This window comes from Zosterops lateralis (genome assembly GCF_965231275.1).
Source record: "Zosterops lateralis genome assembly, chromosome: 6".
NCBI lineage: Eukaryota > Metazoa > Chordata > Aves > Passeriformes > Zosteropidae > Zosterops > Zosterops lateralis.
In genome coordinates, this window is record NC_139761.1 from 44326107 (window position 1) to 44398195 (window position 72089).

The 72089-nt window shown below is 38.0% G+C and overlaps 1 protein-coding gene across 3 annotated transcripts; it reads left to right on the plus strand.

Annotated features, from left to right (window-relative positions):
- The first annotated feature begins 9067 nt into the window (after positions 1 to 9067).
- On the plus strand, positions 9068 to 46828 carry CPT1A (carnitine palmitoyltransferase 1A). 3 transcript variants are annotated; one of them, XM_083863198.1, is made up of 20 exons: positions 9068 to 9159; positions 21486 to 21565; positions 21711 to 21865; positions 22872 to 23011; positions 23414 to 23585; positions 26687 to 26788; positions 27506 to 27643; positions 28487 to 28564; positions 29215 to 29322; positions 30155 to 30242; positions 32634 to 32829; positions 33426 to 33614; positions 34613 to 34718; positions 36501 to 36617; positions 37489 to 37653; positions 38374 to 38508; positions 39535 to 39687; positions 40081 to 40185; positions 42085 to 42177; positions 43677 to 46828. In XM_083863198.1, exons 3-20 carry the CDS (start codon positions 21725 to 21727, stop codon positions 43761 to 43763), a joined length of 2313 nt encoding a protein of 770 aa, XP_083719324.1. In that variant the 5' UTR covers positions 9068 to 9159; positions 21486 to 21565; positions 21711 to 21724; the 3' UTR covers positions 43764 to 46828. The 3 variants fall into 3 exon arrangements, with proteins under 3 accessions (XP_083719324.1, XP_083719323.1, XP_083719325.1); XM_083863197.1 differs by lacking the exon at positions 9068 to 9159 and adding an exon at positions 13843 to 13954; XM_083863199.1 differs by lacking the exon at positions 9068 to 9159 and adding an exon at positions 14842 to 14869.
- Positions 46829 to 72089: the final 25261 nt, after the last annotated feature.

Consider the following 72089-nt stretch of genomic DNA (forward strand, 5'->3'; position numbering starts at 1 on the left):
TAGATACATCAATGTTCTCCAGAAATGTTAAATTACAAAAATATAAAGGCATTACATTTTGCCTATTAAGTGAAGAAGGAAGACCAATATGACAAATCGTTTGCTATGGGAAAAGCAGGGCTTATAAATAAAAGCAGCAAACCAGACAACTATAGACAAAAAAAAAAAAAAAGACAAAAAACCCAAACCAAACCAAACCAAACCAAAAAAAAAAAAAAAAAAAAAAAAAAAACCAAAAAAAAAAAAAAAAAAAACAAAGTAACTCTTGAAGCAATTCTTCGCCTTTAAACAATTTTGCTCTCTAATGAGGCCTTGGTGGTAAAACTAGTCATTGACTTTGTTGGTGTTAGTGTCAGTTTCTGATGAGGAGAAAAAATGCAACAAAACCCATCAGGTATTTAATGGCAAATGTAAGGAAGATTTGGGCTTCTAGGTTAAATATTCAGGAGTGGTAACCAAGATCCTGGTTTGGAAGCCACACGTTTCTTCCTGGTAAGGATATAAGAGGTTTCAACACATCATCAGGGACATCAAAGGGAACAGAACACAATAGAAGGGGAGGAATGCTTGTCCTGTATCAATTTCTGAAGGATTTTTTTCCTCTTTTTACCCATTCAGCTGTCTGCTTTGCTTGAGCTAGTAGTACTGTAGAAGCTAAAGAAAACACATCACAAATAAATTATGCTTTATTATGGCTGCAAATCTAAAAAGATAAGGAAATTCAACAGAAAAGGTACAAAGGTGGGTTTTAATCATATGTGTACACTCAGCCTTGACTGAAGATGAGACTTGCACACACTGCAAATCTACAGGGCCTTAAAATCTGTTGGTTATGCATTATACATCTAAAACAAAGTCTAAGGAATTGAGCTCATATTGCAGCTTACTTATGGAAATTACTGTCATGATCTGAGAGAAACTACAGCACAGAGAGTATTTGCTTTAGGATGAGCATTATAATGAAAATGAGCCCTCTTTCAGGACTAAAGGTAGAATACTTTTACCTTTCCTAAAAGAGTGGTTGAGGAACAGTCTTTAAAAACAGTAGCACTGTGGATCTTAGTTTGATTGCTGCAACCATGGTGTTCAATACCGGATATTTTATCTGGCTTAGTTTGGAAATAGCTCTGGCACAGATACTAGATGCCAAGGGAAGCTGGATGAGGGCACAGTTGCTGTGATTCAAATTTCCTGTATTTTCTGGAAGGTATTCTGAAATAGAGAGCAAATATAAGTATAGAGCTTTAGGCAGGATGGAAGAGTATGTCCTCACACTGCTGTACTCCACACTAAAGAAGGCATATCTGAGTGAGAAGGAAATTTAGTAAGGAAGATGTGTGGATGTGCTTCAGTCAGGCAGGCAGGGATGAGTGCTGAGGTTTGAAGGGAAACACTGGGCTACAGTGACACAGCAACATTATGTAACCAACAGTAGTCCTAGAAAGTGTTGCAAGGCTTGGAGACTTTTTTTCATCAAAAAGTATGAGGAAAGACACTTAAAATCTTTTCATCCACTCAGGATGTAGTATTATCCTGTGCATTTGTCATTCTGTCTAAAATGACAAAACCAGGTGAAACAAACGGACCTTTCCTTACTCCTCACCTGCACAGACGAGGTTTTGTGCAGCCTTCCCATGTCCCCTGTTTAGCTTGAACCAAAGGAGGAAGTCAGCTGATACTTTTTGACTGTAAAGTAGAGTAGCAAGGAATTGAACTCATTTCCTTCATATAAAGTTTCATCTCTAAACAGCAGTTCAATCTACTTCAACCTCTGAAACCAGTCTGAGAACTACTGTAAGGCATGCAATTGGTACACCAGAAATCAAGCAAATAGTAACAAATAATTAATATTACTCTCCTTGCAGACCTAGGTGGGTAACTAACAGTTCTGCTTCCATCCAGGAGACTGCAGTAGAAAATAGTACATACAGTATCTCTGGCCCAGTGAGCAAAAAAAAATCTGCAATGAGAACCCCTTCAGCTTTGGCTGGCATTTGAAACTGTTAAGGAAAACTATGCAATCAGTTTCAGAGTGACTGTTAGTCTGTGTACAGATTTTCTATTGACAGTCAATTATTTTAAATATTTTATGAGTAGACATAACAGCATCTTTCCAAAAGTATCTGCCAGTTCCACCAATCTGAAAACCAAGGCTCTAAATAACTTACAAAATAATCTCTAAATGCAACTCTAGTCTTTGCTAGAAATGACGATGTGTATTTTCAGACCACAGAGTTTTCTCTCTCAAAGTTTTGCAGAGTTCAGGAAGTGTCATAAACACAATCACCATTAGGTTGCAAAATTCACTGTGGCTTTTTCTAATATACAGTAACCTTTAGTATTGTATTTTTGACTTGTTCCCTTATCTTAGAAAACTTCCAACTACATATTTTCTTTTTAAAGCTTAGAGAAGCTCCATTTTTCTACTGTTAACATAATCTTAGGCACATGCTGCAAGGCTTGTATGTAATACCCTTTACACCTGGGATGTCATCCATTTTCTCACATCCAGAATGGTGCCAGAAGATCTGTATTCCTCACTTAATGTGACTGTGAAGGACAAAGTCAGGAACCATAAACACACAAAGCAACAGATAAGAAGTGAAACATCAGAAGGAGAGAAATTAAAACCATGAGATCTAAAAATCTGCATGTGATGCACATCTGTCACTTGCTGTGGGTGTGGCCACCAAATGGCCTCTTGACCCATTTTTCAGAGTGGAGGATTCCCTAAGAACTTGCCCAGCAGGGCTTTCTCTCTTCTGTGTGCTCCAGCAGTGCTTTCATTCTGGTCTTACTGGTCAATATGTATTAAAAATAACTTGGAGAGACAGTGAATTGCTTGGAACATTGAGTATGCAGATGTCGCTAAATTTCTTTTGCACTCTTCTGCCAAAGATGCTCAGGCACTTTTAGGAAATCCCAATGGGGTCTACTCATGGTTAGTTAATTAAAAATTTAAACTCTCCTTAAAAAACTTAAGTACCTGCTCAGTTTATGGGCATTTTGGTCAATAGTGTATTAGACCTATACTTGCCCACTTCCCAATGGATATTGATTAGTTCTTGTGTTCACTTGGTTCCCTGGTCATCTCTTTGGAGGTGTTATAAATGCAATGGCAAAAATCGGATTAATAAAGAAACAATTTATTAATAAAACAATCCCAATCACCGATAAAGAGAGAAAACCACAAATAGGATGTGCAGCGCAGCACTGGGTGGATGAGGGGTCCGTACTCTAAGGTACAGTTTTCCCAAATCCACACGGAGCGGATCGCAGCTCGGGGTTTTAGAGGGGTTTTCGTGTCCCAAGGCGAAACAGGTGCCTGGAATAGTCCGGCAAATAGTCCAAATAATTTTCGGATGGGCTTCCCAGATTTGTCGAACTTTGCAGATAGTATTCTGGGAAGGTTCATTTCACATGTGGATGGAGCCCGCCAGTCCATGGTTATTTCAATGTGTATTCCTCGGCAGAGAATTCTCTTTTCCTTCAGGGAGGAATTTCTCTGTCTGGGTGTGATGCCGATTCTTATCCGGGTTGGCCAGTGTCTTTGTTCATCCTGGTGGGTCCTGTCCCATTCTTTGTCCCAGGACTGGGGGACGGCAAAAGCCTGGCTTGGAGGAAAGTTTCTACAGACTGTACTTTTTCACATTTTATATTAACACCAATCTAACATATATTTCTATATTCTTTTATCACAAATTTTTACCCAATGCCACATTTATCACAGAAGTATTGTTACAATAGGTGAGACTATCTCAGCTGTTCAACATAGTAATACCAGAGGCTGGGAACATAATCTTAGCATGGAGGATTACTAGAGAGGATTTAATTTCTAAAGCAATAATGTGTTACCTAGTGGTTAAATGGCACCTGCACTTTGCAGACAGACTGCAAAGTCTATTTAGTTCACCAGAGCACTGTATACTTGTTTAATTTGGATTTAAACTCCCATCAAAAGTTGTGACATGTTTTGAGTGATCATTTTGCCATTCCTCAAAAAACAAAACACCTGTCTCACCCAAGAAAATTAATAAACTAAAAGAGCTCTAAAAAGGATCCTGGTTAGGAGAAGAGGGGCATATTTATTTTCCCAAAACATCTTTCTGTTGTTGCAATCACAGATGCACCCCATATGTTCTATGCCAGATCTGACTATCACAGGGTAGTCTGATAATCCTGTTGACAACTCAGTTGAGTGAGGTTAGTTCTGGCTAAAAAAAAAGCAGTGCAAGACATGTCAAGACACTCTGTTCTGCTTAAATATCTGTTGAATTGTTACTGCATCTTCATGAGAAAGTATTTAAGAATGGAAAAAGACAAAGCCAGCTCAAAATCTGAGACATTACTGTGCTGGCAGAGCTTGGTGTTACTCAGTATAACAACAGTGGATGAGATGGTTGATTCATACCAGCGAGGGCTTGGGAGACAGGATTGGTCTGGAATGTGTAAGAGAAGGAGGATGTGGCAAGGCATGGGCAGTATTTGTGGTATATGAAATCACTAAAACATTTTTGCTGGTCAGTAATGTGCACTACAGAGTTTTGCAACTTTTTGATCCTGACAAAACATCTTGTCCCTTCTGGATACTGGATTTTATAAGGATTTTCACAGAAGCATCATATATGCTGAGTTGGAGAGAGACTCATCAAGTCCAACTCCTGACCCTGTGCAGGCCACCCCAAGAATGCCACCATGTGCCTGAGAGTGTTGTGCAAAGACCTCTTGAATTCTGTCAGGCTTGGGGCTGTGACCACTCCCCTGGGGAGGCTGTTCTGGTGCCCAACCATCCCCCAGGTGAAAAATCTTTTCCAAATATCCAACCTAAACTTCCTTCAACTCAGTTTCATGCTGTTTCCTCAAGTCCTGTCACCAGTCACAAGAGTGAAGAGATCAGTGCCTGTTCCTCTGCAATGTGGTCTCTCCTCAGTCTCCTCCAGGCTGAACAGACCAAGTGACCTCAGCTGCTCCTTATACAGCTTCTCCTCAAGGCCCTTCCTCATCCTCATGTCCCTCCTTTGGACACTCTCTAACAGCTTTGTCATTTTTATATTGTGACACCCAAACCTGTCCCCAGCACTGGAGGTGAGGCTGCCCCAGCTCAGGGCAGAGCAGGACAATCCCCTCCCTTGCCGGGCTGGCCCTGCTGTGCCTGGTGCCCCCAGGACAGGGTTGGCCCTCCTGGCTGCCAGGGCACTGCTGGCTCAGATCCAGCTTCCCACAGACCAGGACCTCCAGGGCCCTTTCTGCAGCACTGCCCTACAGCTTCTCATTTCTTAATCTGTACACACAACCAGGGTTGTCCTGTACCAGGTGCAGAATCTGGCACTTGCCCTTGTTAGACTTCATACAGTTGGAGATTGATATACCCTCTCTCTAATTTTTCAAGGTCTCTGCAGGGCCTCTCTGCCCTCAGGGGGTTGACAGTTCTTCCAATTTGCACTATTATTTGGAGAACAAATAAATTAATACTTTCCCTGCATCATCTCATGAAAGGTAAATGTGGCCATTTGGTGAGACTGCACTCATGTATTTGTGTACATTGTCAGGGCCCTGAGCATATTCTCCCTTCACCCCTCCCAGGCTTTTGGCTGCCAGACCTCTGGGCCTCCTTAGAAGAGGGTGCAGGTGTCTGGATTTTAAATGAGCTGTTGGGAGAATCTGCTCTGCAAGGTCCCAGTGGGGCTCCCTGCTTAGCTTGGGAGTAGCTTTTAAGCACACAGTTTCATTTGCAGTGTCCTCCTGCAGTTGAGTTGTGTCTGGCTGTTTTCCACCTTGACAACCTTGGACTTGCCCCATTGCTGAAGACTCGTCTAATGATCTGGCCAAGCCAGTTTGATGTCAGAGGGCCCGTCCTGCGCACCTTGCTCAGATGCCATGGTAAGATGCCCTTCTCAGGGAGGGTCCTGTCTGGCCCACTCTACCCTCACCCTTGGTTCCTGGCATACAAACATGCATACACTTATTTTCCTATGCAAAGTTACAAGGTTACATTTTTAAGCTGCTCGTCATTTCATTTTCTACCACCTTGTATTGCCACTCAGGCTATATACCATGGAACATTTACTTACCTACCTGTGCTTACATTCTAACTATGGACACCTTCATTTTTAGATTTCATGGGAGATAACATACAAGGGGAAAAAAAAAAAAAAAAAAAAAAAAAAAAAAAAGAAGTAGTTTTGGCCCTGTTTAAAAAGAAATAGCAGTGATGTTTTCACTAACAAGCAAATTGGAAAAATATCTGCTCAAGAAACTGAGACTGTACCCAATAAATTTGTGCTCTGAAGGTGTTGAATAATTCAGTTCCAATGATCAGACTAATTCTGTTATCTATATTAAACTGCTTCATATAAGCAACTTGAGAAACTGAAGTAATTTTTTTAAAAAGTACACAAAAAAATACTGCAGTGGAGATAGCCAACTTCCAGACTAGATCCAGGCTTAGGTTATAATACTTTGCCATGTCTTAAAAACAGACAAAAGTAAAAATAATGAAAGGTAGATACACTGAGAAAAGCTGCTGCAAAGAAGTCATGCTGTATCCACAAAAACCAGAAAGTCTTGAAGGCCTGGGGTAAGATAACCAAATATATTTAGGTCAATAACTGCATAACCATTGTGATAAACTGATATTATTTCGGTCTGACAAGACACATACCTGCCATTGATTATTTTGATTTCTTTGGATTACAGGGATCAGAATTAATTACAAGGAGTCTTACAGCACCAAGCATGGGGACTCTGATGATGATACACATTTTCTAAAATTTGATGATACTCAATTTCTAAAAAAATTAAAAATAAGCCCATTAAAGGGAAAAAATTGAGTTAACTTTGCTGAGCAGCGCAAAGTTGCTACAGAAACACAGGCCATGCTGCAGACATGCAGAGAATTGCAGTTGCAACCATGGGTGTCAGAATCACCTTGTATCTTATCACCTTCTTAGCTGGAGAAACACAGGAGAGGAGATAGAGCATTTCAGCAGTGTGCACTGCCACAATAAAAGGCACAAAATGTTCTGATTAGGTTGTTCTTACAGAACTACCAAACTGGCATCTGTGGGCCAATGAATAGACCCTGATCTAGATGTCAGTGTCAGGACCAGGGGCAATAACTTGCAGGATTCTCTGTGACGTTTACACTTGCCAGCTAAACACAGCCAAGTCGGTTTAGCTAAGTTGCAATCATCACTGCTTTATGTAAGGCAATAGTTTCCACATCCTTACTGAGGTTATCTTAAGGGAGCTAAATTATATTAAAGTAAGCACTATGTCTTAATGCTTCCTAATTCATGATAACTCACACAATTATTTGGACAACAAAACAATTAACATCAACATATGTTCTCAGCTGACTGATACTCTCCTCATTTCGTATGTAGGTGAAAACAAGGATTGGAGATGGATACATATACAGGTACTGGTAGAATGAATGAAGGCAGATTTTTCTTTCTTGTTCTTTTCTTTTTATACAAATATCTTGATAGTAAATGCACCTGGAAGATACAATAAATAAAGAAATGCCTAACAAGATATTTTAGGTTGCCTTTGTGCCTAATGAAGATCACACAGATGATTTTCCCCACCCAATTACTTTATTGTAACTGTCCACCTTACATCCCTATACACTATTCCTATCCTAGCCAGATGTATGTAGATATGTGTGCTGCTGATGTGCATAGCTGATGATTTATTGTTTTGTTTTCTTTCTCCCCCTGCTGATATTAAAAGATCTGAATGCCTCTGCTTTTTCTTCTCCTTACCTCGCTTTTTTCTAGGCTTTATGTTTCCTTCTGAAAGAATAACACCTTAAAATTGCATCATTAGGCGTACAACACTAGAAGGGAAAATTCTGACCAGAAGCGTGGGTTTATTTTCACTGATGCTGCATGATCTTCAGTGTAAGGGAAAGATTTAGTCTGTAATGTCCATGCTTCTGGATTTCGTCCTGTTTGTGTATTTGGAAGCTTTCAGCCACATCCTGGAAGGACTGCATGGCTGGGAGGGTGAGCCCACAAGGGAAAAATGTAGGAATTCCAGCTCTTAGCAGTTCCAAGGAGAGACTCCATACTGACACCACTGTAGTCAGACATGCCATGACCTCCTTTTGGGACAGTGCAGTCTTCTGTTATCATGCTATTCTATTATCTTTCTATTCCATAATCATTCTATTATCATGCTAAAATCAAACAAACCATCAGATATGCAAGCTCTTGAAAGTGGCAAGTTCATGACAAATTCAAAAACTAGTAATTTTCAAACTGACTGCCATTCTGCCCAGAGATTAGCACCTTTGGATTTTAATTACTTCCATGATTTTTGCATTTTGAGAAGAATGTAGTCACTTTTACTGAGCTGCATTGAGTGTAGGTATTTCCCTCAAACCCCAGTATTTGCTGGAGCAGAGTGGGCTGGCTGGTCCCTCCCGGGGGGTATCCTGGCTCCGTGCTGGGGGTCCCACACAGGAGGGGCCAGGAAGGAAAGCTCTTGCTGACGCTCCCCGGGGCTCTGCCCTGCGCTGCCTTGAAAGGATCTCGCTCACCTAATGCCTTGCGCCAGTCAGAACCCAGGCTCAAAGGAGGAAATCAAACGAAAGACCCTCCAACCAGGGCTCCAGAGCAAAAGGAGCCAGGAGGGAGAGCTGTTGCTGTCCTGCGCCTTCCCTTGGAAGCTCCTTCACGCCCCCATCTGCACTTGCTCTAAGATCTGACCCTACTCTTGCCAGAGCCCGGGAGAGCCATTGCCTTGGGCTCACAGAGGGGCAGACCCTTCACCTCCGAACAGGTGCCCCACGCGCAATCCTCCTCCAAGGGGCACGTTTACAGCCCCGGATCCTCTTCTCGCATTCCCCAGAGCTTCTTTCCCGCGGACTCTTGCGAGGCCCCAGGGACCGTGTTTCCCGGTTCCTGTCGCATCCCCAGCAGGGCCACCCCCCCGGCCGCACTTCCACGCGCGTCCGCCCTGCTGCGCCCCGACTCCCCCGCCCAGCCCAGCCCAGCCCAGCCCGGGCCATCCCCCCCTCCGGGCCCCTCCCCGCCCATCTCCGCTCCGCCTCCGCGGGGCGTGCAGGGGAGCGGCCGCCGTCCCATCGCTGCTTCCCGAGCGGCCGCCGCGGCACCCGGCCCGGTCACCGCCCGTCGCCGCCGGTCTCTGCAGGTGAGCGGCGCGGGGCCCGGGCTGCGGGGCCGGCCCTGTGCCCGCCCTGTGCCCGCCGTGCCGGGCTGATTCACCGCGGGCCGCCGCTCCCCTCCCCCTCCAGCCGGTCCCCTTCCTCGGGGCTGGGGAAGGGCAGCATCGGGGACGGGCGGACGGGCTCGCTCGGTCCGGTTTTAGCCTAGTTATGGTTTGCATGAGGTCGAGCGCCAAGTTCCGCGGTGCGTGTGCGAGTGCGCCGGGCGCTGCTCCCCGAGCGGGGCTGCTCCTCGCTGGGGAAAAGGGTGGGAAGGCAGGGAAGGGTGGCGGGCGCGGTGCTGAGAGCCCTGGAAAGGCGCGGTGCCCTTGGCACGGTGCTCGCGGTTTGCCCCGCTGTGAGGGATGGAGCCGGTCGGGGCGGGGACGGGGAGCGGTGAGACACAGGTACAGGCTGTGCCCCGCCGGAACAAAGGTGACACCGCTCACCCGCAGCCTCGGGGGTCTCACTCGGAACCGGGAGTTTCATTTGTGTGGAAGGGCCCACGCGGCGGGGCATCGGTGGTGGCTTTTCGAGTGCGGAAATGAATTTATTGTGTGTCTATGTGTGTGTGTGTGTGAGAGAGAGAGAGTCTCTATTCCAGCCTGTAAAACATCAAAACCGCAGTCACTACAAACGGCCGAACTACAAACACAGGAAATGTAATATCTTTTTTTTCAAGGCGTGACAGGTTTACTGCATGAGAATGCTAATTAGACTTCTCGTAAAAAGGTCTTGCAGCATCACGGAATTACATTTTCTCGCCTCATATTCCCGCAGCTTTGGTCTTCTCTGGTTTAAAATTGAAAACCGAACCTAAAATATTACTGGGGCTGTGATGGGTTATAATAGATGTGTACTAGTGTTGATGAAAGTGTAACAGGAAGCCCCTTTTTTGGAAAGAGGAAAGTGCAAAGCAGGACCAAGACAAACGTCTCATTCTTCCTGGTAACCTGGCAGTGTGTCAGCAGCCAGAGGACAATCCGCAGTCTAAAGGAAATTACAGTACAGAGAACTGCTCGCTTCCTTTTCACGTGTGTGTGCGTAGGGGAGCAGCACTGAAAATGGAGATCTCATGCCTTCGTTCTTCTTTCATTCTGTTTTCCCGATTGTCTGACGTGTTCGGTCTCCAGATCTGCTAAATCCTTTATGCTTTTTCTGACCATCAGGACTGGATGCTGCTTAAAACAATAGTTGGGGGCTGCTGTGATAACTAGCAGGTTCTTTTCCTCCTGTAAGCCTATCGATACAAACTAATGATTGCCAGTTTGCAGTGGCACAGGTGGTGGTGTGCGGGTCTGTGTCAGCCTGGGAGATGGAACTTCACAGGGTTACACGTGTCGGGCTCTGTCACAGCCCTGACTTAGTCCGAAAGTTGAGTGCTTTTTAAAATGTTGGGGTGTTTCAGCCCTGAATGAAGAGCCTCTTCCTGGAGGAAATCACCATTCCTTGTTCCAGAAAAGCGTAACCTCGAACAGCTGGGGCTTTTCAGCGCCGAGAGCCGGACTGGGAATGGCAGAGCCGCCCCAGCCGAGCGCACCCTTTCCCCCTGCCCGCCGAGGGATGCGCTCGGCTCCTCTCATCGCTCGCGGCCCTTTTCTCTGGGAACTTTTGTTTGGCAGCGCCTTCCCGGCGCGCGTGGAAAGGCCTGGAGCGGCCGGGGACGCGCGGGCGGGGCGGGGCCGCGCCTCCGCGACCTTTCACCCACTTCTCGGGAGCCGTGACGTGAGCGCGCCCGGGCAGGGGCGGGGCGCCGGGGGCGCGCCGGGGGCGGGGGCGCGCCCGCTGCTTGGGGCCGCGCTGGGAAACGGGGGAGGCTGGAGCCCGAGTGGCTGCAGCCAGCAGGGGTGTCCCTGTGCCCCCCGGGCAGCCAAGGTGTCTCTGTGCCCTGTGGTGAATCCCAAGTCTTCTCTCCAAAGTCTGGGCTGAAAGGCGGCTTAAGCAAATGTTAGTGCTAAGGAGACAAAACAAGTGACACCCCCCCATCCCCCTGAAAAAATCTACTGATAAGCCCCCAGCCGGTCATCGAAACTCCAAAACCGTATTTTTTTTTTTTTTTTTTAATTTTTTTTTTTAATTTTTTTTTTTTTTTTTACATTCCAAACACATTGTCTTTGCCCTGCAGCATGCTGGTACCATAGTCCTGAGCTCCACATGTTTGGAAAAACACGATCCAAATGACTGATCCCTCTTTCCGGGTTAACTTTAATGTGGATGTCAATTTAAATATTTTTTGCAAGTCTTTGGAGCTGGTTCTTTAGTCTTAGAGCCTCGTGCAAGCTGAAAGACCTTGCTGAGGTCTTTCAGCCTTGTGCAGTAATTTGGACTACTGTGAGAGCAATTAACTCAGTTTGCTTTTTCATCACCACACATTGTTGTCCATCTTCCAGCAGCTCCTAAGTCCTAAAATGTGACATCTTTTATGTCTCGTAAAAGTCCTGCCACTCCAGAAAGATTAGTTGTCATAGGGAAGATAATAATTCGTGTTTACTGCAAGAGCACAGAAGCTCATTAAGTTCAAAGAGAGAGAAGGGTTCAAGTTCTATAATCTGAATGCCTGGGTATGTCTTTTATAGCAGTGAAAAAGAAATACCCAGGTCTAGAGCCTAGTTTTTATGAGGTGGGGGAGGTTTCTGCATGGTATGATAATTGTGCAGTGTTTTAGCAGAGTATGCTTCTCTCTTAGATTATTCTGGGTTTCTAGAAGGTCAGAGGATGTAGCTTGCTGGGATGTGGACAATATAACATGTATTGCAATAGAGGCTAGAATGATCTAAGAGGCCTAGGAACAATACAGTATGTCCTGTACAAGGAAAAAAAAATCTGTAGAAATAATCCAACAGTTGTAAAAGTTTCTGGTTTGATTTTGGAGAATGCTGGTGGTTTGTGTTCTTTGGGGGTTTTGGGTGGGTTGTTTGTTTATTTGTTGAAGTGTACATTTTGGAACCATCTTCTACAGGAACGTGCTATTGGGAAGAACAGAGAGGTCATATGATCCAGAAGCTGTAGGGATTAATATTCCTTAGGGTTAGTCTAGTAATTAATTAACAGATTGTTTGCAAATCTCCTCTGTTTTGCCTGTTTCCAGACCAGGTGAGAAGACAACTTACTAACTGTGGCTTTTCTCCTTGAGGTGCCAGTGAAAGCAGTCTGTTCTCCAAACACCTCTCTGAGAAATCTTGATGGCATCTGTGTTGAGTCTAATGGGAGTTTAAAGCTTGCAGACAAACACTTGGTTGGATGTCTTAAACTGAACGCCAGAGTCCAGCCCCTGAAATTAACTTGCTTGTCACAGGAGCTGGCAGTCACTGCTGGAGCCCTCAGAAATAACTGAGTGGGGAGTACATGAACTTTCTGTCACTCCACAGTTCCTCACCATCTTGGACATGTTTAGTGTAAACAGTGTCATTCAGTGTAATGGAAAATAGTGTTTCAGAACTGCTGTCTGTGACTATTTTCTCCATTGGCATCAGTTTTTCTGAAATGGTTCCAATCTGATCCAGCCCCTCTGAGCAGTTGAAGGCTGTGTGTGAATCAAAGCTCACACTGTTTCTCTTGACTTTCTGTTTGAGAGCTACAGCTGAGTGATTGCCATTGCTGCAGTGTAGTATCTGTTAGGAGTTAGGAGCATTGGAATGAGCCTGTCTCTTGATGTGTCCTAACTTATTCAGGACCCTAGGGGCAGTGAGCTTCTGTGATTGAAGGTTTATGTGTGACAAACAGATCTCAAGCCTGCTTTTAAGGATGTTAAGACAGCTGTCCAGGTATGTTTATGTTGCATCCATTGGCCTCTTTGTCATTATCTCTTTCCATCCATATAGACCTGTTGCTCCAGTTTACCAGGTAGAAGGGAATAAGTAAATTGGCCCAAGATTCCAAAACAGATGTCTGCAGAGGGTGATGAATATATTCGCTCACAGGTGATCTTGGAAAACTGCTGAAGTCAGGACATAAGCGGTCTGTGAGACAGCAAGTTACTGAGGAGTTCTTACCTGTTCTGACTTCAAACTCCTGTGCATGAGGTTTGCTGTGGCTACGGTGTTGGTAGCTGGGCAGATACATGTATTCAGTTCTCCACCTTGGCTCGAGCAACAGCATTTGTTCATCTCTTAGTTGTGAGAAATCCTTAAAGACATTTGCAATTCCAAGAGACCACACCTGTCAGGTGTAGGTGAGGGTGGGAAGGATTGGAGCCAACGATTAGCAATAACCAAATATGAGAACTTGTCCCAACTAAAGTATCATTAGAACATCTGTCAGGTTAATTTTGGTTTCATCAGTGCTATGTTAATTCAGCTTTTAAAGGACAGTGACTCTTCAGTTTCTGTTTTATTTGTATGCCATAGTTATTAGGTTCACCTGAGAAGCCTTGAGTGAACTTAATCCTTGTGCCTAATTTTTGCACAGATATGATTTGGCTTCACTCCTTTCATATTTCTCATAAAGATTTTGTGTCTGTAAGATATGATTAGTCATTGTAAGATAGCTGAGTTATTTGTAAGACTTGAAAGCAGTGAGGATCTGTGTCACCCTGTATACTGAAGCATGATTAGACAGTATTGAAGGTTAGTAGGCAAAGAAGCAATTCAGAAATAGAAATTCTCAAGGGAATAACTGTGTCTGGTTAATCTTTATAGTAAGTTCAGTAGTCAGCACCTTGTGGAATGTCACATGAGCTAAGTATAAACTCAATATACTGCTCTTTTTGAGGCTTTGGTATCTTTTTGCATAAGCACAGTATACAGGAAGGTGCCATTACCTAAGAGAAAATCCAAGAAACAGGTATGAGAGACCAGGAAGTCTTTTTGTTCATGTGTTTAAATGTTTCAGTTGCATATTTTATACTGTTTGCTAAAGATTCTATAGAAGCAGACCTGAATTTCCTTTGAAAGGCATAGAGCTCTAGACAAATTTGCTGCTTGTTTAGATTTCTCTTAAAACTGAATGCTTTTTCTATAGCTTTAGTTTTAATTTTGTTCAACTATGCATCAAAGGAGTACCACATGTGAAAGCATTTTGGCATCCTTTTGGCATTCCCTGGTTGGCTGCCCTGCCTTATCAATCCTCTTGCAGTAGGGCAGAATTCTGGCATTTATGTGAGTGACTGCCTCCCCACCACTTTCTGACCCAAGAGTGGGTAGGACTTTGATTTACTGAGTCAGTGCTGGATGCTGCTGTACAATACTTCAGTGCCTGAAATTATTGTATTTGTAGCAAACCCCATGAAAAACCTCCATATACTTTATTGAAGTCTTTTATTATTGATAATTTTTAGTTTGATAGGAGCAGTCGGTGTTTTCTCTAGACAGGTGTATATACATGTAGCATTGAATTGCAACCTTATTTTTTTATTAGGAGTTTGCACGGTTTCCCACCATACCACTGCAAAATATGGGGAGGCACTCATAGTCAGCTCCAGAAACCTACCTGCTGCCTTAAGACTGGCAGGCTTTCACTGGGTAAGGTAGTGATGTTGGAAATATCTACATTTGAAAACCTTGTATAATGGCACTTTGGTGCTTTTCAGCAAAGGCAAAGTTACTGGACTATTTTTGAAAAACTGAGCTGCATCATTTTCTACAGGGTTCTTCAAAGTCCAGCTTCTTTTATCCTCCAAACTATTAGCATATTTTTGTCAGTTGCAGAAAACTTGCTCTTTTCGAATACTTGGCTGCTACTACCCACTTGAATTTCAAGGTATGCTGTTCATTTAAAGCAAGATTTCTTGTTCAGACTTTAGTGCTCTGTAAGCTGTTTTTTTTTACAGCAGATGCCTTATGAAAACTCCTCCATTAAATTTCCTAAAGCATCTCTGCAGGCTTGATAATTCAAGCCCTTAATCCTCTTACTGGCTGTTCATTGGACTCTCCAGTAGTTTCATTTCTCTCATTGGAGAACCCTGAATAGGACAGAGTTTTTGAGATGGAGTCTCACCAGCACTGAGAAGGGCAGAGTCACTTCACTCAACCTGGTGGCAACAGTCCTCCTAATGCCCCCCAGGATTCTGTCAGTGTCCTCTGCAGCCTTCACTGCACCTTCTTGGCTCATGTGCCACTTGCTGAACTTTGCTTTCCAGCCAGGCACTGGCTGCTGTGTGGGGTTAGTCCTCCCCACATGCAGGACTTTGCACTTCTTGTTGAACTTCACGAGGTTTCAGCCTGCCTGTTGCTCCAGCCTGTCAAGGTCCATCTGGATGTCAGTGAAAGGCTTTTATTTATCAGCCACTGCTCCCAGTTTCAGTCCCTGTACTTGTGAATCCATCGGCAGTTTCAGTTTAGGGGTTTTTTTTTCCCTCTGGTGGGTGGGGGTTTTTGTTGGTTTTATTTTTTATATTTTTTTGCATCCACTTCTGGGATGACTGCAGAAGTCAAATAAACTGTAGCAGGTGGCAAAGTGTGGAAATAAACTATCAGGGAGTTATCTGTAGATGTTGGCACTGGCACTGTGCTTCACTATATATCATTTCATTGCAAGCACACTGTCGAGGCAAAGTCAACTGTCATAGTCTCATCTGAATACTTTGTGTAGGTGGTACTGAAGGTTTGGACTGACAGGACCATCAATAACAGAAATCCAAGTGAAATGTGTAATAATGTGTGAAGAGATTGGATAGATATCTCAGTGTTTGGAATTCTCTTTCTTTTGGTTTAGTGCCTGGTATGAAATCAACAGATTTGAGTGTACAAAGTTCTTTAGTGGTCTGTGTAAAACAAAATACATTCATAATTTTGGCTTTCTGAGAGATAGAAAATGCAAATTTCCATAGTAATGGCTTACACAGCTGAGAGAAAATACTTGGTCACTGTCTCAGCACAAACACAGTGGCACTGTTCAAGAGTTTGAATATTGGCTTTAATTTCATTAAGTCTGTCCTTAGACTCTTAAAATTCGGTAGCCTACCCTAAAGTGTCAAAATATGTTATCACTAAACATACAAAATAAATCTTTTGGGTCTCTGTTTTCTTTTAAAAGCTGTAGCAAGCTCACCTCCTAAAGGGAGATCTGATGTGTGGACAGCAAAATACTGGATAAAATTTCTTCAATATTTTCAATATTTAAAGACGTTTCAGACTTAAAGTCTTTTATGAGAACTTTTGGGAACTTCTGAATTATTTTCTAGTTCTCTGTAGCTGCTTTTAACATTCAAACAGTAACACTCAGTGATTTGCATGTTAATAGAAATAGATTCCTTCCCTCTCGCTTTTCTTTTTTAAATAAACTGCTTTGGGGTCAGACCAAGACTTTGAGGTACTTGCTTGGTTTTCCAAAATCATTCTTCATTCAAGTGTCTAGCTTTAAATGGAAATTTTAATATAGTTTTAAGTATGTTTACTGATTTAATTTGGGTTTAATGTACTTTCCTCTGATATTTTTCTCCATTTCCCATCTTGAAGGCTTCCTTAAACAATGGCATTTTAAATAGTTTAGTATCACACTTTTCTCCTCACCAGTCGCTATTTGAAACCAGAGTGCCAAACTAAAATTTGAAGTTGTAAGTTTATTTTAAGAAAGGAATGAAGAATTCTTCAGGGTCAAGTTTCTGTTGTGGTTCATTGTGTTTTTTGTTTTGTTTTGGGTTGTTTGTTTTTTGTTGTTTTTTTTTTTTTCCTTCTAAGTTTGCCCAGTAGGAACTTGGCAGGAGTTAGAAGACAAAGCCTTTGTCATAAGATACTTCTCATTGCTTTATTGGTGGTGCTTTGTATCTGCTTCAAGTTATAAGGACTTCCAGGTAATTTTGAATTCAGAAATGCCTTGTTCCAGGGAATTCTGATTTCAGAACTGCCATCATACCTCTAATGCTGCAGGTCTGTCTGTGAACACTCTGTAGCTTGGGTGCCAAGGATGTCTGAGAGTATCAAACCTGTGTGTGATGGTACAGCCATGTTCTCAGAGAAACTATATGCAGCAGCCATTGCTTTTTGTAGAAAACTGTCAATTTTTGATTATCCAAGTAAGATAATTGGAGAGAATTGTTTTGTGAGCTTGATTCCTGACAGTCATATGCCCTGCATATTAAATCTAATCTATAAATAGATGTCAGAAACCTGTGAGGAGAAATTCAAACTAAATTATCAATGTACCTTGAAAGTGAGAATGATAGAATGAAGTCTTTCCTCCAGGTTTTAGCTGTTTGAGATCAAGTGGATGAGACCTCTTCAGTTTTCCTCTGCATTTGTTAACCTCCTTTGCAGGAAAAGGAGCTATCAGCATGAAAACTGTGTTTAAGTAGTATTTCTCTTTTTGCTGGATGTTTAGAATCCTGACAAGAAGAAATGGCAGTGGTTTTTCTATTCAGGAGGAATAGGGAATGGGGAAAAAAGTGTATTGCATGAGCCAAACAGTGTATAGGAAGCAAATGACATCCTCTTAAAGCCTAGGATTTGCATTTGGTTTTGAGGTATAGGTGGTGACTTTTTTCTTTTTAGCACTATCGCTTCATCTGTGTAAAGTGTATGAAATCTTTAGAAAAGTAAAAATACTCATACTCAGTAGTGTTTTCAGGAGTAATTGCTTCAATAATTAATACATTGTTTTGTGCAGTGTATGGTAATGCAATTAGCTTTTATATCATGGCTTGTTGCTTTTTTAAATGCTCATGGCAGTTCTTCCACTGAGCTTCGGAGAAACATTGCCAGCCACTGGTAACTTCTTGCATGCTTGACTTAAATGGAAACATCCTGCACACAGGACCTCTCTTAGCCTCAGATTTTCCAGAGCTGAAGCCCTTATCTGTGATTGTAGAAACATGTAAGCCCTAACACTGACTGTTCAGTGTCTGCAATCTGAAATCGTCAGGTCTGTGAGTTAAACCTCAGTGTTTGTGGTGTGAATGTCCTGAAACTGCAAAAATAAGTGTGAGGATTCTTTTTGCAGAGTAGATGTAGCAGCATAGTTTTGCAGACCATCAGCACATAGGCTTTCTAGTGTGTAATGTGTTTTCTTGACTTAAAAGTGACATCCAGCATAGCAGTGCTTGTTTATAACAATGAGGAAAAAATTGTGCTGAGTTTACTTTGGCTCAAGCAGAGGTATGAAAAAGGAAGAGGAGAAACATCTGCAACTGTTACAACATGTTTGAATTTAAATAAAACCAGATAAGAGCGAGGAACAGGCAGCTTTCTTCTTTAAATCAAAGGCAAAAACTCGCAAACAATCAATAAACTAAATTTTAAGGGACAAGTGTATTTTTTTAAGGTACATTAACATCATAAGAGAACACTGAAAGGAATGAAAATGGCCATTTCAGATTAGCTGTAGAAATTATTGTGCTGAGGTTTTTTTGGGTTTTTTTTTTCCCCTTTGAGTAAGACTCTGCCAAGCTGCTAGGAAAGTCAAAAGCTGTTGTTTACGGCTCTCTGTGGGGAACGAAGTTAATTAGTATATGCTGTGCAGAAATATGCTGCAGCCCCAAACGCCCGCGGTCAGAAGACGCTATTGTTGCAGCTCTAGTGAAGTGATTGATGTGGGTGCTGCCTTAGGAACAGTGGCAAGTCAAGTTTAAAAGTCCAAGGCTCCGCCTGTGCCCTTTCCCCTACTTTGCTGGCGAGCACGTGGCAGCGCAGGAATGCAGCGAGGGGAAGTGGACCGAGGCTTATGATTAAATTGGCCTTTAAGGAGGAAAACAAGTGTTCAAAGAAGCGGACTTCGGGAAGCCTTTGGTATCCCGCCATCATAATTCAGGGCAGTTTTAAAGGCTTATGGCTTTCTTAAGTACAGGAGAATAATATGAAAAGAAACAAGCCGTTTTATTGTTTCACGTCTTAATGTCAAGCAATACAGTCCTAGAGCTGGACTGTATTTGTTTTCAGGGCTCCTTTGGTTGATTTAGGATTAACACTTGCTGGATTAATTTTTTTTTCTTTTCATTTTTCCTTAATGAAGCTTATTTATTTTTATGAGAATGCTAAATTTTAATTCATTCAAATGTCAGGTTGACTGATAATGCTTTATACCATTTATAGTATTTTTTCTGCCTTGGACAGTAAAAAAAAAAGCATGTGCTTAAAAACGAAAGGGTTCCTGAAATTCTTTCCATTCAGAACCAAAGAGGACGTTAATTTCCAGGCTGAGAAGTCACAGGGAAGTTGAAGGGTAATGGAAACTAGCTGATCGTGTACTTAAGTCACTGGCATTCCAGAATACAAAATTCCATGAGTGAACTGAGCAGAACCTGTTGGCCCTTCTTGAGACAAATCCAGGTGCCTGACTCTCTGTATGCAAATATGGTTGAGTTCTTTGTATGTGTTTCTTGGGGTTTTATCATTCCAGTCTTACTAGTGCCACTAAACTCATGATAAATGTTTGACTTTGAATGCTTTTGCAAACCCTGTTGAGTTCAGGTTGTACCTTGTATTGCTGCTGCCTCTGCCTGTTTTATTGCTGTCTTGTCAGCTGGTGATGAACAATTTAAATGAATGAATGGACAGCTGACTTTGACTTCCTCATACTTTCCTACAGCAGAGCCCGTATAAGTAGTTGTTAGTGACAGAGTCATTAAGTGCTACGAATTGCAGTTGTTACTCGGGCACACAGGGCTTGTGTTAAAGCTTTTGAAACCGGTGTTCAAAGCTGGTTTACATTCTTCTCATTCATTCTTCTTTGTTATTCTAATCAGACACTACACACACATAAATCAGTTGGATACCATCCCTGTAGGATACTGTGAGCTTTAGGTGCCTTGATCCACCCAGCTTCTAAAACCTGAGCAGTGGCTGATGGATTGGTGAGATCTGTGAATTACCATTAGACACTGTAGCAATACTTGTATTGCAGAGGTGGATCACTGTAGGCTGGTCCAGGAGCAGGCACATTAAATATTGTAAAGAATCAGTGCCTGTTGGTCAGCAACCTTAATAGATGATGTACAACAGCACTTACCTCTGCAAGGTATTCCTTCCCTATCTATATTGTGTATTTATTGCCTAAGCCTGAATCAGTAATCAGTAGGAGTAACTTCCAAGGTGTTTATGTATAAATGCTGGTTACGAAAACTAAGAAAAGCTATGGAATTACCAACAAGTTTAACAAGTACAAGTGCCAGATTCTGCATGTGTGTTGAGGCAACTCTGGATGTGTGTACAGATTAAGAAATGAGATGCTGCAAAGCAGCACTGTGGAAAGGGCCCTGGGGGTCCTGGTCTGTGGGAAGCTGGATCTGAGCCAGCAGTGCCCTGGCAGCCAGGAGGGCCAACCCTGTCCTGGGGGCACCAGGCACAGCAGGGCCAGCCCGGCAAGGGAGGAGATTGTCCTGCTCTGCTCTGAGCTGGGGCAGCCTCACCTCCAGTGCTGGGGACAGGTTTGGGTGCCACAACATGATAAAATATATAAGGCTCTTTCGAAGAGTCCAGAGGAGAGCTTTGAGGATGGTGAAGGGTCTAGAGCAGAGAGGTGATACAAGGAGCAGCTGAGGTCACTTGGTCTGTTCAGCCTGGAGAAGAAGGGACTGAGGGAGGGCCTCACTGCAGTTACAACTTCCTTGTGGGAGGAAGAGCAGGCACTGATCTCTTCTCTCTGGTGACCAGTGACAGGACCCAAGGGAATGGCTTGAAGCTCTGCTGGGGAAGTTTAGGTTAGATATTCGGAGAAGATTTTTCACCCAGAGGATGGTTAGGCACTAGAAGAGGGTCCCAAAGGAAGTGGTTACCGCCCCAAGCCTGACAGAATTCAAGAGGTGTTTGCACAACACTCTTAGGCACATGGTGGGATTTTTGAGGCTACACTGGATTTACATTTCTGTTTTAACTTCCAGTGATTTTTGTTGGAGTCTTTTATGTCTGCCCGGAATAATTGTCTTCTGTTTGTATTGGCATGGTTGTTGATATTTATTTAGGCAGTTACACTGAGCTACAATTCCATGAAATTTCATCATAATTTCAGATTTCTTTGGGATGGTAATTTTCCTGGCACTTGTGGTTTGGTTTCCTCAACTCTGCGTAGTTTTGATTTTTGCATTCATTTACCAGTCACAGCCACAGGGACTATAGTCTCTTATTGCTTTGATTAATCATTGTGAAATTGGGATGTGAAAAAAAAAATTGGGAGAAGATATGGCCAGAAGCAGCTTTGTTTTTCTAGCTGAGGTGAAAACTTTAGATAACTTTTGTTTCAAATAAAATACTTTCTGAATCTTCTTTAAAGTGGGAGATGCTCTGTACCTGTGATATGCTTTTGCTAAATGTTTTGGTTTTTGCTTTCTGTTCTGCTATGATTTTTTAATGTTATCGCATGTAGAGGTGATATGCAACTATCTGTGATGCTGCCAAAATGCCCAAGTTACATGAGTTGTTGTTTTTTTTTTTTTTTCCAATTGCAGCTGTTTTGGTTAAAAGAGGTGCCTTAAATTAACCTTCAGGACACTTAAACTGAAGTGCAAGCAGAAACTGTAAGGAAAAGGCAAGTACTATATGTACATTTTTTATACTTAGAAATCTTTGCCAAAATTACAATGTAGAAAATATCTTGCTAGAAATGGACTAACTAGCTCCTAGTTCCTTTGGACAAGAAAGAAATACTCTTTTTAAACTTTGTATTTTGACAGAACTCTCTCTGAAAATGGCGGAAGCTCATCAGGCAGTAGCTTTTCAATTTACAGTAACTCCAGATGGGATTGACCTGCGTATGAGCCATGAGGCACTCAAACAGATTTACCTATCTGGTGTCTATTCATGGAAGAAGAAGTTCATCAGGTTCAAGGTATGCCAAACTACTCCAGTCCGCCAAATTTCAGGGTTATTTAATGTATAATGAATTTATGGAAGATACTTTTACAGAAAACTGATTTTTTTTTTTCCTTTATAGTAAATAAGGTTCCTCACTATGAAAGACTTAGGGGGGTTTTATTTAAGACAAGGGGAACTGAGGAAGGTGGCCCAGGGTGATACTGTAAAGACTGAAAGGGTACATCTTTTTATTTTATTTTATGGAAGCAAGATGAAGCAGATATACAAATTAACTGACTTCATTCTCTTCATCATGCACCACATAATTATGTAATCTTTTAGCAGAAGTCAAAAATACGACTAGTTATTGTCTCTAGTGTCATATATCTCAGAGGTACCAATACTACATGCTTTATTATAGCTAAGTAGTATTGTTTCTGATAAAGTATTTGGTGTAGATTGTTGTGAATTTACTTTTTTGTTCATGCAATTTTAGTTGTAAATATCTGTTTCATTAGTAGCAAACTACATAAGCTGCAGACTATCTTCAATGTCTCTTTCAAAAATGTAAACATATTAACAGAAATCTTATTAAAATTTTCTTATAAAGCCATGAGAAGAACTGTTTAAATTATATAAAAAATGTTAATTCTGGTTCTCGGTAGGATATTTTTGCCATGTATTCATGTAGAAGGGTCTAACTCAGTGTAAGTTGAAATTATTGAAGTGTCATTTGTTTTAGAGTTGTTAGTTAGTTTCAGTATTTTTACTAAGACTTGCAGCAGGATCATTGATGTCTACAAGAGAATGTAAAAGTTCCTGTCATTGTTGATATCATTGTTACAATTTTCTGTAGTAATCAAACTTAAGTAAATTCGTTCCCTACTCCTGAGATAATCGCATGTGAGAAAACGTTGGGTAATCCTAACTACTTGTTTGTAACTAAATTACTTAATTGTGTTGATTTTTGTTTCTTTCCATGGTAATATGAAGTCAGTCACTTTGGTATGAAAAAATTATGTGAAGGCTTTTCTTTCCAGAATGGAATTATCACCGGCGTTTATCCTGCTAGCCCATCTAGCTGGTTTATTGTAGTTGTGGGTGTGATGTCAACCATGTATGCCAAAATTGATCCTTCCTTAGGAATAATAGCCAAGATCAACCGAACACTTGATACAACGTAAGTAGACTGAGAGGTTACTGTTCCTCTAAAGGGGAATCAGTTTTATTTGCAGCTAGTCTTAAAGCTATTCCTGTTAAAATGTATCAGTTATGGAACACTACGTTTGGTACATGGTAAGCCAAATAAGCCAATGTATGAGGATATGAAATAGGGAGGTTGTTGTACCAGTATTGCTGCAGTTTTCTGGGTATTTGGGAAGCACATTTGAGAACTTTTATGGCCTTTGATGTTGCTGTGTGGAAAGGTGTTTGGAAAGTAATTTATGAAAGCAGAGTAAGCAGGCATAAAGCTTGTGTAAGGCCTGTCTGTACTCTGATTAGACTTACTTTTGCAATACCTGTTTCTCTTTGGAACTTAAATTGACACTAACTGGCATATGCTGGCTTTTGTTTTAAATAGTGGCTACATGTCAAACCAAACACAGAACATTGTGAGTGGAGTACTTTTTGGCACAGGGCTTTGGGTTGCCCTTATCGTCACAATGCGCTACTCCCTGAAAATGCTGCTCTCCTACCATGGTTGGATGTTCTCTGAATATGGCAAGCTTTCTGCTGGCACCAAGTTTTGGATGGTAAGCGTATGTTGGCTTCATTTCGTCTTAACTTCTAACCAATCAGTATTCAAAGCCTTAAAAGAAAATTTTGTAGTTTTACTCCTTTCTTGTGCTTTTTGTGTCATGGGACAGGAGGCTGTTAGGTAGCTGTTTCTGCTGTCACCCCTCTAGTGCTGTAATGAAACTATTCATCGTGGGCCTTCTAGAAGGAAGAGTAAACACTTCAAGAATAACTTCTAAATTTGTCAGCACCTTGGACCTGTGTAACTCGATATCTGCTTTTTCTCTATGTGCAAGTACAGCTTGAAAAACTTCAGCTGCAGCACCAAAGAACCTTGTCCTCACAGAAAGTGCTCCCCTAATTCTTTATTGTAATGTTAGGATTTCTGGTCATCCATTATAATATTATTCTTATGCTTGAAGAAAACATTGTTGAGTGTCCTTTTCAACTGATTTATTGGTATGCCTCCAAAATGAGTTGGGGAAGAAGCATAAGGTGTAGGTAGCATGTCATGCAGTTTTCGTATAAAGATAAGGTGAGAGTGGTATGTCTCCTGTGGATCATTGTGGTGCTTTGGAAAAGGGTTCTTAAAGGATATGAGAGGTATAAAGGGAGGAAATGTAGATGTTGGTGCTGCAAGAGATTCAGTGGGGTTTTTATACTTGGACTCAGTTGTTTCATCTCACTTTTGCCTGTATTGTGGTAGAAATAGCTTAGTTTCTGTACTGTGATAAAATTAGTCTCTGCAGCCTCAAAAATTAATGGGCGTGTGCTAAAATAAACACAGGTCATGATTTACTATGGGAGCTATTCAAGGACTAGTATCCAGAGTGGTGTACAGTAAAATAGAGTTTAATGTTTGTCTGTTACAAATGAAATTTCTAATTGATGGTTTCTCCTGGAAGCGGTGTCAGCCTCATGACTCAAAATGGTACAGTCCAGAGGCTCTGAATGGTAAGGCTTTCTGTCAATTGCTTGGAGCTGTAGCTGCCTTGGTTTTCAGCATGTCCTACCAGATAGATACTTCAAAGCTCTTAATATTGCCTTATCAGCCCTAAAACAGTATCAACTGTAATGCTACTTACTGTGCTTTGTTGCATATTGTATTTATCAATTTTTTTGTCTATCATATATGTTGCATATGTATTTTGTTGTGTATTCTATGTTTTAAAAGTTCAGAACACTGAAGGTGTATGCCCAACAGTGTCTCATCTATACTTACTATGAAGGTCTACTAGACCCAGCAAAAGAGAAGACTGGATTCACTAGTGAAACAGCTCCAACTGCCTTAGTTTCCTGGGTTTTTATAAAACTGTTTTCTCTTCAAATGATCATGCAGATCAAAAACCTGAACTCTAATTTCACTCACAGTACAAAGTGATTTTTCAGACTGGTTTGAAGTCTGGTGGCACCTTTAATCAGCATATTTTACCTTGTAAAGTCAAATTTCCTGTATCAGTATTAGGGGAGGGAATCCAAATATTAGTTGCCATTTTAAAAATCAATAAAAAGTGGTAATCATGTGTGAACAGATGCAACATATGTTAGAATGACATTATTTCTGTGTCTGCATATGAAATCGGAGATGTAATGAATTGTGTGTGCCTGTCAGAGCACTTTTTTGGTCTCAAGCTATTATAAATTCTCTATTGCAAGTGTTTTTAAGAGATAAATACTGTGAAATGTAATTGCTGGCTTTTGTCGGTTGAACAGGTACTCTCTTGCAATAAATTTAGCCTTTTCTGGCTTAAGAGTTGTGGAATAAAATTGTCTCCAAGTATGAAATTAGATTTCCAGATGAAAAGCTGAGCTTTTTCTTTCCCACCTGTTTCCAAAATTATCTTGTCCTGAAGCACAAGTGGATTTCATTGGGCAGATCACTGTGATGCATCCCATGTATATCGTGATGGTTCTGATACTGATCCATTTGCAGGGAGATCTTTGTTGCTAGTAATACTCTGCAATTCTTAGTTGTTTTGTGCTGCCTAAAATGATCTCTTCTAGCTGTGCTGACCCAGGAAACTGAGAGGAAGAAAAAGCTCTACATCCTAACAGTTTTGTTAGGAGACATTTTTAGAATTTAGTAGTGAAATTATGTCCTCTGTTTTATTTTGTCTTGTCTGTTGGCTGATAAATATTACCCTGTGTATTGGACCAAGATTACACTTTGATAGTAAGACTTCCACTGGATTGTTGGTGTAACGCTTCACTTGACTTTCATGCTGAAATAGGGTGGCAGGGTCAAAATCTTTTCATGAGTAGCCTAGAAAGTTGCATGGTCTAGAATTTCAGCTTAGTGTGTGCTGCAACTGAAAAGTGGTGGACAGAAAGGCTGCTGCTGTTTTCACTCTCCCACGAAACATGGGAGAGTCTGTAATATCTGAAGCTAAGTTCTCTCTAGCTTTTTTGTTTTGTTGCTGGGGGTTTTTTGTAACACAAACACTGAGTATAACACTGGCATGCTTGCACAATTTGGTATGTTCAAATCATGCAGTAGACTACCTGAGATTGATTCATGCTTGAATTAACTCCCTGTAACATCGCTCCTATTATTGATGTTGAGCTATAGCTTTTGAAATCATTAAACCATGATAATTAAGCGGAATTACTATTTCTAAAGATTACTGTAGTTATCTAGAAACCTTAGCTGAGTCACAGGCTTGATAATGATTGTGTTTTGAAGCACAATTTAGATATGTTTCTAGTATCTACTATGTAATATAGTAGAAGGTCAGCTGGTAGACGTGGCCTTTTTAGTCTTTCCAGAGGGGAATGGATGAAGAAAAGAAGTGCTAAGTAACTGCATTTATATTGAGATCAAGGTGTGCCCTATATAAACAGCAATATTGTCTGTGACAGGATGATGACTGGGAAGTCAGGAATGACCATGCCTCTCTTGCTCTTCCACTGCCATGTTGTTTAACCTTTAGGAAGTTAGTTTCTGTCAAGGCTTTTTTTTACTTGTGAAACCATGATAAATATGGTAGCTTCCTAAATCTAGTACAGTATAATTTACCAGTGAAAAGGACTGTGAGTTACATTACACATTTACTCTGTCATTTTTCTTTCATTGAACCTATTAATTTGGGGTGTGTATTTTGTTTTTGCTTTTCTTCAGGCCCTTGTAAAACTTTTCTCAGGGCGTAAACCCATGTTATACAGTTTCCAGACATCTTTGCCACGATTGCCAGTTCCAGCTGTTAAAGACACAGTTAATAGGGTATGTACATTCACCAATTTATTTTCTTCAGTAACACATAATCCATACCGAGATGCCTTTTGGGGTGTTCTTGCTGTGCTTCATGAAAAACTGCATAGTGGTATTAATATGGTGCAACAGGTCAAACCTCTACATGGAAATTTAAATAAGGCTGTGACAAACCAGTGAAACTGGTGACATTTTGAAGCCAGTGGGATTCACAGTGGATGACATGATGCCTATTGTTGTAAGGCTGTGCCACAAAGTGTAATTTCCAAGTGTGATTTCAAAATTAAGCACATCACTTCTATTATCCTTCCCAGCTGTACAGGGTTATTAAATGTGTGTGTTATATATAGCACAAAGCCTTGTAACAAAGTGTGTAAATATGGCAATATGTCACAGAAACTGAAGGTTTGATTTTTAGAGGAGAAAAAATTAAATCTATCTGCTACCAAAGAAGCAGCATGTCTTACCTTTTGGAGTGGAAAATCCTTTAGAAAAATGACCTTTGCCACTTGTGTTTTGCTGACAAATGTTTGAAAAAATATTTTATTTTTTGAAGTTTGCAGCAGACGTTTAGAAGTGTATATGCTCTTACTTTACAAACATGGTATTTGCAGCCTTATGGATTGAGACTGGATAGTCTTTGTTTACTCTTAAAGTGCTTTATGTAGGAATGGTGAGAAGCTATGTGTTAGTTCCTGTACTGATGCTGATTCTTTTCTTGTGTTCCAGTATCTGGAGTCAGTTCGACCACTTATGGATGATGAAAAGTTCAAAAGAATGGAAGGTCTTGCCAAAGATTTTGCATTTAATTTGGGACCAAGGCTTCAGTGGTATTTGAAGCTAAAATCCTGGTGGGCCACCAATTATGTAAGTAGATAAATGAGAGGCTCAGTTGTTCAAATTACATTCTTTGTTCCCTGGTGCTCTTTTTGGCTTAAATTCCATTATTTCTTAAATGTAAAAGAAGGAAATTGAAACTGCTTAATAGTTTTTAAAGTAAGTGTGACTTTGCATGTAAATAATTTGCGAGATTTGGTAAACAGTGTGGTGAGCAAAGGTGAATGAAACTTGAAAAGATGTATCCTTATTTTTCATTTTGTTATTCTGGAGAATTTTGTTGTTAGGATTGCTTTTGAGGTTCTTTAATTTGCTTGTTGAGCTTGATAACTCAATAATGGGCACTCAATAATAGAAGAGTGATTTAGAAAAAAAAATTAATATAGAGCAGCTAAAGCAAATATAAGAAAAATAAAGATCTGTATAAATTGAGTTGTTGGTCTATCTTTTCTTCTAAAAAAAAATGAATGCCCCTCAACATAATAGTGAGAACTGTAATGTTTAATTCCTTCTTGATATGTTATCTAACATACCTGTACCCAGGCAGCCTAATCTGTCCTGGCAAAGGCTGTAAACATTCAGGAGATCTGGTACATTTTAAATATCATGTGCTGATCATGACTTCTTTGAAACCTTATCAGAGACATATAGCTGGATTGAATCTAGTTCTCTCACCCTTTTTTTCCTGTTTTCCCTGAAGTCTGATAGAAATTAGCAGGGCAGGGGTTATTGCCTTCTTGAAGTAGGGAGGCAAACTAGCAGTTTCCTTCCCACTTCTGTATGGAGTGTTGTCCTGTGGAGCCATCAACATGGAAGACATAAACTGTGGAAATGATGAATTTTTAGTGCTTTTATTTTTCCTTCCTGCTGCAGGTTAGTGATTGGTGGGAAGAATATATCTACCTTAGAGGACGTGGACCGATTATGGTTAATAGTAACTATTTTGCAATGGTAGGTAAATCCTGTAAATACCTTATGTGCCAAGCACTGTAACGTTCCTGGCAGGCATCTTACTTCATGATGTCTTTCCTCTTAAAAATCCATTGCCACAGAGGATGTAACCTTTGTTTTTCTTTCTTCTTGTGTAATCTGCACTAAGTGTCTTCAGATACCTTCAATTTTGTCACATACTTGAAGTACTTCAAGTACACCTATCTTAACAACTCTAGCACAGCTGCCACTTTGGCAAACTTAAACAGTTTTGTCCATACTGTGAAAAGCAATCTTCCAAAAGCTCCAATTAAAACTTCATGGGTAACACAGCTGAAGGAGGCATGCACTCATACTAGCAAATGTACATGCAGGAAATAAAATCGTAAAAGACTGAAAATGAAAAGGAAAAAATTCAATATGATGGGCTTGGATCAACTTTTATGTAGCACTGTCTTTTCCACTCAAATGATTTATAATGTTTAAGGAGATTGTGACTGCTGAAGAAAAATTTCATCAGCTCACTGCACTGGTGCACTTTGTAGATTTTAAAGTCTTTTCTACATTGTCCAGAATAAACTTCTAAGAACATGGATGAGAGGTACTATCAGGTTTGTTTCTTTTTAATGTAGCCTGTAATCATTAACTTATGATTCTTATCTACTTTACAGGACTTCCTTTCTTTATGTCCCACAACCCTGCAGGCAGCTAGAGCTGGTAATGTTATCCATGCCATCCTGCTCTATCGGAAAAAACTGGACAGACAAGAAATCAAGCCAGTATGTATATCAGTTTAAATGGCTTTTGATCTTTTTCCAGCACAATCTGTGAGAAGCTGACCAGTTTTCTGAATGGGAGAGGAATGTCTTATTGTTATGAATTTTTGTAGGTCCAAATCATCTTGGCAATCACTTGAATTGCAAATAGTCAGAAACTACCAACTGTCAAAAGTACAGAATTGTATGGAGACAATACAGGATGGTTGGGATAAGGGTCTGGAGGCCACTTGACACTAAGAGTGGGCCAGTGGGAGCTTAAGATGATGATAAAATCCTGTGTTGTACTAATTTCTAAGTAGCAAAGATAGGCAAATCCCATTTGAGTTTCTGTAGTATCCAATGGCTGTGTATTGTAGTAAACAAATACTGTGGAAACAATTTAGTTTTTTTCAAGATCTTTGAAGGGATGTGATTAATTGTGTGTGGAACTACAAGTCTGAGAAATGTCAACTTTTGTTCCTACACAGCCATAAATAGCTTAAAAGAATGAATTAAGGGGTAATGCATGATGCATGTGTAAATTTTGCATCCAGGCCACCCATGGAGAACTCTTTCTATTTCAGATACTAGCTAGTTTCGGTCTTCCCTCCTGAAGGGTGAGCTTTTGGTAGAAGGCAAAAAAACAATGTTTCTGGAATATCCATGGAATATTCCTCATGTAGGTCAAGGAAAGACCATGAACAGGGAGGAAAAAACTCAACACTATGTTAATGTGTTATAAATCTTGCTATTCTGAAGCCTTTGTTTAACCAAATCTTGGGGTTCTTTCTTTACTTTTTAATTTTCTAATTGTATATGCAAAATTACATTTTAATGCACATTTGTTTCATAGATTCTTCTGATGGGATCTACTGTTCCACTCTGCTCAGCTCAGTGGGAAAGGATGTTCAATACTTCCCGTATCCCGGGAGAGGAATCAGGTAAGCCAAGGAGAATAAGCACCTTCATGGAATTCAGGGCTTGATGTCTTTTCTACTAAAGGTCTGGTTTTCCAGATAAAGATCTGACTGGCACAAGTGTACATCAGTACTGTGTTCCAAGAATCAGGATGTAATGGATTGTAGAGTGCCTAGATGTTTTTCATTTTAGGGAGATTTGAAGCTTTTTTAGTGGTTTTTCTCCTTTACTTAAATTAAAAAAACAACTTCAAGATAATATGGTCTGCCCTGTTTTTTAATTTATAAATAACCTCTACTTTTATTTTCCCAAGCTCAAGATGATTTTCGAGTTCTTAATATTAAGAACATTTTTTTTTGCCTAATTTTTTTTCCTAAGTTTTGTCACTGTAAATGAAGTCAGATTGCATCTAGAAGAACTTACCATTTGTAATCAGCAGGTGGAAGAAAATACTGCTATTAATTTCCTTACTCTCTGAGAACTTCACAGCAGATTTTAGTGGAGACATTTGCTGTTGTGTTTTCCTACAAAAGCTTAAGCTGTATCTAGGCTTCTCTGATCATGTCATATGCTGAAGAGCCTCTTAGAACTGATTTCAGATGTTTACCCAACAGTGCATCATTGTGGCAGCATCACAGTGAAACAAGCAGGAGTTACTGTTTAGTCGTCTCCATTGGGAATGCATGTACAGGCTTAGGACAGGATGGTTTGGTTTTTTTTTACTTTCTGTGAGGCCTGTAACTCACTCTAATGTTTCAAACTGCCTTCAAGCTTCTTACTCCCACTCAACTACAGAATTCAAAACAAAGAGCTTCTAAACAGACACAGGGCTCTGCCCACTCTTCCCTGCTGGAGGACTGGCATTTGTTGTGCTGGAAGCAGTGGGATAAGGGGGAGAAGTGGCATTGGGTAGCGGATAAAGCAGTAGGTGCCAGATAAGGCTCTGCTCACAGTTCTGCTGCTGGCCTTTGCTAGATTGTTGAGGAATTTTTTTCCAGCTATGCCTCAGATGGCTTTATGTGCAAAGTGAAGGAAAGGACTTCCCTGGTGTCATTACTCCATGTCATAAGCTTAAATAGACAAGCAGGTTTTTAAATCCCTACTGGACAGCTTTAGTCTGTGAGCTACTATTATTTAGAATACTGCAATACTTCAAGTACTGAGAGTGTAACCCTTGCCCCTTCCCTGTTGTCATTAAAATCAAAAGTATAAACAGTTTGCATTTAGCCTTGGATTTCTTTCAATCTTAAATGAGTTTTGCACAGAAGTGTAGAAGTGGCTCATTCTAACTAGCACCTGATTAAAATACATCCTGTATATCTTAGTGGCTCTCCTCAGTTTCTCCTGTTTAAAGTCTTTCAAATTAAACTACAGTCAATATAATAATTACCATATTTTCCTCCTAAGCTTTTTCCTATTATACTTTTTTCCATTTTTCTTTGTTTTTGTTTTTCTAAAGAAAAAACAATTGTGTCACTCTGTATATGTCTTTTCTAAAGGGAAAAACAATTATGTCATTCTGTATATGTCTAAGTGAGTTCCAAAAACATTTTTTATACATTATCATGAGCAGCTTGACTCATTGTCTCCCTGATTTCAATTACTTTACATATATATTGTAGTTCCTAAAGGAAAAAAAAATGTCTTCATATTAATTGGTGGTAAAATCTTGATGAACACTGTATCCTGTCACTTGAACAGTTAAGTTGTCATGATTTTTGACAATACATGCTGTGGAGTGAATGACTTCACCTGTGGTTTCATACAATGCCTTCATGACTAAATTTAGGCTTATCCCAGTTAAGCCATGTGGATAGTAAAATGAGGAAAAAAAATGTGGCCTAGTTTTCTGCTTCACATAATAATGCTTACACATTTTGGCCATATATGGAATACTCACACTGTGTCTGCCAGGACAAATGTAAACAAAAGCCGATGGTATAAATTTTGAGTTTCATTTCTTAAGACTCTCCATGAGTTGTCTAGCACTGGAGCCAGGACAAATGTAAACAAAAGCCGATGGTATAAATTTTGAGTTTCATTTCTTAAGACTCTCCATGAGTTGTCTAGCACTGGAATGCAAATGATTTAAAAATACCTTTCCTGATATTCATCTAGATGTTCTTTGCTGACTACTTCACCAGACTACACAACTAGTGCACATTTTTCAGATAGAGAAATACAGATTTAGTTGCTTGACAGTGGCCTCCAGTGTGGAAACTCTATGGTGCTGCACATCATATATGCAAATTGTCAGATCTGGGTATTTGGCTGTTTCATGCAGGAATCTTTATGATGAAATAACATGGGGTGCTGAAATAGCTTGTAGTGCATGCCATAGGCATATGTGTTATTTAATGCATTAGTGTTTTGAGACTTCAGCTTTGTGTTCACATAAGTGGTTACAATTCTAGATACCCTCCAGCATGTGAAAGACAGCAAACACATTGTTGTGTATCACAAGGGCCGTTACTTCAAAGTGTGGCTGTACCATGATGGCAGATTGTTGAGACCCCGAGAAATTGAACAGCAAATACAGAGAATTCTTGATGATAATTCAGAACCTCAGCCTGGTGAAGAGAAACTTGCAGCTCTTACTGCAGGAGATAGGTATGGTGATTATTACTTTTTAAAAAGGTTTAGTGATTAGAAATCATTGCATAACATAATCATTGAATATTGGCTTTAGAATTTTAAAATAGTCTACAGTCAGTTGTTTGTACCTTGGTCACTGATTTTGTATATTGATGATGTGTAACAGTGCTTCAGTCACTTGTAATTGTGTGGAGTTAAAAAAATTTTGCAGTGGCAGTCCTGTATGTGGATTATTATTTTTACTGTTGTTCTTCCTTATAATAGATACTTTCTTTTGTTTAGTTTTAAGTGTAGATAATCTATGCTGTAGGTATTGCATGTGCAGAAATGTTGAATTTCTGAGGAGGAAGTTTTGCACCTGTGCGATGATGAGTTGAATTTGTTCTGAGGATTCCACTGTAAAAATATCGTCAGAGCTTTTCACAGCTCTCATTGTTTAAATGCAAGGAAAGTAGTTGTGTCAAATTCCACAGAAGTAGGAAGAACATCTCATAGTGATTTTAAAGATAATCAAACATTGACAAATTTATGTAATCTGGCTATGAACCAATTTTTTTTTTTTTTTTTTTTTTTTTTTTTTTTTTTTTTTTTTTTTTTTTTTTTTTTTGCAGAGTACCATGGGCTAAGGCTCGACAGGCTTATTTTAGCTATGGAAAGAACAAACAGTCCTTAGATGCAGTTGAAAAAGCAGCATTTTTTGTGACCTTGGATGACGTTGAGCAGGGGTACAAGAAGGAAGACCCAGGGAGGTCACTGGATGCATATGCAAAATCCCTGATCCATGGCAGGTGTTATGACAGGTGCGGTACTGACACTGTGGAAAATGCCTGCCTTTCTTTAGGATTTGGCCAATGCATATGAATTCATGATGACTTTTAAGTTGATAAATTCCAGAGTCACAGGAGGGTTTGGGTTAGAAGGGATCTTCATCTAGATCCAACCCCCTTTGCAACGGAAAGGGACAACTTCCACTACATCAGACTGCTCAAAGCCCAGTCCAACCTGACTTTGAATGTTTGCAATGACAAGGCATCCACATCTTCTCTGGACAGTGTTTCAGTGTCTCACCAGCCCACTGTAAAAAAATATTTCTCCATTGTAATACATCTAAATTTACCCTCTTGCAGTTTGTCTGCTGCCCCATGTCCTGTCACTATGAACCATAACAAAAAGTCTTTCTCAGCTTTTCTTATAAGTCCTCTTTATATATTGAAAGACTGCAAGGTGTTCCCAGAGCCTTCTCAAGACTGAACAACAAGCCCAACTCTCACCCTTCCTTCACGGGAGAAGCATTCCAGCACTCTTGCCATTTTCATGACTCTCCTCTGACCCAATCTAGCAGTTCTATGTCCTTCTTGTGCTGGGAACCCCAAAGCTGTACACAGCTCTCTAGGTGAGATCTTACCAGAGTGGAGCAAAAAGGCAGAATCCCCTCCCTCACCCTTCTGGCCATGCTGCTTCTTAAGCAGCCCAGGGCATGATTGGCTTTCTGGGCTGCAAGTGCACCTTGCCAGCTCATGATGAATTTTTCATCCCCAACTCCTTCTCTGCAGAGCTGCTATAAGTCCATTCATCCATCAATCTGTTGTTACTGGGCATTGTTTTGACCCAGGTGCAGGGCCTTGTAATTAGCCTTGTTAAACTTCACAAATTTCTGTCTATTTATTTAAATGTTCTTAAATAAAAAAAGAATAAGTTCAGTGCATTTGGATGCGAATTTTAGAGAGAGAGGAAGTTACAATACAAAAATGCTTTTGAAATATACAAATCCATAAAGGAATTTTGATTTCTTTTGTAGGTGGTTTGATAAGACATTCACTCTTATAATATTCAAAAATGGCAAAATGGGTCTGAATGCAGAGCACTCCTGGGCAGATGCTCCTATTGTTGGACATCTGTGGGAGGTAAGTGTTTGGTGCAAAGAGCTGATGTAGAAGATAATGTGATATGGTCCCAAAGCAGCCCTGAAGGTCAGCAGCTACTTTCAATCCCTTGCATTCACGTTGCTGATGAGTGGCTAGGAGCCTATGTCTACAGCAACTGTAGAATTTGAAAAAGATCCCAGACCTTTGCTTAAGAAGCTGCTATTTTTTGAAGGACAGCATTTTAGTGAGCTTAGATCCCTTTGCAGAAAAGTGATACAGCTCCCCATCAAATTTTAACGTTTTAAATCCACAGATTATTGCCTCTTTGATACGGCATTGTATTTTTTGTATGCACATGCTCCTAAATCTCTTAAGCTTTCCTGTGCTATAAAACTCCCATGCTTACTTTCAAAATTTAAAAAGCTGTACACAGTTTAACTGGCTGTCTAAGCATTGTTTGCTAAGATGCATACTGTTGACATTATCTCTTGTGTTTATTTGCAATGATTACAATAAATTCCCTTTGCCATGTCTGTTCATCGTATGCTTAATTTAATTCTTGAAATTCTATTTGATTTTTTTCCTTTTTCGTTTTGAAGCTTAAACCTCCAACAGTTACATGACTCAATTAAAACTATTTTAAAAACATTAGTTAATTTTGATTTTGTATGTATTTATGCAAATGGTTACCGGGTCTAACTGCTCCCCCAAGTAATTTTCAAATTTTGTTATAGAAGTGTTTTATTATAGAAGTGTTTCCATGTGTATGAGAACAAAAAAAAAAAAAAAAAAAAAAAAAAAATTGCATTTTTTTCATTGCATTCTCCATGCAGGAAAGAAAGAAGGCCAAACTGACAGTGATATGACAATGCACTGTAGACTATCTCAATGAAAGAGGGATACTTTTTTTGCTTTTAATGAGTGATATATGCTTAAGTCATATATCTGTACTTAATATTAGTTGGTATATTTTCTGCTAAGAATTAAGATGACTGAAACAAGACTTAATTTTCTAGGAAGTTATCTGCTGTTAGCTCTTTATAGACTGTCTATTTTTAGAATAGAATGGACTATGCTTTATTTCATAGTTGTCGTGTTCTGACCACTAACTGAATTGAGAAAATGAAGAGAAAATGAAAATAAGAGATTAGAAATAAATCATTAAGCTTTTTCTTTCCATATTGAGCAGATTCAAATATTTTGGTAATTATTTGTGTTTGTTGTTTCTGGACTTTTTTTTTTAATGTTGAATGTGCTTGATATCTTGTAAGACAGGGCCTTTTATGTCTGTTCAGGTTGTGTTGTTCATCTTGGAACATTCTTCTTTCCCACCCAAGAGCTCTAGCACCCATGTAAAGTAAACTGCAATTTTGAAAGGAATACAAATCTTTAAAATAATTGAGTTCTTGCAGGAATTTGAACTTACTCTGAAATAAATTATTCCTTGATTAATAAGTTTTGACAGACAACAAACTTGAAGAAATTCTCTAGAATCTAAATTGAATGAAGACTGTGAAAACTAAGACTGAGTTTATAGTTTTTTAATTCTACTTAGTTTGAGGTGGGTTTTGAATTGAAAAGTTATTGATTAAATCAGTAGCATCTAACAAAATGCACCATTGTAATTGACTAAGTGTTTGGTGCACATCTGGTGTTCTTGTAAAACTGGGGGCTTTACTTGTTTTTCTGTATTTGGAAATGGATTGTATCTTTTATTTCACTCTGTAGTGAAAATATGTTATATTGCTCTCACAAAGAAATCCTAATTAGATGGCAGTAAGTAATGTGTTGCAGTTCTGAAGAGGCATCAATTCTTTGCAGAATGTGATGACAACTGAGTATCTAGAACTGGGCTATTCAGTAGATGGGCATTGCAGAGGAGATACCAATCCGAATATTCCCCTTCCTACCAAACTGCAGTGGGAAATTCCAGAAGAAGTAAGTACATAATATTTAGTGGTAAAAGGAAGAAACTTCTCTTTTCCCCAACAGTCAAATCGTTAATATAATTATTGATAGCCCTATAAATCAGCTTTAAATTCCTTTGAGTCCTGTAGGTTATATACTTCATGTGTAGCCATTTCTCAGTTTACTTCTGGGGGTTTTAATATTAATCTTTAAAAATTCTGACTGGGAAATGCCAACATGTTACTAGAAGCTTTCTTGCTTGGTAGTATGTCAAAAATAAGTGGCCACCTCTTTTAAATAGTGACTGTATTAAAATAAACTTTTACTTGCTGGGATTTCATTACTGTTGTCACAACAAATACGCTTGTCTAATAGTTCCTTTAGAATAGCTGTCTTTTTTTTGTGTGTGTGTTCATAGTTCTGTATACATGGCTAATAAGATTTGATTTTTAAAGGGGTTTTTTTGCCTGAGTTTCTAGAAAAACTGACACCACCTATTTAGATTTTAATTTTAAATAAAAAGCTAATGGTTGGTGATGTATTTAATTAAGCATGTATGGGAGCTTGGAAACCACACTACTATTGCCATTCTGTAACTGTTGGCCCTTCTTTTGTATTCTCCTAAACAGTTTTAATGCTGTTGGGTTTTTTAAGAGTTATTTTAGGATTTATAATGGCTTAAAACATTTTTATTAGCTTTTGAATTTTAACTTTCTAACAAAGATAACTTCTCTTCTTTCTCTAAAGGGAAATTATTTAGGTAATGATGTTACTGGCATGCATAAAGGCAAGCATTTCCTGTTTATCAGTTTAAAATACTTGCATTTTGTCAGTAGTTCTCTCAAATGCCATGAATGCATGTTTGTATACATACAGGTGTTTGTTTCTTTGTTTGTTTAAGTGCCAAGAAGTGATTGAGAAGTCTCTGAGTACTGCTGTAGCTCTAGCAGATGATGTGGACTTCTGCTCATTTTATTTTGATACTTTTGGGAAAGGACTAATAAAGAAAGTGAAAACCAGCCCTGATGCCTTTGTGCAGCTTGCCCTGCAGCTTGCTCACTATCGGGTAAGAACAGACTCTTTCTGGGTTACAGAGCCTCATTAAGTTGGGTGTAATGGGTTTGTGACTAAAACATGTGACTGTGTGATCTTGCACTGGTTTGTACAAGGTTGTTAAAGACATTCAATGCAAATTGATACAAACCCTAAGCAGATTTTCAGCTGGAAATCAATTCTGCAATGGTTCACATACTGATACCTTTCTAAATTTTTCTCTTCTGCTTGGTCTATCCCTAGGCATTTTGGACAATAAGAAGATATTAAACTTCTAGTGGCTTTCTTTATAATCTAAACAATGTTAAATTTACCTCTTAGATTTGAGTCACACAGGATGCAGTAGTCATGGACACTACCTAAGAGGATTAACAGAAATGTTTACCTGTGTTTTCTTCTGTTAGTTCACCTTTCCTGTAATTCGCTCTCAGAAAAGACCAGTGTAGCAACATTCACCTTCTTTTATAAACTGAAGAAAGTTGAATATGAAATGCAGAGAATAGTCTTTGCTAGTCTGGTAGTTCTGTTACTGTTTATTAAAACCTGCTGCTAATCTTATTTTTGCCTTTATTATCTTCAGGCAAGTGGGCTAGTGGTGGGCTACTGAAAACTTAAATATTGATTTTAATTTGTGGAGTGATTCATAGCCTGTGTGCTTCGCTTGAACTGTTGATTAAGAAAGAGGAGCCAACTCTCTCTAACCCTTTAAGTTCTTATTTTTCTCTTTTTCAAGGATATGGGAAAGTTTTCTTTAACGTATGAAGCGTCCATGACTCGCCTGTTCCGAGAAGGGAGGACCGAAACGGTTCGCTCGTGCACTGTGGAGTCCTGTCGCTTCGTTCAAGCCATGGAGGACCCAACTGAAAAAGTAAGTTTGGTGCCTTACAATTGAGGGAACAGGTTTGGATTGGGGATTAGGAATAAATTCTTTGTTGTGAGGGTGGTGAGGCACTGGGACAGGTTGCCCAGGGAAGCTGTGAATGCCCCATCCCTGGCAGTGTTAAGGCCAGGCTGGATGGAGCTCTGAGCATCCTGCTCTAGTAGAAGGTGTCCCTGCCATGGCAGGGAGGTTGGAATGAGATGATTTTCAAAGTCCCTTCCAACCCAGCCAACCTATGATTCTGTGATAATTCATAAGGCACGTGAGATTCCACTAGACAAGCATGTAAGTCACCATTTTTTAAGCATTTAGAGTGGTGCTTTTTTTTTTTTAGGAAGGAAGAGCTACATGAGTCAATAAAGCAGAAATTCTAGGCCATACCAAAGAAGAATTAACCAAATATACCCTTATTTACCTGTTTCTGAACTCCAGAAAACTGTGATTATTTGTGACATTTTTGTTGCTTGTAAAACTCATACATAGATTTGTCTAATCTCTTAGCAATTAAGCTTTCCTTTCTGACAGGGAAGCAAGAATAATTCACAGGAAGGAAGTAGTTGCTCTTATATTGAGTTGATTTCGATGAGCAGCATTTATGGGCCTCTGTACCTTCAGTGTTGGCAGTATGGCTTCTAAAATAGCTCTGGCACTTTGAGCTTTTCTTAAATTGCATTGAGATTTGCTCTCTGTAACTCTTTAAGACCAGTATCTATAGAAACTATAAATAACGTAGTAAACTTGAGTTGTAATCATGTTTGATTGTTACATAACATTCAAAATACAAATTAGTTTTCATTATGCAAGTTTGCAGTAGGCGATAGCTGACACTTGCTAATACCTGAAATTAAACACAGGAGGCTGAAAAGCCAGAGGATACTATTAGAGATCAGTTGTCTTCTACCTGACCTTTAAGTGCTCAAGGCTTGAGAGTTATTGCTGTAACTTAGTTTCTGCACCTCCATCCTTAATGCAGTTCCCTTAACTGAGTTTCCTTAATCTTTTTATATTTGTTAGAGAGAAAATACTCTGAAGTACTTCGGGCAGGCAGCTGCCAAACATCAGCACTTGTATCGCCTTGCCATGACGGGGGCTGGCATTGACCGCCACCTCTTCTGCCTCTACGTCGTGTCCAAGTACCTCGCTGTAGATTCTCCTTTCCTCAAGGAAGTAGGTGACTTTTATTGATAGCTCTTCATTACTGTCAGTAGTCCTTTGGTTAGTTAGTGTTTTGTGGTATCTGCTCCAGATACCCATACAAGTCTGGTTTTCCAGAGAAAAAAAGGTAAAATTTATTTTATTCTCTTTGACGAATGGACATCACTTCATCATATGTTAATGGTTTCCATATCAGAACAAGTTTAACTGTTTCATTTAAGCTTCTTATTTTTTCATTCAATTGAAATAGGAGTTATCCTTAATATTGCTTTATAAAGTGTTTTCTAACAGTTTATGAAGCAATATTACACTTGTTAAATACATGTTACCTTGACTAGTTTTTGAGAAGGTTGCATGTTATTAAACAGTGTCAATTTGTTTGCATCTCTTTCATTTCTAATAAAGGTTTTGTCAGAACCTTGGAGACTGTCAACGAGTCAGACACCACAGCAACACATTGATCTGAAGAAGAACCCAGAGATGGTGTCCTCTGGTGGAGGGTTTGGCCCGGTATGTTTCCTAAACACAAGTACCCACTAAAACAGAGTTTTGTTTTCAAGACTCCAGTTGAAACATTTCAGATCTGTAATCCCTCATTGTTGCATATCAAAGATGCAGCTCATGCTTTTAAATGCATGTATTTCATACTTTCCCATGATTTGGCTGTGCTCAGAAAAATCTGTGTCACCTTTTTCTGGTATCCCACTATGAGAGTGGAGTATTCGTAAGTAAATACACAGTTATGAAATGTGGTACAGGGCTCCATGGCAAAGAGATCTGATGGAGTTGGGGTCCTTTCTTACCACATTGTCTGTGCCCAGATCTTCTGTACATCAGGCTGTTATTGCAGTGACAAATGCCTTATTTCTTAAACTAGATTTTAAGGTTGGAATTTATAAAAGTTCTTATACTTGACTTGTTCTTTATATTTCCTGCTTGATTAATAAATGTGTTCATACATTACTCCAGATTAAGCTGCTCACATTGTTCTACTTGCCCTCCTAAGTGTGACTAATGGCCAAGTCAAGAGTACAGCCATGTTCTGTGGCTTCTGTAGACTTTCAAGAAACCAGTGTACTGTTAGAGATTTGACAAGCTGCTTACTTGCTGTGATATTGTATTGGTATTTGAGCTTGGCCATTGATGAGAATACTGGTGTCAATAAGACCTCTTAAGCAGCCTTTTGGAGCTATTATTCTAGATTCATCTGTTTTCAAAAAGCCTTTCTATTGAAGGAACAATGAGAGATGTCACAGGACTGCTCTTTGCCCCACAGAAATTAGGGTGACAAGTCCAGTGTATTTTGGCTAGTTTGTCAAGCTGGAATATGGGAGTGAAAGGTGGGATGTGTAAATTGTGGTTGTTTATTTACTCATGTTTCTGATACAGCTTTCAGTAGTTTTTGAAGTTGGGATGAATTTGACTTTGCAGTATTAAGGAGGCCTCGCTATGGCCATACTGCTCATTCTTGGGAAACTGGTTTCCTTAAGCAGATTATGTAGTCAGTATTCCAAATGCCCAAAAGGCAATAGAAAAGGGGTTTGGCTGCAGGAATTTCTAACACTGTTTTCCCTTTGTTTTTGTTTACAAAAACTATGCTTGGGTTTGCTGAAGTAGCCCAGAGATTCAGTACATCAGCTTTCCATGCATATGTTTTTTGATGGTTTTGAAGGTTTTTTTAAAGTATTCAGTAGAGTTTATCTTTGTATCACTAACAGTGAGAAGACTGTCAGACTGCTTAGCAGCAGTGGCAGCAAAGAGGTAAAAGGTTGTGATCTTTTGAGTTAGGAAAGACATGAAGAGGGGTGACATCAGGATAATCTGTGTTTACCAGGAACAGTTTGAATATGACATCAGACTGAAACTTGGGACAGTTAATGCTACTAATGTTGAAATTGGACCAGATCTCTGCTCGTGATCCAGGTGTTCATGTTTGCTGTAGAGTCAAAAGAAAACTTGCATTTGGCAAGTTTCATCATACAAGGCTTTTACACTGTGTTTGTTTACATCTGCAGAATGATCCCAGGAGACTGATAGTTTAGGTATACAGCTGAGCTATTTTATTCCTTGTTGCTTAAGCACTGAAGCTGTATAGCTGCTTAGGACAAGGCCTTGATATGAGAAGCTCTTTGAATAAGTATTTTATTTCAAATTCTTAAAGCTGTGAAATATTACAGACAAATATTCAGAAAGTGGTTATTCCATGCACTTCAGATGAGACTAGAACTATTCCTTAAGTGGAGCCAGTCTTCAGAAGTTATGCATTAAATGCAGAAGTTGAAGTTTTACTTGAGGAAATTGTAACTGATTTTAAAAACTGTAACAATTTCTTAATTGTGTGTAAGTTGATTGGGAATGAAGGAGAAAGAAAAAGTTTAAAATTTCTTTTTCTCTTCTTTCTTCCCCTAGGTGGCAGATGATGGTTATGGGGTTTCTTACATCATCTTGGGTGAAAATTCCATCCACTTCCATGTCTCCAGCAAAATATCTTGTTCTGAGACGGTAAGAGTCACTCCTTTCCTGTGGTTTAATAAATCTGTTCTGCTGTGTGCTCATAGAACTGTTCTACTCATTGTCTAAAATGTATAGTAGAACTTGCAACATACTGTTATGTCTTTTTTCTTTCTCAGTATATGCTGTTTTGCTGGAGTTTTTTGCCTGTAGTTGTATAAATGTAATAGTTTCACGAACTAAGGATACCATATTCTATTTCACTTAAACTTTCAAGCATAAAGAAAACACGTGGCCCAGGACCATCTTTACACATGTGTAGTACCCTGCAACTCATGTGAAATGATCACATGTGTTCCCTAAACAGAAAAACAGGCACATCTTGGGTTTTCTTATTACAATTTTGATTGCTTTGTCTCGGGCTGCAGCTCTAAAGACAGACTAAAATGTATGTTCTCTATTTAAGTCTTCCTGTTTTGAATAATACTGAGTGAGGATGACCCATAAATTATAATCTGTGCTTAAGAAACATAACTAATCAAAAATTTATTAAAATAGCTCTCATTATTAGAGTATAGTAGATGTCATATGTTGAATATTGTGCTGTTGTGGAGGCCTGTTTTGACTTCAATTCATCCTTCCCCTTTATATTTTTATGGCCTTACTGGATATGCTGAGTTCATTCAGGGTCACATAGCTGACCTAGTTTTCCTCTTTTGACCTTAACTTGTTCAGGAGATCAAGGTTCTTCTGGTTAATCATTAAAGATTAGGAAATACAACTTTTTTTTTTTTTTCATAGTTAAAATTGTTCTTCGGATGCCTGTTAGCTTGTACTTTAGATTTCACTCTGTTCTTTTTATGTATTAGTCAAGTCAAAGGTCCATACAGAAAAGCATTTTTTGTGTGTGCCCTTGATATTAGTAGGGTATTGTAATAGATCTTGTAATGTAGCTAATAATTGACATCCGTAATCTTAATTTCTTTCTTGTACCATTCATCTAGCACTTAGAAAAAACAGAACAACTTCCTGTTTTGTTTACACTTAGAAAGTTGTTATTTTCATTTTCAATACTTTTTTCAATGGCAAATGATGCAGCATTTCTGATAGGAACTCAAATAAAAATATTTTTTCTGCTCTTTCAGTACTTCTTGGTTATTTGCCATACACTCACTGAACATTCCTTTGTTTTCTGAAAATGAGCTTTTGCAAAATCTTGTAGGAAAAGCAATATCAGAACCCAGAAATTTTAAAGTAGCAGAAAGGTATGCATGTATTTGGTTTCAAAAGGATATGATCTCATTTCTGACTGTAGGAAAGTAGATGCATAATGAAGAACTCATTGGTCAGTAATAGCATAAATCTGGGTTAATCTGTATAGCATTAAAATTTCTGTTATTAAAATCCCCATTGTATGGTAAACTACATGCCTGAATTCCATAAGCTCCAAAACTGCAAAATATTAGAAAGTTTCTTCTTTTGCCTGAAAAATGACTGTTGATGGGCAATAAAAGTATTTGGTTTTGGTTTTTGTTTGTTTGTTTTTAAAGGATTCTCATCGCTTTGGAAAGAACATCCAGAAGGCACTGGTTGACATCATGGCTTTATTTAACCTTGGTAAAAACTGTACAAAGTGATCTGCTTTCTTAGTGCCAAGCATTCTCCTCTTGGTGGAATGAGAACTCTTCTGCACAGTGAACAAGAGCAAGGCTTGTCCAAGAGTAGCTGGAGAAGAAACTGAGTCAACACCTCCTTGATCACCTATTAAAGCCTTAGCAGTATATTAAATGTCTTTTTTTTGTTGTTGTTGTGATTTGTTTTGGGTTTTTTGGGTTTTTTGTCAGTAGTATGGAAGAGCTTATTTTGACAAAGGATGACTTTTTAAATGTTCTGTGTTTCTAGGGAGGAAGCACAGTATCATTGCATGAAGTCATGTATATTCTAACTTCTGCAGCTTTCTCTTAATTTGCATACGCTTTCTCTTTTTCTAACTTTAAATTCGTTTACTTGTTTCCAGAATCAAAGGGATAAAACACACTGACTTCAATACTAGAAAAAGTTAGATTTGCTATGTATTAATAGCAGAATCTTTTTCAATTTATCTGCTGCTTTATGTAAATGAGTGACAAAACTTGTGGCCATTTCCTTTCTTTGGTTTCTTTTTAGAGGTAAATTCTGTAAAACATACCAAAAAATCCCTTCTGTAACCCACCTTAAGACACTAAGTTGTAGAAATTTTATGGGTTTTGAAAAGAAAGAAAAAAAAAGAAATCCAACCATTGGGTAGTACAATGTGTCCCCTCATTAGCAGGTATCACATTTTTCTTACTGCTCACAAGCCTGTTCATGACATTGATTTTATTTCTGTATAAATAAATGGACCTGTGTGCTTGTTCATGCAAGTGCCTTAGAAAAACAAAGATCCCTAGCCCAGGAGAAAGGCATATGCTGGGAGCTGTTCCAGTGGTGAAAGAGGCAAAACTGTAGTAATGCAGATCTAGTTTTCAAATTACAAATTAGTATGAAGTGGCATAAGCAGGCGTGAGTATGTTCCCAAATGGTGCAGTCAGATTTAAAGTTCTAATGAAACGCTCCTGTCCTAAATAACAAAGGTTGGTCCTTAGGAAGGGCAAGACTAATTTCTTTTGGAATTAACAGATATTCACGTGTTTGCTTTGGTGAATGGAATTGGTGGTCACTTGGGTTTCTGGGTCCTGGGAAATGTGCATTGAGTGGGATGTGACGTGTTGGAAAGTCTGCAAAGCAAGGCTGCCTGTGTAGGCTGATGGATTGCAGTTTGCTGCTTTCAGCCTGGAAGGACCACTACTGACTGCATTGCCAACCATCTGCATGAGAAGGGCAAACTGCTAGAGCCATGGGAAATAGCTCCAGAGTGGGAGAATCATGGCCTGCTCAAACCCCTTCCTGCGAGATGCTCCTGGTCAAGCAGTTTCTAAAGGGTACCTGAAGGGAGGGGAAAGCTTTTGCACTCAAAAAAGAAGCATGATGTTTCCAAGGGCAGAAATAAAATGGCTGCTACCAAATGGAATAGCTTTTTCATGATGCTTCTGTTCCCCAGGCTTTATAGGTGTGGTACCTTTTTTACATCCTGTAGTGCAGTAAAGTGTACTTGTTAACACAACCATTTTTTTATTATTATTATTATTTTATATAAGGTACATGATGGTTACTAATACAGTGAATGATGCTCCTGAGCTCTGCTGAGTTTAAAAGACTCTTAGGGTGGATATAAAACTTCTCATTAGACTTTGAATGTCTTCTGGCCAGTATTTCTAACTTTCTATGCCTCTTCATGTTTATTTTTAAATAAACATGATCTGATCTAGCTATTAAAACACCCATGTATGTATGTTCAAGGTTGGAACCCTCAAAAATCCGAGATGCATCCTTAAGTGACTGCATGCTTACATAAATATGGGAATCCTCACAGGAACTGATCAAAGACACTCATTATTTGATTAGGGTACAGTGTGTGGGAAAGGACACTTTGAAATAAGCCTTACTGCACATGGCAGGCCTGGCACTTATCAAGCTACTGCAACAATTTTATAGTGATCTATTTTTGGAGCTGCAGAAGTAATGCACTGGGGTTTTTGGGGGTTGTTTTTGGTGTTGGCTTTTTTTTTTTTTAATTGACCACTGAGCAGTCTGTGTTTAAATTAACACAAGGGCATATTAGCTTGTAGGATTTTCTTTAAAAAAAGAAAAATGGTTTAGATTTGACTCTCAGGTCTTAAGTGTTTCTAGTCTAATTGTAGTTAGTGCAATTTTGGATTCTTGGAGAATAAGTATGATTGGCACAGAAAGCTGTTTTTTATTGTAAATGTTAAAAATGTTTTGTGGTGTTAAATGTATCTTTTTAAATTTTGGGATAGATATAGTTCCTAAACAGATAATATTTTATTTCTTTTTCTTTAAAATGTCAGCAGCATGTAAATAAAATATGTTTTTTGGATGTAAATCTTAGAAATCCACAGTGAATGTAGGTTATTAATAAATAATTTAAATCTTGATGTTCAATATTGTGTACATACAGTAAAACTGCTTGGGGTTTTTTTGCTCAAAGCCATAGGAATGTAACTGAAATTACCTAGATTTGAATGAACCTTCTAGTATAGTGTATTTTATTGTAAAGTTAAATGTTCATATTCCAGTAAAAGTACTAATTTGATACTAAAACCTTGAATCACTGATTCTCGGTTAGCAATTTAGGAGATCAAACTTAGGGTTGAAGAGGTGGCTAAAAGTCAGATTGGATGGTATCAATTTTTTTCTGTTTATTAAATAGCAGTGTGGAATTGGTGGAATATACCTCGAATGAGCATTTTTCAAATTTATTATTTCAGCTATTTCATGGCAGATGTTAGGAAAGCATGAAGTCCATTTACAGGGTGCCATTGTTCAGGAATAATACTGTTCCCAGCTGAATATTCTTTTAAGGCTTGAGGCTCTTGAGGGTCTAGGGAAATGTGTGCCTGACCTTGAAAATCATGGTTCTAATTCAGCCTTGGTACCAATTGTTTTCTCATGTAAATTGTATTAATTTAAGGTAGCAGGGTTCTTTTATTTTGTTTAGTTACTTTACATCTGTTGTTGGTTATTTACATCCAGTACTTTGTCTTTATTTTCTACTTTCTTCTGTGACTTAAAAAAATGAAATAAAATTTCACGATTACCACTACTTAGAACAATGTTTAATATCTTTTTTATCTTCTTCCCAGCTCCCTTGCTGTAGTTTCTTGAAATTCAGAATTTGTGATGCCATTGCTGTTCAATCCAGTTAGGAATAGTAGCAGTGAAGTATTCAGTTTATTTTAGCAGTGATTTAAACATGTCTTCTAGTTAATAGGGAATGTGTTAATGAACAGTTAAAGCTACAAGGAATTAAATCTCCCAAGAGAAGCTGAACATATGGATTCACCCGTCTGCCATCAAATTATGTCCACTTTCTTTTTTCTGTAGTGATGCCACATAAAAAATTTCAGTGTTCCAGCTTCAAGCATTCTCTCTCCAGAAGGAACAGTCATACAGATAATAAAGATGTGATCAGGTGGAACAGTTGCTTTCTTGAAAGTTGAAGATAATGAAAGTTTGTTAGTCTCTGCACCAAGAGCTAAAAATGAGATTTGGAAAAAACCTTTCTGACCAGCTTGCCTCTTCATATCTTTACACTTTATCACACTATATATTAATGTTTCCTTCCTTTTCTCTTTTTCTTGAAGAAAAAGCGCAAAATTCTGATCAGGTTTAAAATAATTGTATTGAAATAAAACTTATTGCTTGTATCTATGTTGCTTTCTTACCTTCCTAAACTGCACTCTATATAAGGAGGAGGCACAGCACACAGAGATGGTGAGTAAATTACCAAGTTCAAACAATTTAAATTCTGATTTGAAACTAGAAAACCCAGCTGTAGTTGGTTTCTGTCTTTCTTCCATTTTCTGTTTGGTTGGTTTATTTTTGAAAACACAAATGTAGGTATTAGGTGTGATGCTATTATAGTTGTAAATGCATCTGAACCAGAACTGTACACTGAACAGAAAAAACAAATAATACTCAAGCTGTATAACAATATCTGGCAGTGCTGAATGGGCCACGGCATTTATATCCCTTGTTATGTCATGAAAATGTGTGTAACTTCCCATTTTAACATCACTAAGCCGTGTTTTTTGTTTGGTCATTTGGCTTTTTAAAAATTAATCATTAAATACATAAAATAGTTATAAGTAAAAATTTATTTTCTTCAGGTGTTCATATAAGTCCTATCTCCAGTTGCAGGTAAGAATAAATGCTTTTGTTTTAAAGACATCAAACGCCCAAACTGTTTCTCTCAGCAAGTCTTTTACAAAAGAATGTTAATATTTCTTTCACAAGAATGTAATGCTTTAGTGACATCAAAATCTTTTATTGATGCTACAAGGGAGTTCTTGGTTAAAACACTCATTTTCTCTTTTTTTTTTTATGAACAAGACATGCATTATTTTATGTACTAGAATTCCCTCAGTGATCTCTGTGGTTTACCTCAGACTTGTGCTTCTGTGTATGATTAAATAGTAAGTATGCAGGCAAGGTTTTATGGTAATTGGAAGAATCTGTGCAACCATTGACTTTCTAAAATAGGTTTTATTCTAAGTGCCAGAGGATAAGAGGTGCTTTCAAACACTGTCCTACCTGATCTGTTCACAAAAAAGAGGCAAAAAAAATGTTGCTCTATAGATTTCCTATGTTGTGGAGCAAAGCAAAATAGCATTGGGAATTTTTTGCCTGTTTCTGGTTCTTAAGGCTCAAGTCTAATTGGCTCCTGTATTTCCCTTGCATGTTCTGATTGCAGTTCAGGACAGGTAGGGGTCTTCTCCTGAGGCCACCTGAACCCGAACTGCCAAGTGGGACTGCACCAAATAACCCTGGGCAGTTGATTAATTCGTATTTGAGCTTTTTTTTCCCATGTGCAGTGTACATAAAGGAACAGGGCTGAGGATTCAAATCTGCCTCTAACATCAGCATTCCCTAACTATGCAGAGATGTTCTTTACAACTTAATTATTCTCTTTAAATTGTTGAGTTATTCAAATATAAATTCCAAGGTATATGCAAGACATGTTATAGAAATTTGGGCTTTTCATGAAAGATGTTTCTGAAAGGTACTGGAATTTTGTAAATAGGATTTTTAAGGTCATCTGTTCAGGGGTCAAAGTGTGTACTGAGAGAGACAAGGCTTAGTCTAGAAGTGTGGCTTTGGAGAAGAAGACACTGTAATCATAGAATCATAGAGTATACCGAGTTGGAAGGAACCCATCAGGATCATCAAGTTCAACTCCTGGCCCTGCACAGGCCACCCCAAAAATCCCAGCCTGTGCCTGAGTGCATTGTCCAAACACTTCTTGAGCTGTGTCACATTTGGTGCTGTGACCACTTCCCTGAGGAGCCTATTCCAGTGTCCAACCATCCTCTAGGGGAAGATCTTTTTCCTGATATCCAACCTAAACCTCCCCTGATAGTTTTCATCATGTTCCCTCAAGTTCTGTCACCAGAGAGAAGAGATCAGTGTCTGTCCCTCCTCTTCCCCTCATGAGGAAGTTGTAACTGCAGTGAGGTCTCCCCTCAGTCTTCTCCACATTGAACAGACCAAGTGACCTCAGCTGCTCCTCACACAGCTTCTCCTCAAGGCCCTTCGTCATCCTCATGTCCCTCCTTTGGACACTCTCTAACAGCTTCATGTCATTTTTATATTGTGACACCCAAACCTGTCCCCAGCACTGGAGGTGAGGCTGCCCCAGCTCAGAGCAGAGCAGGACAATCCCCTCCCTTGCCCGGCTGGCCCTGCTGTGCCTGGTGCCCCCAGGACAGGGCTGGCCCTCCTGGCTGCTGACTCAGATTTCATTTCCATTCATGAGTTGGTGGATTGGCAAGGCAGGTGAAAGATTGGTTTCCAGTAAGTGACACCACATCTGTGTTGGAATGCCACAAGCACACAGTTGTTCATTTTGGAACAATCTGATTTATGGTACAGCTGAATTTGTTGTCCAGTTTCAGATGACTGCTTCTTACTTGGACTAAATCCCAATTAACCTCGGTCAATAATGTAATTCAAGATTAAGTATTTTTATACTCAGTTGTGACTATTGCCTCACTTTTTCAAGGCCATTTAGAAATAAGAGGATGCTTCCTGGTGCTGAAAGCAGAATATGAATGCCATTGTTTCTGTGAAGTACGTTACTGTTCATTGTCATTCTTTAGCAATATTTTTTTTTACTTGAAATACAGGCAAAAATCATTCTGCCACTGACTAATTAACTATTCATAGTATTACACTTGAACACAATCCTTGCTTTAAAAAACATGATTTATGCAGAAAAGTTATATAATTTATTGTGTTTGTTTAGGATTTAAAGTCAGTTTTAAAGCACGCCTCTTAAGATTTAAAACTTTATGTTCCAGGCTGAGGTAAAAGAGGCAGTCGGTATTGTCACTGTGACAGCAGTTCTTCAGAGTACAAGTGTTTACAAGTCTGACTGCAAGTTGTTAGCATTGCACAGTGTAGCAGAGGAATCCAGATATTCACACAGAAATCATTCCAACCCTGTGGTAATTATATGCTGTAACTGATAGCAAAATTATATGCTAGAGAAAATTGACTCATTTATACCATGCTAGCGTGGAAAGTCACACTATGTAAGTGCCATAGTAAGAATAATAGGGTGGTTCCTTGACTCAATCTAAATTTTATCTTGCTATACTGCTACATAAAACAGAGTGCTATTTTATATATAAAAAACATGTTACTCTCTATTTAACAGCTGGAAACAAACAAACAAACCAACCACCAAACCCACAACCGTGTGAAGATTGCTTTATCAAAGGAAAACTCTTGATTTGTCAATCACAACTAAATAAATGAAATGAACTGTTATAGTGACATGTTAAAGAGCTACAGTTTTAGATCTCAATAGGTGCTTCCAGAAATTAAGGGTGAAAAAGCAAACATCTTAATGCACGATGATCCATTTGTTTGGGAGATTCTAGTCTGTGATTATGCAGCTTTATAAGGTAGGTGGTACTCTTAGGAACATCTTTATATGCTTGGAATTACAGCTTATTAGATTAATCATTAGTTATTCATTCCAGGTTATCTGCCAGTTGGAAGTAGGCACTCAAATGCAGTTAATGTAAACAGTTGTGGCACACAGAAGCTAAAATTACTTCATCTAATTCCTGACTATCATAACCAAAATAATTACCTTTAATCAGTTACAATAAAACCAAAACTCGTCTCTGTATAATTTGAAATTATATACATACAGATTTATATATTTGTCTAGATGATATACTGCCAGGTAGTATATCATAGATTGTTAATTTGCAACTGCTTGTATTTGTGTTCTTAAGCAACAAGGAGGCAGATGGGCCAGAGGTAATGGAGACACCACCACTTACTATTTTAATTTATTTTTTAACTGAAAAATTGCTAGGCACTCCAGGAACATAAGAGCGAAGGATATGTTAAAATTATTGGAAGTTTTAATATAGATTGCTTTCCATATAAATCACATTTAGCACAAGCCCCTGAATACTTTTGCATTTACCCTTGTTTGCCACCAAGGGACACTGTTTCTCTATAAATGAAGAGAAGCCTTGAGGGCTGTGGGATTTTCTTTAGTCTCTAGGATTTGGAATGTCTCAGAAATATTTAGATAATTATGTGAACTTGAAATGCCATCAAGTTGTTAGAAAAACCTGGGGTTTGAGGTCCTAAAATTAGTGCTATTTAGATGGAGTAGCACATTTTCATTTAAGCAGCAATAAAATATTTGAGTTTCCATTTTAATGTACATAAGTATTTCTTTACCTAAATATAGCTCCCTCGAAATATTTTTCCATGCTTTATTTCATTATTTATTATTATAATTGTATATAGTCTTTTATTTTGATAGAAGTTGAAACACAATGCCTTTTCATGTTAAGCACCATACAAGCACAGATACTGCTCTCAACAGCAGCAGGTGCTGAGTGTGGACATCTCTCAGCAAATGCTCCAGGTGTGGAGCCTGCTTGCTTTTATTTGTCAGAAACCATCAGAAGGGTAAAACAGGCACATTCAAGTTAAAGGTCATGTTCCTCTTTAAAATCCAAATTGTCATGTATTTGCTGTGATGGTAGGGAAGAAAAACTTGAGGGGGGAGCATGCCAGAATATGTTCTTTAGTTTTTACTTGCTTGAGCTTTTTCTGTTCTACTCATCTTCACAGCAAGTACAAGAATTAAGACAAGAATTTGAAAGTTTCTCAGGATTATTGTCTTCAGCTTTTGAGTTGTCCTTTTTTTTTCTTCTTTACTTAGATGAGAAGGAATCAAATACAAGTTCAAGATTCATTTTGTAATCTTACAGTGTTAAGTACAATACACATTCCTTTTCCTCTTTTTAAGATGGGTTGTTTAGGCTGTATTACTAGAAAGTAACAATTGTGTGTATTTTCTAAGTAGTTTAGCTGGCACTCAGTATACTTTCTGCATATAATGGTTTCTGGTTTCAACATTTGCTAGAAGTAACACCAGAATTAAAAATACAGTTTTCAGTAAGAAAAATACATTTATTTCACTTGTGAACCTTTAAATTTGGTATTATATAGATTTTGCTGTTTCTGAGAGCCCTTTTAAGACTCTTTTTGGGGTGAACAAAAGCACATTGACTTTTATCAAAAAAAGAATATTTTCTTCTGCTAGGTTTTTTACACATTTTTTTTCTAATGCAGGTTTCTTAGGATCAATGCAATTGTGCAGTTCATTTGCCTCAAAAACATTTCATTATCTTACTTAATTGAGATGTTTCTAAGTGTCTAATTAGCATGTGTTTAGCCTGTGGTTTTAACACTAATGATTTCCTTTAATATTTAATTGCAGATCATTTTTAAATAAGACGAGACTTGTTAGGTAGCAGCAATTAAGAAAAAAGATAAAAACAGTACTTACTGTTTCAAAACTACATAATAATTTCCTTGCATTTGTATATGATTTTCTTTTCTTTTTTTTTTTTTTAACCTGTGTACTTTACCTTTTGTTCTAGGGGCTACAAAGTCCAAGAAATCACATAACTGCACAAAATCTCAGCTCCTTAAACTGTAAGTAAAAAATTATCAACATTTAAGAGTTACTAATTGCAGTGTGTAGATGAAAGGACAAACATACAGGACATGTGCTTTAAGACAAACATGATGTTTGTGTTAAAAAATATTCATCTGATACTGAGATAGAAGGATCCACAAGTGATATAGATTTGTGTCACAGAAGCTCAGAATTTGGTGCAGGGCTGAAGATGACTCCATATAATCTATAGCATGAAAAATGAGAAGTGAATCTGGAAGCATGTTTGGAAAATCCTATGTAGAATGCAAATGCTGTATACCAAAATGGAATTTCTCTGTCTTGCTGATGCTTTTATTAAGGAATAATATGCACAGAGATATGTGTATAATGCATGCAATAATTAGGGTTGATTCTTTGATGGACTAGGTGTATTTTACAACATGAAAATTTGATAGAGAGAAGCTCTGTGTCTAGATTTGGATGTGATTAAATTACATAGAAACAAATTTAGTAGAAACTGAACATTCTGCCTAAAAGTAGAACTTAAATTTCAAAACTTAAACCAGTTGAACTATTTTTATGTTATTTTACATGGTTAATCATAAATACTGTGATTGTTTCCCCAATGGTGATTTTTGCAACACCTGCCACTGCAGTAATTGTTACAGCTGAGTTCATGAAACTGAGTGATTAAAAGCCAGTAAGGTTAAAAAGAAAAAAAAAAAAAAAAAAGGGAAAAAAATGTACAGTACACACTGATATCAGCTTCATGTATAAAAAATACAGGGTATTTTTTCCATCAGTATTTGAAATACATTATTTTTAGCCTAAAGAAGGATGATTGTTGCCTCTGTATTGTTTTTACATAAAGAAATGTAGGGGTGTCATTCATTCCCTTCATAAAATGTTGGATGAAAACTAGTCATATGTTAACTAAATGATAATTTTTATTCTTTCAAGGAAGCATTCTTCCCCAAATTTAGTTTCAGAAAGCTTTTTACTTGAATGAAAAGATATAATATCCCAAAGTCAGACAATAATTAAAGGGCATGAGGCAGGATCTGACTGTTGCATGCAGATGGAGTAAGAGACTTTTTGTTTAACCTTTCCCTGTCTGCACCCATTCAGCAGAATTGATACAGTTTAATTATGTAGTGAGAACACAGTCTTCCATGTGATAAATGAGGAAAAACTCAGAAGCAATCTGTTAGAAGCAGAAGCTACTCAGTGTAGAGCAGAAACCACCTTCTAAAATTCCCAGTACAATTGAGTTTCAGTAGGATTGTTACCAGTAAACAAGAAATTGGGGTTAGGACTAATGATATAAACATGGATTAAATGTAGAAATGATGAGTATAAATTAAAAATAAAATTTAAAACTACTGAGATGAGTAGAAAAAGATAAATACATTACAAGATGAACTTAGAATTTGTGAAAAACTGAATTTTGTGTAATATGCTCTCATTATCAGATGCATCTTTATTTGAGAATACACAGCAGGGAACAATGCCATAATATAAAGTGTCAAGTTATTAAGTTCAAAAGACAGTTGAGCTCAAATGATGGTGGGGGGAAAAAATAGGAATTTTGACTAGTCAAGAGGTAGGAAAATAATAAAGAGGTAAAAAATCACAGGGAAAATTTAAAAGAAATAATACAGAGAATTAAGACATAATCCACTCCATTAGATATTTACATAAAAATTGAAAGCTACTATTAGCTGCCCTCCCTGAAGTAAGTCCCTGCTTGATTGGACCTGGTGACATCAAATTTAGTCAACTATACTTAATGTTCTTAGGGATTAAATATTCCCCTTTCAATGTAGAGATTATAAAAAAACTGTAACACTTTCTGACAGGAAAGCCTTTCTCTTTTCACACTACATGTAAATTTGGTCCATTTGAAAAACTGACATATATGGACAGAAAAAGAAAATGGTAAATGTCAAAAGGGCCCAAGTTTTAATAAAAAAGCAGAATGCAGAGGAACATGAAAGGAAAGGGAAATATAAGAGACACGCCCCAGGAAGAGTGTCACATGGAATAAAGTAGCAGGATGTAAGAAAGAGCTTCTAATTCTGTATAGTTTTGTACTGATTTTAGGCACGGGGAGGCAAAAAGGAAGATGTGAATTAAATGGTGAATCAAAAGGTTACCATTATTTGTTCATATCATACAGTTATGAAAAAGCTTTATACTGTTCTAGGGAGTACTGGAAAGTATATTTTTAGTAGAGGAAGGAAGATATTTGTAGTATTTTATAAAATGCTGGGAAATCTCCATTTGGTTTACTGTATACAGTTCTGGTCATCTGTGCTCACGAAAAAGAAACTTGATTTGGAACAGATGCAGTCCTCAAAGTCTCCTGGGACAAATGAGAGAATGGAATATGTGTCTTTAATGGAGAGAACAGAGGAGTTTGATTTAGTCTAGGCAGATTAAGTCTGAGAAGATATATGCTTCCTCTTCATAACTAAATTCAGGAAATCAGTATTGAAGAAGACTAGTCATTAAATGACACATATCACTTAAATTTAGAATGGAAAGGAAGTTTTCTTAACTGCTCAAAGAGTAAGGTTCAGATATGTTCTTCCAGAGAGAATAGTATGATTCAGGAACCTAAACTATTTAAAAATGGAACTTCAAAAATTGTGTAATTAAAACAGATTTCCTGGAGGCAATAAATCCATGGTACAAAGTTTTGGGTTTCTATACACATATTGGCATATTCAGAGGATTCTGGAAGGAAAGACAGTGCATGAAGCCATTTTTCCTTGCCTGAATCCCATACTTTAGGACTTTTACTCGTCACCCATGGCACCCAAAAAAATTCTTCAGCTCATTGATACGTCTTTCTTAGAACCACTAAGTACTGAACACTAACAGATGCTGAGGCAAAATGCAGGCAGTGTGTATTCATCTTCCTGGAGATATTGAATAGTCCTGTTTAAATGCTAACCTTGAACTGATCAAACACTCTTTTGGATCATGAAAGAATTTTCAACTACAAAAATAGGGGGATTTTTTGGTTGGTTGGTTGGTTGATGGTTTGGGGGTTTTTGTTTGTTTGTTTGGGGGTTTTTGTTGTTTTATTAGGGAGGTTGGGGTTTTTTTATGATTCTGTGTGAGAGTATTGGGAACAATACTAATGTTCTGTCAATTTAAAGACTTACTTGACGTTCTTGCTTTTACACTTTTAATACTCCCTGTTTTATTAGGCTTTGTATTTAGTTTGGAGTTTATTTTCCTTTTTGTTGTTTGAAGAGCTGGAGAGCTGGGGGTTGCATCCTGACTTTGGTCGATGAGCCCAGTAAATCTTTTCATTCTTCACTCAGAGTTCAGGATATTCCCTTTCAGTATTTTTAATCTAGACATTTTCTCCTTTTATATCATATTAATATTGGCCAGCTTCTGTTATCTGCAGAATCTGCTTGTTTCTCACAGCCTGTTGTGTTAACCCTGGCCAGGTCTGGCCTTCTGTATACATACCTTTGTAATTAATATTGCTGAAAGTGACAAATTTTGTACTGATATAAAATTATTATATTCTTCTCATTCTATTATGCTGCACTATTAGGGGGAGCAGTCATTTAATAATGAATGACAAAACTCTACTGTCATTTAATCCCTATGTTTAGGTGATTTTCGTTTGTATTTTCAGTAACAGGAATAACAGCAAAAACAAAGGGGGAAGAAAGACTTACCATACCTGTGGTAATGACAGTTCTATGCATGTTTGGTACTCTGGGTGTGTCTGTGTTTCTGCTTCTGCAGTAAAGACATTCTGTAGAGTCAGCTCATTCTGTAGAGCTACTTGTGAGCAATTGGTCTCTACCCAAATGGTTTTCATTCCAGCTGTTGCAGTGTGGCAACCTGCTGTGGCTTATTTTATAGTGTTTATTCACTATGGTGGTTTTTTTGCAATCATACTCAAATAATTAATTTAGCTATGTCAGGCCTTTTGAGACGTGCTAGTAAGTTTAAAAATTTACTAGTTATTTGCACACTACAGACAGAAATTGTGTGGAGTGTGGCTAAGGAGCTGAAGAGGGACTTTGAAGATCTGAGTTCACTTTTGCACTGTGTCACATGCTTCTGGGCTGGTCTTGAGGTACTCACTGAATTTCCATGGCTTTGACTCGGCAAAATATGTAAGTGAATGCTGAATAATAAAGTCAGTCATGTTGTCAAGAGCCTTCTTAAGTTAGGACTCTTGGAAGTGGGATGACAGGCCCCTACCTCCACCTTGTTTTCCAGTAGTCTGTCATTTAGGAGTCCATATGCCACCCAAAGTCTCCCCAAGCAAGCCATAACTTGGGCTTTAAAAGAATAAGGAATACCAGGTCTTGACCATGTGCCTCACAGAAAGGCACCCTGAGCCCAGCTGGGAGCCCAGTCTCAGCTGGAACAAAAATTGCATGTTTGGAAAGAGAAGAGGTGTACAGTTAATTTGCAAAGCCCAGTCGCTGTCCTGTAACTACATGCCAAAATAATGCTTTCATAAATCTTCATTACAGAGTGGATATTTGCCATTCAGTATAACCCACTTCAGAGACCAAATGTGACTCATTATTAAATTACTTCAATCTGTGCTGATGTAGAAGCACCCCTGACACATCTCTTTGTGAGCCATTTCTTCAGAGTAATTGCATTAGTAATAGCCGATTACACAGCAATCTTATGTTCCTACAAAATTAAGGTAATTACTGTAGCTAAAAACACATCCCTCTGTATTCTGTCCTAGCAAGGAAGCTGGTAAAAGGCAGAGTAATGCTTCAATTCTTTGTAACAAGAGAAACATTAAGCTATAATTACATTATTGATGCGGTGTAGGAGAAGTTTTCATATTTGAAAGGAGCATGGAAAGAAAATAAGAGTTTGAAGCTATAAAATCTTAGTCTAGAAAGGTGGGGGGAAGATCTTTTGCATTTAAATGCCTTAACAAGTATGGAGGACTTGTATTTGAAATACATGAATGAGTTTGTATTCTCTACTTTGAAAGTTTTAGGTATCTGTCTTTGAAATACATTTTATTATGCAAAAGTGCAATTTTCTTGGTTCCAGAGAAACTCATGTGGTTTTATTTTTTATACAAAATAAATGGGTATTAATTTTTTAATGTAATGGCAAACCTCTGGAATGCTGAGATCAGATTCTAATTAGACTGTGTGCTATAGAATTTGATTTGTATTTTAATTTTCACCTTTCTTTATGTCTTTGAGGGAAACCTGACATTTTACATTTTCTTTGATACAATATTAGAAGTTTTAATACAGCAGCTGAGGGAGAAGAGACAGGCCATTCCCTGTAAATGTAGCTAAGTAATTAAAACTTAAATATTCTAGGAGGGATATTGAAAAATTAATCTCTTCAGAGACATTATGCAGTGTCAAAATTCATAGACAGAGGGTACTGCTGGGTCATGAGAGAGTGGCAGTTTGTGTTTGCTGGGGCTGATGAGAATCTGTTGCATGGTGTGAATACTCCTTGCAGATTTTGCTTTCTGTAGGATCAACGTGCCATGGTTGAAATGCTGATAGCCCTCCAGCAGAGAAGAAAATTTCAGTTGTGGAATATATCTTGCAATATATCATATGCAAAACTCATAAGATTAATGTGGTGCTCAAAATTGCTTTGATTGCAAAGGTAAATCCTAGCAACTAAACATGGGTTTTTCAACTGACCCAGCAGAATATGAGAATGTGTCAAGTTAAGGTAAATTCCTTTTATGCAACTTTCAACTGTTGCATATCATTTCCATCTATTAGGAATATTCATGGTGAAGGAAGTGGCTCTTTTAAAATGTTTACAAATTAGAGATCCTATGGGATCAGAGTAACAATTTCAAAAACGTGTTTTGCAGGAAGAGAAATTATGGAAGGTAATACTGTATTTTTCTGTTACATGCCACCAGCACTGGGGACAATGGACAGCAACTACAGCAGGGAGCTATCCAAAGCTTCCTTTTTAAAGATAATGTTGTGAACTCCCACATGTTCTGTTGTAAAAGGTATTTTTCATCTGCTGTGTCAGATGATCACAAAGACAGTGTTTACATGGAGACTCCTCACTCTCTTCAGCAGTTTAGTTCCTGACAGGCCCAGGAATAGAGAGAAGCTGAATATAGTTAATCATGGAGTTGAATGAATATGGTTGCATCATATGACAGGTTTTGGAAGGAAGCTCTCTGAGGATGGCAAAGACATATTTATCTGATATTTTGAATACTGGTGCTTCCCACAGATAACTTTGGAAATTATATGGGCAACTATAAGCTTTTCATTTACTTAATACTGCCTCATGCATAATGTAAGGAGAAGAAAAGATGAGCAATATTAGTAAGCCTCTAGCTTTCATAACTCTCAGATGTAATTTTAATGAGATAAAAGGAAGTTTCAGCCTGGAACAAATTGATTTAACACTTTCTGGTCTTTAAAGAAACTTATACAGTGACTTCACAATGGTTACATTCAGTTGACTTTTTTAATTATTGATATTCAGTGTGAGGAGAGGTTTGCAGCAAACATCAGGAAAGTTTTGTTTTATTAAAAGCAATTTATGTATGTACATTGTACTGTCAATCTTCTTTTGATGTTCAGAACTTCCCTTGGTGTTGAACTCAGGTTTTTTAGTCTAAAGCCCAAATCAGAAAAAAACCAAAAGTGCAGGTATTTCCTGGGCATTCTGCAGAGAGCAATGCTTGGTATCTATGATTATTTTTCCTAACTTTTTATAGTTGCACTGAGAACAAGAAGTTTCCTCTGACAAAAGCAGATGTTGGATTTGGGTCCTACATCTGTAAAGCATCTGCTGCATACATCCAGCTGTTTATCTTACAAGCCTGGGATATTGTTCTTGCTAAGCCTTGAAAGCATCTATTTATCTAGTCCCATACCAGGAGATGAAACCCAAATCATTCTATGATTCTTTGCATCCTTATCTTGTCAGGGCTGTTTCTGTTTTCTGCTTGTCATCCTGCTGCTGTTCTTTTGGATGTGGCAAATGCATTAAATTGTTGTCAGCCTTTTCTCTACTTAAGACACACAGAAAAATCACAAAAATCCTAATTTGGTGGGGTTTTTAATCCAAAAAATAATTGAATTCTTAGAATACCACTGGTTTTGGAGAGAGAGCAGCACAGTGTGCTTAATGCATTATGCTCTTAGAGAACTCAGATTGGCACTGGCAGCAGACACAAAATAATTGACTGCTTTGAAAAATCCTGACCTCCCTCTGTTATCCTGTAGATTTCAGTTGGCATACCAAACCAAGGAATGGATTCTCTTTAGTGTGAATAATCCCATGTAGTTAGAACTACTTACACCATCAGAAAAGTATTTTACTTTTCATGTGATAAAAATGTCTATGTAGCTTGTATACTGGTAAATTATGTAAAGTTTTTCTTTTAAAATTGCTTTTGAAAAGCAAAAATCCTCCAGAACAAGCTTGTAATATTGTCCATCATTATCAGAAGCATATCTTCTGCCATCTAGTAATAATGAGAGCAAGAAGCAAACAATTCAGGAAAACTGTTCCATCAACACAGCACCCAGTTCAAGGCAAGGTGTTAGACTACCTGCTGTTGGCCTGGATTTCTGCCAGCACAGATGAGTCAAAAGTGTGGACAAGATTATAACTTGCTGCAATTCCATAAAGTTTTTCTGACACCTGGGGGAATCATTTACTCCTTATCCTGGCATTCACTGTTCCAATGAGAAAGAAGCAACTGGAATATGGCATTATTGACATCTCAATTCTAGCCAAAGATGATCCTACTTTGATGAATAATCCCATGGCTGGTTAAATTCACCTCAGGATTAACATATATACACCTTCAAAGTATTTTGGTTTCAAGTTGAACTGCTCCAAGATCATTGTAATAATGCCTCAATCTAGAATAAAACTTCCTAGGCAAGACTGACTAACTTTTGAAAAGCCAAGGGATATATAGTGATTCCTGGATCATCACTCACTCCTTGAAATTGTTCCTGAGGTATTGTGCATAAATCTTTAAAGTCGACAGTAGGTCAGATATAATCCACAGTCTCTAGAGCAAATGCCACCTGAATAATATCTGAAGTAGGTGTAGCATTCTCTGTTCTTTAAGTGACTTATTAATTCAAATGTCTTGGTTTCAAAGATACTTGTAGAGGGGCTGCTTACTCAGTGACATTCTCTTGTCAAGTGGCAGCAAACTTCACATTCCACTCAATCATTGCTCACAAGCACTTGCCTTTTTTCAGTTAATATAATAAGAATCTTAATATAAGAAGAAGATTGCATGCCATGTAGATTCCTTTAATTAGCAGTAAAAAATAGACTACCTACTTACTTGGTAGCCTTAAAAGTCCTCAGAACTAGTGTTTTAAACCCTGCAATAAGGTGCATAGGTCTGTTTCCTGGTAAAAGAACAGGTAATTAATAACATTTGTCTATTTTTGACAGCTTGACTACAAGCAGAAACATAAGATAAAAGGTAGGGTTTAGCTGTGTGCGAATGGTAGTCTTACCATTCTATCACATCTGCTGGCACTCCCTTCTGTCATTCAAATACTGCCCGAGTTTTTAACCTGTAGAATAGCTGAAGATCATCAAATATATAAATCTCAGTTCAGGTGGTCTTGGTCCTTCCCACATTTCTGTCTCACAGTGTTTGTGTGCAGGTTAGTTTGTGAAAATTAGGTATCAGATACTAACCTACTTCTGTGATTATGTGCCAGGCTCCATGATATCAGGGTAGTTAATGATGGTTCACCCCAGGAGATCTGGAAATAATCTGTAGCTGAAAGAAAAAAAATCACAACGCAGAAGTTGACAAAATGTCAGGCATTCCTCATGTGTTTTAAGGATGTTGTGTGCTGATGTACAAGGTGACACTCTGTGCAGTGATAGAACACTTGTAAATAGTGAAAATGGGATCACTTTCTTATGTCTTCTATGCAACAAGTGAAACCTAGCACAGCTTACATTTTTATTTCTCTGTTAGCAGGCCTGGCAAGAGAGAAAATACCAAAGGTGAGGGAAATACAGGTTTATCTTCCTCCCAAATTTCCCACAGAAGTGTTGTCTAGCTGAAGATCTAAAAGTGAAGAAAATAACTTCTTTCTTTCTTTCTTTCTCAAGCAAACTGTAATGATCTGTAATGACTTGTCCAAACAAGCTCCCATAGGTCATTTCAATCACAGCTTTGATAATTTATTAAAATTTAATCTCATTTAAATCCATCCCACACACTAATGATAACCTAATTAATACGTGGAATTGGCAGGACTTTCCTCAGTATCCACTCAAATTCTTCTTTAGGTTAATTCTCTTTTTGATACTCTTAATGCTGGATTGAAAGGAGGTTGATTATATTACTGTGATGAATACAGAAGGAACATCAGATGAGTTATGACAAAGGAAGACACACCTTTTTTAATTGATTTCTTTGAACTAGCTATTTCACAGCATCTCTATTGGGATGACCATTTCAGGACAATAAGAACTCTAATAACATAATGTGGCACAATACCAATGTATTCACTGCACAGAAGAAAGATGTAGCATTTACCTATACAGAATATGCTTTTATAAGGAAAGAGCTGAGGGCACACACATCCCCTTTAATCTCTGTCAGAAATGTTGCCTCCTGAATGAACTCCACAGAGCTGTTGTTTGATTTAACCTTTTCCAGGTAGCCTAATTTGAGTATGTATAGACAGAGTGAGGAGTAACATTTCTGTTAAAGGAGAAGCCTCTGCCTGAGCAGTTGCACAGACCACAACAGACTTTACCTGCTGTGACCTGAGTCCCTTTGTACTTCTTCTTTCTACAGACTTGACCCTGGGTCCCCAGGAGCAGAATCTCAGGTGCTGGATTTATAAAAATAAACAATTCAATAGTGTGGTACAGCAACAGGTCAGCTTGAGTTGGGTGCCTCTGCAGAGGGACTCAGAACAAAGAAATAATTAAGGCAATTATACCCTTAAAACTCATGTACCCACCCCTCCTCTCCTCTTTAAGCCCTTTGCATGTACCTCTTGGTGGAATGGTAATTTTTGATCTGGGATCTTTTCACATCTTATTGCATTTTTTTTTTTCTCTCTATTCATGCAGGCAGGTCATGCCCTGTTCTTGTCTTGTCAAGTTGCAGCTCCTGCTGATGGTTAGAGCTTCCTTATCTTCTTGTTTGTGCTTCTGGTGCACCTGCTTGCTGGTAGGGCATGGGAAACTAAAAAAGCCCTGGATTGAAGGTAAACATTACTTAGCAACCACTAAAATGTGTGTTGCCAATTTCCTTCTCCTACTGAAGACAAAACACAGGATTGTACCAGATAGCAAGAAAATTAGTAAGAAAATTTATTCTATTCCAGCTGAAAACATATCTAGGTGTGAGCTCACAGTCTGTAGCCCAAGGTTTCAGCAAATCACACTACTCCTTAGGCTGCAAACAAGTTAACAAAAAACATACTAAATCACACTGTATTATGAATCTGTATAACTCATTCTACTTAAAACTTAACTGTGCTGAAAAATTTTTATTTATCAGCATATGGGCAGCTTTGTCTTATTAACAAGCAAAGGGTTTATATGAGGTCATTGTTATTAAAAGCAAAGGACTGAACTTGGTGGACTAAAAAGTTTTTGTTTTGTATCATCCCTGAAAGTAAATCCATGCTGTGCAATTCTGCATGCCCATTGCCCAGTATTAATATCTGCCTCTGCCTTGGCCTACCTACAAGTTGTTTATTCTTGCTGCAAGTGGCACTCCTGAGAATGAGAGGTCCTTGTTCTGAGAACTAGGCACAGAGTTCAAATTTGAGTGTTGGACACCCCACAGGTAATATGGTTTCTCCCTGTTTACAGGCTTGAAGGCCACTGCATTGTTACCTCTTTTACAGAAAGAGGTATTGTAAACCTTAGAGGGGTTAAAACCAAGATCTTTAAATGGGTCAATGGAATCACAAGAGAAAAAAAAAAAAAAAAAGGTTAGAAAATTATAATTAAAACCTTTAAAAAATATGATTGAAAAACAGCATATATGAGATGAGGAGAAAAATGAAAGCCTTATGATAAAGTAGACTAAATGCTGTCCTGTTATATGCTTAAGTGAGAATCTCTTTGTACCGAGACAAAAGAAAATTGCTGTGGGTCAAGGTAGTGTGATTTACTTTTTTTTCCACTGACTTGCTACCTTCTGCAGAGATGACAAGCATAAAAGTCACATCATTGCAAAGTCTGTTTCTTCAGACTAAATGAACTCCCTCACAATGGGCAGCGATTTATGAGTTGAGTCCTTTTGGTGAAGAGTGCACAAAGAGCATTCACTAACCATGGATTAGACAGCCAGAAGATGAGTGAACTATTACTCACATGATTCAATCATTTAAACATCACAGGTAATGGATGCAATCCTTCTTTATTTGGTCAAGGATAAAAGGCCTGATTCTAAAACTTTGAGTGGAGGTAGTATCTAGTTGTGGAAATAGTGCCTTGACTTAACATGGGATGATTTAAAAGTATGCACTCAGATGGGATGGTAAAATTTAAATTCTTAATTTTCCTTTTATTGCAGCCTGTGCAGATCACTGTGCTGTAAAGTCTGCCATGGCTAACAGGGTTTAAGTATAACACAGGAAAAAATTAGAGATCCTTTGTGAAATGATGTGAAATAAGTTTTAAATTGCATTGCAATATTGTTCTTCAAGTATCATCTCAGAGTAAGTAAAACCTTGTAATGAAATTGCTTGCCCACATAATAATTGCTGAGCTGTGTGATTAGAAATTGAAGTGTCAATTTGTATGTGTCATAGTCTTTATTCTACATGAATATAGCACACATCCACTGTCTGGATTTTTTTTCATGCAATTTTAACACCAGGATGTTCCTTGGAGTCCACAGACATGTGCTATGTTTTAGAACAGTGTTCTAAATCAGCAGTGCTTCTGTTCATTTATGTGAATGATCAGACAATTGGTTTATGCCTGGGACTGATACACTGTCTACAAGCCCAAGTATCCAGATTTATTATTCTCTAAATCAATAGGTTTGCCTTACATAAAACAAATGTATATCAATAAATACATATTTTTATATATATAGGATGGTTTTTTGTGCTTTTAAGCACTGAAATGTGTAAGCCTTGCTCAGCAATAACAAAAACAGTTCTGCATTATCAACCCTGTGTTCAGCAGAAGTCCAAAACACAGCCTAATATTGGCCACTGGGAAGAAAAATAACTATACCTCAGTTAAGATCAGAGGAGCTATAAGTTTACTTACTTCTAATGCAAAACTTATGAGTGTTTTTTCCCCGTTATTTCTCACTAAAACCTTGGCAATTTATCCAGACAGCCACTGCACGACTCTGGTGGATTTTATCACCTGGCTTTACTCCCATGATGCTCTTAATGTTTGTCATGCTACTACAAGAGCATTTTTTAAATCGCAGTTTACTGTCAGTGTGTATCACTGAGCCAGGGCATTTCTCTCTTAGCCAGCACACTGTGCTCTGCTAGAAGTTTTCACTTCCACATTTCCAAAGACACTGCTGTTCTTTGTAATTATCATTCTTAGCAAATCAGACATCTCTATAGAGTTAACCCTGCTCTGCTAAACATGCCTGAGCTTTCCCATGAAGAGCACTATTACCACCTTGTGGCTATTTAAACCATCTATTACACTCAGAAGAAGGGTGCTGAAGTATATTGCAGCTTTCTAGGTTGTCAGCCTTCTCTGGATTATCTTTGACTTCACCTGCATGCACAAAAACTAGAGAACTAAAGCATTAAGAACAAACAGCCCTAACATGCTCTACATAATATTTTAAATCAAAGAAAAACAACAACAAAACAACAAAGAAAGCTGTAAACCTTGATCCTCCAAATATCTAAACCTTTTCTTCTGGAAACCATTACCATGTTTTCTCCAAAGTTTTTCAAGTTGAGGGTTTTTACCTTTAGGAAAAAAGTCCAAAAGGGTTGTGAGACAGGGCATAATAATTCTCCTGAAACATACTGGTTTAGTAACAGCAAATGGAAAAAATATTCCCATATTCATGGTCAACAAAATAATTGCTTGATAGAAAAGGCACAGCTGAACAGAAAATGAGCCCAGGAATATAGTGTACCTGTCCCCTCTGGTTGTGATTTTGCTGGCAATTGGCACCAGGGAGCTCAGAAGGGAAGTGCCATAATACCAGGCAATGAAGAAAGATTGTGCATAGAGGGTTTCCTGGCTCTTTTCAGAAAATACAGGTATATTCAGTGTTCATCTTTTTATTCATACCTTTTTTCTTCTAAAAGGAGGTCCTTTCTGCTGCAAGCTATAGTTTCAGCTTTTTATGTGATTTTAGGATTATTAGTCCTAACAGGAACTGAAAGTTCTGCAAAAATTTTTCCGAGTCTGGAAGGCATAAGGGTAAATTTTTCAGATCCAAGACCCAAGCCCAATTTTCTAGCACAATTTTTATCATTTTGGTGCCAAAGTCTTTGAGAGGAAATTAGGCTGATAGCACAAGTTAATAGTATTCTCCATGCTTTCACTTATAGAGGGGATTTATTTTGGCATTCTAAGATTAAGATGTTTATAAAGTTGGATTGGTAAGAGCACATGAGTTCTTGTTTTGATAATGGTTCATATTGCATATAAATAATTAAAATTTCAAATCTTGTTGGAAATTCAATACTTGACTTCCTTGTATGGTCTAATAGATCCAATCAAGTGTGTTTCTGCATCTCAAAATAACTTAATACCTCCAAAAAAAGTAGTCCTCAAATCAGTCTTGAAAATAACGGAGTAAAATCTTTTATTGCTTTAATTCTTCTGAAGAATGAATTTCAATTATTCCAATTCTGTCAACAGATGGGACTCCACTATGAATTCACAAAAGGTAGTGTGGTGAAAAATAGAGTTTTTTCCCTCCAAAGGAAAGCCTCCTTTCTGTGTGGCTGAGGTGAAGAATAATGCTTATGCTTAATAACTACTACAGATGATAGAAGGAAAAAACAAGTTACATGTTCTTCCCTTTATCCAGTCCACAATTTCTGGCTTATCAACACTGTCACGAATATTAATTTTCGGTAATTACTATGTTTTATGCTAAAACATAGCTAGAATGGGGAGAAGAATATCAAAATAATGATTAACATCCCAGAATTATGTCTAATTAAACAGATGTTTGAGGGCTCTGGTGAACAATAAAATACCATCTATAATGTGCACTGCAAAAGGAATTCAAACAAAAATGGACTAGACACCAAAAAAAAAGTAAATATTTTGGGGGAAAAAGTGTTACATATTTTGAACTACATAAAATTAATCAAAATTTCACAGATGGGGAGATCTTCTAAATAACACACGGACTATAATTTCTTTAATGGCTAGAATCAGTACATGGTTCTTGATGGCACAAAGTGACAGTAGGAATTAATGAACAACTTGCTTTGCAGCAGGTGGAAAGGAGGAGTATTGTTGATGGAATAAGGATGACTATAATTTTATTTCTGAAATTTTATTCTTTATGTACGATTTGAGATTTGTTAGAATTAATTTCTTTTAATAACATTGCTGCACTGTATAAAGCCGAACCATAGCTGATATAAATAAATGTACTTTCAGGTTCAACAGTACCACTGCAGTTAGTTTCATAGGTCAGCATTTAGCCCTTATTTTTTGAATTTGTTGAGCTTTATTTTTAAACAGTGGCTAAGTGGATAATCAACAGGAAAGCCAAACAGGCATAATTTGCAAATCCGTGTTCTGAAAAGTGGTGCAAAAATGTAACATTTAGCTGTAAAAACATGGTTATTTTTTCCTGTCTGCTTCCACTGGTTCTCTAAGCCTTAGGGCCTAGGTTCATTCTGCTTGATTTGAAGAAGGAAATCCAAATGTCAAACCATTTAAAAGGTTGCTTTGGATTCAGAGCCAACACCCGTGCTCTGCTAGCAGGAAACAGATTGAAATCTTCATTTTTCAGAACTGTCCTCTGCAGTTCCAGAGCCCAGAGAGCCTGTGGAGAGCTCTAGAAGCACTTACTCAATGTAAGTGTCCTCAAACTCTGATTTGCAGAGAAGATGAACCAAATTCTCACAGAAACCTTTGGAGAATCCTTTAAGTAGGATTTTGATTGCTGCAGAGAACAATAGATATGAAAAATATCAGAAAGCTAAGAATTCTTAAATCTACTATCTTTTAGATCAGAAGTTGAAGAAGAATCAGGCAGCATTATCAAATTGCAGAAATATCTTATGGAAGCAGGGTGTGATTCCTCTACACTGTTTTCTGAGTAACTAGTAAGCAAAGAATACTAAAGATATAGGAAGATAGAAGATAGAATACTAAAGACATAGGAACTTACACTGATGTAAATAACTGAAGCATCAGTTTAAGATTTTGTCAAGAAATGCTACCTTTAATACTGATAAATGTAAATAATAGCCATAGGGGTCATAAATTTGATCAATTTTTTTCCAATAAAATAATTTTTAATGGAAGGGAATAGTTACAAGGAAATGCATTATCTCGTGAACATTCTGAAGGGGAAATTATAGAAGCATTACATTCTGAATTAATTATATATGTGTTGGTAAGTGATAAATAGGCCACATGTATTTTAGAAACTGTAAAAAAATCCAATCTGAATGATAACAGATTGGATTTTAGAATTTTTGTATTTATATATTTTAGAATAGATTTTAAATATATTTTAGAATATATATTTTATATTTTTATTTATATATTTATATATTTTTGAATTTCTCCTCAGGCAGGCATTCTATATGAGGCTCATGTCTCCAGCACTCAGAAAGGCTGTATGATTTATATATACTTAATTAGGAAAAAATCCATAGAGATCAATTAAATTTGAAATGCTTGAATAGAATCTCAAGGGAATTTGATAAAATTTTAGGGACTAAGTTTTTTGATAATTTTTTTGTTTCTTTACAAGCTAGGAGATAAAATAATTCTCATCTTCTGTTCAACTCTGGCTTTTCACAGCTCATCTCTGGGAGGTTCTGAGTGTGGCATTGAAAAATGTCCAGTGCTCTGAGGTATTAAAAATCTTAACAACTTGATATTTGTATGTCCAGCTACTGAATCTGAGTAGTAAAGGGATCAGTGAGGTTCAGTTTTTTATGGCTGGGTCACACTCAGTCCTCATACAATTAGGTATCAGAATTATTACTTGCATTTATTTAAAAATAAGTGATAGAACACAAAATACTGACAGAAGTACTGCATTGTTAATGTACTCTGTGAATTGGTGAAAAATTGTTCTGCTAATAACACTTGAGTCTAAACTTTCTTTTAACCCTTTTAAACTTAGAAAACTCCTGATGCAATCTGCATTCTGAGCAAACTGCAAAATACTTCTCTAACTTGCTTCCATTTTGTGTCACATATCCTGAAATAATTTTAAAATATTTCTGCCACTTTTGAGGGGAGTTATTAATGTGTTTCTTCACATGCTATCTCGTATCTCTTCATCTCTTTGGGAAAAACAAAAGAGCACTTTAGAATATATCAGAATATTTGTAAACAGACTCACACCAATCTTCTCCATGACCTCAGGCAAAAGGAGCTGTAGTTTGAACTGTGGTAACATTAAACCTGGAAGCAGGATTCTGTCAACCCCAATATCAAGCCCCCTCAAATATCCTCAGTACTCTGAGTCCTATCTAAGTTTTCTATGCTAGTGTTGCAGTCTGACCTTTACATGAGTAGACAGGTGGGAAAATACATGTATCCTGTCAGCTCCCTAATGACTTCCTAATCTGAATAGACTCTTCTGTGCCAGCTGTGCCACCAGAAATTCCCCCTTTTATGCTGAACTGATTTGCATCTAAACAAGTTTTAATGAGACTACCGGGCAGGTAGGTGAAGTACTATATAAAATTATAGGGGGTTTTTGTTATATGTAGTGCCCAGAATTCAATATTTCTCCAGAATTTTTAGCCAAATAGATGTGATTTCCAAGTTCTGTTGTAAATTGGCATCAAATGCTGTGCAGATGAAGGACTCCTGTTTAATTAATCCCTGGATCAGGTTCTAAGGGTTGTTTTATAGCTCTGTGCTCTCATGTCCCTAATTTGGTCTGAAAAAAAAAAACAAAAACCACAGTTAAACATTTGGACCTTGAAGGACTTTTCTTCCATGAATATCACTGTTTCAGAACCTATGGCTTCCACAAAGCCCTGTGCCACAATTTCATCAGGAGATGTATAGAAAAGACCTTCTGAGTTTTTCTGGGCATGGAGTTTAAAAGTGTTACTTGATAATTTTATCATCTTTTGACATTTAATCATCATATCTTGGGTTACAAGAAAAAGCACTTTTAGCACAGCATTTAAGATTCTCATCTCCCACCTATTTAATTTCTCTGTGTATGAAAATCACTGTAAAAATATTTTTCACTTATGCCTATGGCTTTTCTGGCCTGACAGTGATTTTTTTCTCAGCAGTGAACTGCCTAGAACTGCTGTTGGTATCAAAACTGGGAATGGTATCTTTTCATTGAAATTCCTAATATTCCCTTTGGCTTTCTATCCAATACTGAGGTTTAAAAAAAAACATTTTTAGAGGACTGTGTACAATGAACCTGAGTTACATTTCCAGACACAATTTGGAGCATCAGTATCCGTATGTAAAATTAGAGTTGTTTTTCTCTGCGTACATAATTTGCTTGCATCAGCATTTAATCTCATCTTCCATTTTATTGTCCAGTCATTGAGCATCATGCAAGCCTTCTGTTCATTGTCAGAGTTAAATTTGCATGAAGGGTGATTTCATATCACTGGTAAACATTACAAGAAATGTTTACTCTTCTTTTCTATTCTTCTTTTTTTAATTTGGCTTTTTTCTGTAGTGTAAATATAAGTTTGAGTTAATCCTACACAACAGTGGAATAGAATATATGCAAATAAGCAATAAATGATACAATGAGATGGAAAAGGGGTTTTTTATTATTATTTTCTACCCAAATGTCACCTTCTTTTATTGTTCATTTGCTCTGTTGAAACTTATTGGTTTTAAATTGTGGATTAAAGGACATTGGACATTTTAATCAGGTGTTTATCCAAGACATTGATTATGGAGATGTTATTCCAAATATTTGGAGAACTTATGTTTGAGATGAAGTGATTTAAGACATACTTTAAATAAAATGAGTGTTAATAAAATAATAATGTTACTGGAATTGTGAAATCAGTTCAGAAGAATGGCCCCTTACTGTGGTTTTCCCCATTCATATTTGCCAAGATAAGAGGCATTACAAGGGTGAAGAAAGAAGCTGAAAATTTTACCTGTCTCCATTTCAGAATATTATCAATATGTGTTTGAATGCAGAAATTATGAAAGTATGTGGACTGCTTTTGGTAATTAGTTTATAATAATCTGTTTTCTATAACATATACATATAACAGTGCAGCACAATGTAAAACTTTGTGAGCCTCCCTGTTTAGACAGTGCTGTAAATCTTCCTGATCCTATGAGTTTTTCCACTAATTCAAATAATCTCAAATTTCAGAATTTTGAATAACCCTACTAACCAGATGACTCCAACTCTAAGGTGCTGAAGGTATGCTAATTAGATCAAAGTAATAACTGTTTTCAAATTCTATCCTATTATTTCTAATTTCTTATTCTTTTTGAATAGGAAAGAAATTCAATGATAAAATGAAGTTCCTTTTATTTAATCATAGATTCAGCTGCATGGCCAGAGATGGTTTGTAACTGAGTTCTTCAAATAGACCGTGGATTTTAACAGTCAATGAACCAAAGTCCATGGAAGTCAAAGAAAAGAAAACCTGATTTTAGTGAGCTCTGCTTCAAGGTTATGTGAGAAGTGTGGACATTATTAGTGGAAATGAGAGTTTGGACTTTCTGAGCTATATTAATGTATAGAGCTCTATTCTTTTTTTCACATTTTAGGAAGCCCATAAATTTGCCAAATATGTATATTAACAGTGTGTTCTTTTTTCATTACTCTTAAAAAAAAATCAAAAAGAAATCCAGTAAAACATAGTGTGAAGGGTTTGCTTAGAAGCTCACTGGATCTGATGTAAAGTGTATTTTCACACTTTGGAAAGTGAAAACATCAGACATTACATCAGAGGCTGAGCATCATAGGAAGAGCACATCCTGAATGACAGGGTGGGATAGCTGTGTGGGTACAAAGCACACACTAGAGCTTGGCTTTTAGAATTTTGCTATGCTAAAAGTGAAAAACAGATTAGATAATAAAGGTCTGCAAAATTTCTGTCAGTCTGTGCACTCCAGTGCATGTCAGCATTCTGAAGGGATGATATTTCATTGCACTGTGCAGAGGCTGAAAGTCATCTGAATATGAAAAACCTTTCTGAGGTTCTGTATCCTTTCAGAC

Coding starts and splice junctions, on each gene's coding strand:
- CPT1A (XM_083863198.1), top strand. CDS start 21,725: ATGGCGGAAGCTCATCAGGCAGTAGCTTTTCAATTTACAGTAACTCCA. Junction 21,866..22,871: donor AGAAGTTCATCAGGTTCAAG/GTATGCCAAACT, acceptor TTTTCTTTCCAG/AATGGAATTATCACCGGCGT. Junction 37,654..38,373: donor TGCAGCTTGCTCACTATCGG/GTAAGAACAGAC, acceptor CTCTTTTTCAAG/GATATGGGAAAGTTTTCTTT.